The sequence below is a fragment of the Phyllobates terribilis genome, unplaced genomic scaffold (assembly GCF_046119375.1).
Source record: "Phyllobates terribilis strain yellow unplaced genomic scaffold, ASM4611937v1 Scaffold_721__1_contigs__length_756350, whole genome shotgun sequence".
Taxonomy (NCBI): Eukaryota; Metazoa; Chordata; class Amphibia; order Anura; family Dendrobatidae; genus Phyllobates; species Phyllobates terribilis.
Window position 1 is genome coordinate 451,009 of NW_027363481.1, and position 72,089 is coordinate 523,097.

Sequence of the window (72,089 nt, forward strand, 5' to 3'; positions counted from 1 at the left end):
ACAGCAAGTTATACCCATCAAACTTGGCCAGGTGGTTAAGTAGCACGCCTGTTGCAGAGCAACCAACTAACCGGTCTCTACGGGAGAAGGAGGGTGGAGTACTACAGCGGACGCGGCAGCACCTTCCGCGCTACTGTCACCATTCATGGCGAGTACCGTATCCTGCCGACTACGCCAAGATGTAACGAATGTCGAATGTGTATGAGGAATACGGCGCTGCTATGAATGACTCCGACCTTTGTATAGTGGCAAATAACTTTCTTTTTACTGGTCACAAAAATAACAAGGTTAAACAATGCTACAAAATATGGGACACAACAGCCACTAACACAAAATACAAGTTATGCAGCCCGAGAGAGCCCAAGTGCCAATCTACCCCTGGGCTATGCCGCTTCCACTCTTATTCAGTACAGGGCCTACCCAGGATGTTACCGCGGACGTGGCACGTGGTCCTCCCAGGAATATAACCTTACACCCCCCTCCCACACTAATACAATGAGATCTGTTGTACCCTTGTTTTCCCCTTAGAGAACACTCATATATATTTTACCAACGCGTTACCTATACAGTGTACAGTTTCTCTTCTTACAAGAGCAAAGAGAAATCTCTCAGACTTAATGCATATACAAACAGTTAACAAACAAAACCTTTAACTAAACTCTGATCTCCGGCCACAAGGTTTGATCAGCTTCTCCTTCTCACCCAGCTCTACTGCACATCCAGGTGTCAGCAGGAATTAGAATCAATCTCAGGTCTCAAAGTGTAGTTCACAACAGGGCTCCTTTGTAGTATCCACGTGCACAGTCTTAGTATACCAGATCCTTCACAATCTTTGGATCAAGCCTGCTCAGTCCATCAGCAGTGATATACACCAGGCAGTTCTCAGCACACTGGAATCACTAACTAGCTTTCCCTAACTGACTACACAGTTGGTGACCGGTCACATATCTCAGTTACTCACAAGGCACAGCTTCTCCTTGAAGACAAAGTCTGGCTCCAGTCTGTATAAGCTCTCCAACGTCAAACAGCATTAGACGCACGTCGCCTTCTCTCTCTCTGGACTTCCTGGATCTCTCTTTTCCCGGGCTTTTTTTTAACTTGTTTCTTGCTGACCCCTAATGACCGGACTAAGTCATTGCAGGGAAATTTACACTGTCATAAATATGAGCTCATTGCTAGAAAGACATGTCAACATGTTACACATGTAATGCCCATTCGAGGGTCACAATAGCTCAAGTATCACCCTGACGGCAGGACCAGTGGCAGAGCGTTGTCTGTGCTGGTGTTCAGTAATGAAGAGGACTGAAGAATGAGGAGAGATGAGTATCTGTATGTCTGGTCTGGGGGTCCGTGTTTGTCTAGGAGACAGGGTCTGAGGTCTATAATTAGGGGATTTGGTGTGGGGTCTGTATTTATCAGGGGGGGCTCCGGTCTGGGGTCAGTATTTAGGAGGTTTGTATTAATTTAGGGGTCTGGTCTGGGGACAGTATTCAGGAGCTCTGGTCTAGGGTTTGTATTTTGAGGTCTGGTCTGGGGTCTGTACTTAGGTGGTTTGATCTGGGTTATGAATTCATTTGGGTGCTCTAGGTCTGTATTGCTGAAGGGGGTTAGGTCTGTGTGGAATATTTCTGGGTTTCAGTTGTCTATTAGGGGGTTAGGTCTTGGGTCTCTATTTAGGATGTCTGGGTTGTGTATTTATTTAGGGTTTCTTGTTTTGGTTTTAGGGTCCGTAATACTGTAGTGGGTCTGGTCTGAGACTTTTTTTTACATCAGAGGATCTGGTTTGGGTGTCAGTATTTATTTAGGGGTCTGAGATCTATAATCAGGGGACCTGGTGTGAGGTCTGTTTTTATACTGGGGGCTTGCCTGGGTTTTGCATCTAGAGGCCTACTCTGAAGTCATTAATTTCAATGGTGTGGTTTGGGAATAGAAAGAGAGACACACTATGTGGCACACTACACGTGGTATTGAAATTTTAACCACACCCTAGTCACACCCCATAGCCACACCCATTTATCATTTCTTATACCCTGGTAGGTGGAGATGTCAGTAGGGTCATGGTAGAAGTGATGGACATTTAGTAGATATCCGGGACTGCAGGATGTAGACCCAATTCCGGGACTTTCCTGCTAAATCACCTATGGATTTAGGAGTCTGCAGCAAACTACACAATAATATTTATGCATTTTCCTCCTTATTTTAGCAGCGTTTTTATTGTGCTTTTTATTGTACAGAAAATCTTTAATTCCACAATTATAAAAGTAACTATGTTTTATTAAAAAAATACATTTTTTTCAGGCTCCACATAAAAGCATCTATCGAAAAAAAAGCACCAAAACAGCCCAATTCAGTAGCATCTTTAGATTCAGAGTGGGTGGTGGTTTAATGAAATCACATATACTTTGCATTTCATGCTGCAGGTCTCCTTAGAGTGGGAAAATCATTACAGCTCAGGTAACATTTATAGGACTCAAGCTGTGGGAGGTCTGCAGTATATACATCAAAAAGGAGACACAGAGACTGCTGTTTATACATCACATTGGAGACACTGAGACTACAGTATATACATCACATAGGAGACACTGAGATTGCTATATACACATCACATAGGAGACACTGAGACTGCTGTAGATATAATGGAACTGCTGTATATACTGTACATCACATAGAATACACTGGGACCGCTCTTTATACATCACATTGGAGACACCTAGACTACTGAATATACGTCACATAGGCCACACTGAAACTGCTGTATAAACATGACATAAAATACACTTAGACTGCTGTATATACAATATATACTGTTTATAACATAGGAGACTGCAGTATATATATATATATATCACATAAAAGGCACTAAGACTGGAGTATATATCACAAAGAATACACTGGGACTGCTTTATATCCATCCCATAGGATACACAAAGACTCTGCCGTATACACATCATATAGGATACTCTGAGATTCTGCTGTATAAATCACATAGGAGACACTGGGACTGGTGCATTCATCATAAGGAACAAGACTGGAAAACAGAGAGCAATAACTCTGCCCAAAAGGAATGAAATCCTTCATTGCATGCGCTGAGCGTTCAGTAATGAATGCTGCATTCTCACTCGCAGTCTCAGGAAGAATTAAAGGGAAAAAAGAGATGACATCACGTGGGACCGAGGTCCCCACTCCTGCTGTAAGGTGTGGAAACGGTCATTCTATCGGTCTCTGTAGCACAAGAAGAAGAATAGATGAGAAAAGACGGGATTATCTACATGTCGCATTATGATGATGTTCCGCACATCGGGGCAGATTTATCACAACCGTCCACATGAAAAACTGTTGTTGCAGAGTCGCCGTTAGCTGTTTGGGAAATGTAAATTAGCTCTGAATGACAGTTTTTATTTTCGCTGGGTCACCTGATGCTTGTGCTGGGAGATGTCATGTGACGGAATGTTGAGGTTGATGATGGCACAGAAGACTTTGTGATGTCACCATTAAGGTATATAAGGAGGCTCCACCCACTTGGAGCTCGTGTCCCATTCGCCATACCTTGGTGCTGAGATATTCCCTAGAGATAATGAGGTTAACCTTATTGTTTTTGTGCTGTACCTTGTTCTACCCTGTTAATGACCATCGGCTGTCGGTGAGTACCTTGTATTATTACAAATGGCAGATGCTTAGAATGGGGAAGGTGATGGGGAGGGGTCCTGTAAGAATTTACCTGCTGTAAGAGGGGCTTATGGCAGGGAAAGTGGCTTAGGAAGGGGGTGTCAGAGGGGATATAAGTGTGGGGTGACCTCTCTGTCTTCCACATACCTGGAATGTTGTTGTCCCCTATAAAAGCTTAAATAGGGTTAGATGTCCCCCCGTTTTTAGTCTTTAATCTCATAGATCTGTTCCCCTCCATAGTGTACCCGCATACTGAAAGTGCAATTCTGTCATTTAGAGTTTTATTTTGATTAAAGGGAACTTGTCACTGTTTTTTTAAATGTTTAAACTTTATGTTAAAAAGATTATTTATAAATGTATAAAAATTAAATAGTGTTATTTTTTTTTAATAACTTTTTAATTGCTAATTATTTTTAAGTTGTTTCTATTTGCTTTTGTATGTCAGGGCACAACACATACAGACTGCAAATACGGCAGCACCCGGCCATAGGAGACTGCGGTCGGTGTCTGACCCCATCTCCTATACTGTGGCCGGATCAGATGTGAACTGCACCCCCCCACGGCGCATCATGTGTGATACCATCCACTGAGCGGTGTATCTAATCCTATCATGTGTGATACCATCCACTGAGCTGTGTATCTAATCCTATCATGTGTGATACCATCCACTGAGCGGTGTATCTAATCCTATCATGTGTGATACCATCCACTGAGCGGTGTATCTAATCCTATCATGTGTGATACATAGCACTGAGCTTTATATCTAATCCTATCATGTGTGATACCATCCACTGAGCGGTGTATCTAATCCTATCATGTGTGATACCATCCACTGAGCTGTGTATCTAATCCTATCATGTGTGATACCATCCACTGAGCTGTGTATCTAATCCTATCATGTGTGATACCATCCACTGCGCTGTGCATCTAATCCTATCATGTGTGATACCATCCACTGAGCTGTGTAGCTAATCCTATCATATGTGATACCATCCACTGAGCTGTGTATCTAATCCTATCATGTGTGATACCATCCACTGAGCTGTGTATCTAATCCTATCATGTGTGATACCATCCACTGAGCGGTGTATCTAATCCTATCATGTGTGATACCATTCACTGAGCTGTGTATCTAATCCTATCATGTGTGATACCATCCACTGAGCTGTGTATCTAATCCTATCATGTGTGATACCATCCACTGAGCTGTGTATCTAATCCTATCATGTGTGATACCATCCACTGAGCGGTGTATCTAATCCTATCATGTGTGATACCATTCACTGAGCTGTGTATCTAATCCTATCATGTGTGATACCATCCACTGAGCTGTGTATCTAATCCTATCATGTGTGATACCATCCACTGAGCGGTGTATCTAATCCTATCATGTGTGATACCATTCACTGAGCTGTGTATCTAATCCTATCATGTGTGATACCATCCACTGAGCTGTGTATCTAATCCTATCATGTGTGATACCATCCACTGAGCTGTGTATCTAATCCTATCATATGTGATACCGTCCACTGAGCTGTGTATCTAATCCTATCATGTGTGATACCATCCACTGAGCTGTGTAGCTAATCCTATCATATGTGATACATAGCACTGAGCTTTATATCTAATCCTATCATGTGTGATACCATCTGCTGACCCGTGTATCTAATTGAATCATATGTGATCTCTGTAATGACCAGTGAATGGCGCAGCGCCAACTAATATAATCCCCGCTGCCACCCGTCCATAGTGCCACTGTCCACATCTCGGTATCACATTGCCGTTAGTAATGAAATGCCTCTGCGCTGAGATCCTAAACGTCATCGTCCCTTATCCTTTTGAAAACGCCCAGAAGGGGGAGGAGAGATCAGACACATCTTGAGCAGATCCTGCGCACATTTATAGCAGTGGTAATGCGAGCTCGCAGTGCACTACGTTTTCATATCAAATGCCAGCAGCTGCTCCTTCTAGTGTTTAAAAGTGGAAAAAACTTTTCAATCATTTTTCATATTTTATACCATTAAAACATTTTTAAATATTTAAGTAAAAATAAATCCTTAATACTTTACATTTTTTCAATTGTTGAAAAAACATTTTTTTTCATGACACCTTTCCTAAAGATGTTGGGTCTCGTGTGTCAACTGAAAAATCAGCCGTTCTGACCAATCACAGCGCAGTTAACATTTTCTAAACTTTTAAATTTAAATTGAAGCTCTTCCGTGGTTGGTCACTATGCGGATCAGCTAATGATAACATTAACTCTTGCAGGACTTTTCATACTGGACACTTCACCGTCCATCATGTGAAAAAACAATATTCCATGGACCCAGGAGGTAAATTCCAAATTTCTTCCTGACCTCCTCTATAGGATATACCTGAAGCTTGCTGTATATTGTATCCGTCGCTCTCTGATTAGATGGATTGTGTATGAATACACAGTACTTTATTATGTTTTTTTTTTATTACAGGATGACCTACCATCTGCGAATCTCACGACAATGCCGTATGAAGATAACATCAGATATCCACTTTGGCTCTTCCGCTGCGCTGTCTTTGTCAAGGTGATGACAGTACTTGTGCTCATAGAGTGTTTCACCTTCAAACTTGTCCAGCTCCTGAGGGCGAAGCAAAGAAATCCCTGTGATTTAGATCAAGAACCAGGCTCAAAATCAGATCTGACCAAAAAAGCTGAACCTGATGGCGGAACTAAAACACCCACTCCTGTGAACAAATACATTCAGAAAGAACTGAGTAATTGTAAGGAGCCAATCTGCATCCCTGAGATTCAGGTGAAAGAGTCAGTGAGAACACCTATCCTGTCCAACTGTCCTAGTCCACCTATGCCTCCAGCTTCTCAGGATGCAAAGGAGTCTTCCAGATGCAAATATAATGTGGCATTCAGCAATATTGTTTGGTTCCGTTATATACCTAATAACAACAGCGGTAAAAAAGCTCGAAGGTCTGATCATCACCCAGAGAGGTTACTGATCCGTGTACTAGAACAACCGGGAAAACTGAGTAATCATAAGGAGCCAATCTGCGTCCCTGAGATTCAGGTGCAAGAGTCAGTGAGAACACCTTTCCTATCCAAAGATAACTGTCCTAGTCCATCTATGCCTCCAGCATCTCAGGATGCAAAAGAGTCTTCTAGACGCAACTATAATGTGGCATTCAGTAATATTGTTTGGTTCCGCTATATACCTAATAACAACAGTGGTATAAAAGCTCAAAGGTCTAATCATCACCCAGAGAGGTTTCTGATCCGTCAAAGAAAACAACAAACCAGAATTCCAGAGCCAAGAACTCCAGAGCCGAGACCAACAGAGCCAAAAACATCAGAGCCTAGAATACCCACAACACTACAGCCCAGGAGAAAGAGATTTTTCTGTAGGTGTTTAAGAGGCGTGGAAGATTGAGGAGGAAATAATTGTCCATAGTTCCCGTCTCTTCTGTTTCCAGTCCATCACGGGTTTGAATAATTCCTCCTGATGTAATCAACATCTCAACACCTCTTTGTCTCCTCTAGACAACACCATTGAGTTAGGATGTACTTTTCCATCAGCAAACTTAAAGTTCACATCCTACTGATGATAAGAAACCTGACGCTCAGACCAATGAATGACTGTATGCCAGAGAGTGATGACCTATTGATGGTCCACAGCCGGAGGGTGATTACTTATTGATGGCATACAGCCAGAAGGTCAAGAACGTTTGATGGCACTAAGCCAAGTCCCTCACTGATAACCAGGGACCCTAGTGAATACCAGTCATCTGAAACATACATACCCTGACTATATAGTTAATACATCTCACCCTATACAATTGGGGAGGACACTTCCACCAGTGTTCACATCAATATTGACCTTCCATGCCTAATGCTGTTACACTGGGGGTATGTGGTCTATAAAACTCCATACAGGCATGGACAAACACCGCCACAGAAGAGGTAACATATGCCTACGATACACTCAGACTGTCCCCACTCAGTGAGCTTCAACCTCACCAAGAGTGAAATATCTGATAAAAATGTTTAGTATACTGTTTGAGTATTGATATGAGCTTGCTAACTATTATCTTGAAAATAGCAATGTCTCCATATAGTGAAAACCAATGATGATGAAAATCATTAAGATAGTGTTGTAAGGTGGCAGCTGGACAAGTCCTGGATGGAGTGTATGTATCACCGAGGTGCCTGGCCTTGGTGATATGAAACCTGGAGAGAAAGCTCCAGCACTGATATTGCTGAGAGGCTTATTTAATGAAGCAGCATGGGTCCAGGTTTTTAGGAGCGACTGGAAGAGCAGGGCGGGACTAGTCGCTCCCATCCTCCAATCCAGGAGATGCAGCTGACTTAATAGAGGAGCTGAGCTGCTCATAGTGATCTGTTAGTCAGGGGTAGAAACACTTCTTAGTGCTGGCCTCTCAGAAAAGACAAGAGAGATTGAGACTGGAATTTACTGTTAAACGGGTGAGTCCATACAGCAGTGTGGAATATTCTAGCTTATTTTCACCTTTACTTCGGGAAAAGGCTATGTGTTTCGTTTAACCTGGACATTTTATGAACTATAATAAAATAGCCTCTTTTCCCAATGAGAATTTTTGCCTATGTGAACGCTACCAGCTGCCTGAAAGTGAGTAAATCTCCACAATGTGTATCTAATGCCGGTCTCATACCTGACCATTCATAATGAAAGTCTGATTCTGTATTGGATTTAACTAACAATGCACCCACTAGCCAGAAAAATTACCCTATCAAAAGATTTGCCTCCTCCTTTGAAATGCAATCATTGACTGAGGCCCCGAGGGTAAGAAAGATGATGGATTAGGCAGAATTTACCTCCTTTTCGGAGACCATTCTCAATGGTGATACTCTAAAATCAGGAAAGGAGGGCACTTGTCACACGACATGATGAATAGAAGAAGCAATGACACTCGTACAGCAGCAAGTGCCAGTGGGCCTTTGCGGTGAAGTTCCAGACTGGGAACCAGCTCCAGCAGCATCTGAGTGAAAGGGATGCTGTCTCCTCTTAGCTAAAATAAGTTGTATCCAGACATCAGCGGCTTTTAAAGACGGACCAACTTATGAACTGCTCTTCTTCATTACACCACAAGGCTGGTCCACCATGCAGAAGGACTAGGTGGACAACATGAGGCTTGCTCTGATGGCTAACCAGCTTAGTTTCCCAAAATGAGCAGGTGATGTTTCTTTCTATACTGATCGAAAGCCGTAGTTCCTAGTCTATGCAATCCGGGACGTCCATAGCTTATTTTCCTCCTCCAGAGCCTGCAGTATGTCAAGGAATCGTCTGGCGGCAACATGCAAATGAACTGCTACACATGAGTTGTCCACACGTACCACTCGTCACCACCACGACCAGAGCTTTCAGGTGCCACCCACAGAAGAAGCAGATTTTGACCCAGAGGATCTTATAGCTGCACATCACCTCCCTAATGTTTCACCGATAACAAGGGGACTTGTTATCCTAAACTATCCACAGACTATCCACTAGTTACTCCACCTCACTCAATTCCATCAGAAAGGACATCTCCACCAGTGTCCACAGTAAGGCTGGACTTTCTCTTATCATGACAGCAGATTAATAAAAATCATAAAGCTGTAAAAGAATTGAGTCATTTATTTTATAGACGTAGAAAGAATAATATATAGAAAGAGGGCGCATAAGACAAGTAACTATAGGAAACATCCTGTATGTTACATGTCGCCTGACACATGACATAGAGTGACTTCTGACGTTCGTGATAAACCTGGACAAAATGATGCCATTTTTTATGCCACTGTCATTTGAACTCTCTATGACCTACATGCCCATATAGATGTCTTAGAAGGGTTGATCCCACTGACAGATTCCCTTTAAAGGGAACCTGTCATGACAAATGTTATTAATCTGCAGATATGAGATTAATCTGTAGGTTAATAGCATTCTATAGCTGTGTGGCCACCGCACTGAAAGCCCGGCTACCTGGAGGAAATTAACTTTTTTCTCCGGCAGTCTCCGGCTTTCAGTCATAGAGGTGCAGCTTCAGTCACCGCTCACTACATAGAGAGCAGCGACTGTAACCACATCCCATCACTGACTGACAGTGGGCTCCCCAGTGCATCAATACAGAGCCACCTGTCAGTCAATGCCGGGGTGCGGTTACAGCTGTGGTGATTGAAGCTGTTCTGGTTGCGCCTCCATGACTGAAAGCCGGAGGCTGCTGGGAGGAATGAAGTTAATTTCCTCCAGGAAGCTGGGTTTCCAGTGCAGTGGATGCACAGCTCTAGAATGCTAATAATCTACAGAATCACCCCATGTCTGCAGAATAATAGCGTTTGGGGACATGACAGGTTCCCTTTAACTGAATGCAAGTAAGTGCAGAGCAGAGATGCAGTCCCCGTCCCCCAAAGAGGAGCAGCTATGGAGCAATGAAAACGCAAGAGAGAAGACATCACGTAGAGTGAGTGGAGGTTGGGATACAGCCCTGACTTCCCTGGACAGCGGGACAGCTCCCTTGAATCGGGACAGTCCCACAGCATCCGGGACGGTTTGGAGCTATGCATACGCGCACACATTCACATTCACTACATATAGGCATGCGTACATAATCATTACATACATGCTCATGGGATCACTACACAATATGCACACAGTGAAACATTCACTGCACACAGGCATGTGACGCGCCCCCTGGGCCGTGGGGTACTCGGTGCCCGGCCGGTCGTTGCTACGGGAGATATCACAGTGGCGGTGACCCGGGGCGGTCAATAAAAGGGGATATTTACAGGGGATTTATAGTTTTTATATATAGTTCGTGAAGCCTCCTGTGGTATACGGCTATGTGGAGCCGCCGCTGCGGAGCAGATCCTCTGGAGCTGGTGTGAATGCAGCAGAGTTGGTTTAGCTCTCCACAGGTAGAGCTTAGCTCCAGGGCAGTGTAGATGTTGTTGTTATGAAGTAGCACTCGTGGTGCAGTGTAGTGCAGGGAGTGATGGCGCAGCAGCAATAACTGACAGAGATGGTGGGGTGCAGTCTTCAGGGCTTTACTCACGATTTTCATACTCCAAGTTACCAGGGCCAGGGTAACCTCCCACGTCATCCTGTGCTTACTCAGGGAGGGATTCAGCCAACCCTCAGGTACCTCCAGAGTGCATAGCGGGACCCCCTTCTGTGTGTTCCTTCTGGCCGTCTCCCTGCACCTCACACCTAGTGTCCCAATCCAGTGACGGCGGACCTTGTCGGGCGACGTCTTCTCTGTCTCCTGGGTCCTCTATGGCTACCTTCTTGGTGAGACTGATGTGGATTGTGGCTGCAGTACCTGAAATACTACAGCCTCCGCTTTCCTAATTGAGACTTGAAGAACTCTGCTAGTTTAGGGACCGGTCCCCTCTGTGCGACCTGACCCCTCCACCGCCTGGCAGATTCGGGCGTACAGGTGGCCTCCAGCACTTCCCGTACCCCTGGGGTCCCTTCCACGTTCCTGGAGCCTTTCTCCTGCTCCCCTCCTCCTCAGTCTGTCCTGGACCTCTCTTCAGGCCCTCCTCCTGAGCAGAGCTCCTGCAGAGCTCCTGCTCCCTCTACTTCTCCTCTCAGACTGAACTGTTCTTTCAAGATGGCTTGTCTATTTATATCATTCCTAACAAGTGCTCCCCTGATTTACTACCTCCACCCACACCCACTACATGGTTCCCCCTCTCTTGGTTCCCCCTACTCCAGCCAGGGACAGGGCTCAGCAGGAAGCGCGACACATCTTGCCCTTCCAGCTGGTCTGGAGTAGTGTAGTGTTGGATGCAGGTGGGTGGGTCCCGGGCTGTACTCATTCCTTACATGAGAGTGAGATACCACACCTCTGGGTGAGATGCAGTACCTCTGTGGCGACTGAACCCTCAGGGGCGCCACACATGCACATATGTATATACATAGTAATGACATCAGTGGTGGATTAGATTCAGAGATTCAAGGTCTAGACAACGTGGGACATCTTCTCCACAACATTTACTTTACAAGGAATCACATATATTATTTGGAAGAGTTTGATGCAGTTGTTGATTCAATTACAGGAATGATAAAAAGTATAAGAGACAGATAATTCTCTCTTTCTCAATCCACCCATGTTTGTCTAAACAAAATATTTATAAAGAAAAAACACCAAAATCTGCCACAAAAACATCTGATTTCTGCTAAGAAGAAGTTCTTGAGTATAAGTGTGACGCGACCCTGGGCCTGTGTTGCGCTGCGTTGCGCACGCGGGAGCTTACCCGGAGCCGGATCTGTTGAGGGTTGTAGTCTCGTGGCGGTGACCCGGTCCGTGCCCAGGGAGTCAAACTGAGCGGCGATGTATCAGCGGTAGATGTTGGACGACTACGCCACCCGTTGAGTACAGCTAAGGAGCTGCTGCTGCAGGGCAGACCGCTGAGGCCGGTGGTAGGATTGTGCAGCGTGATAGTATAACCCCCAACGGGAGGGGTATGGCCTCAGGGCAGCCGACGTGGATGATGGGGTTAGCAGGAACCACTCGGAGACGGTACGGTGTAGTTCAGGGTCTTTACTGGTGACAAAGATAGACCCTCCCGGAGTACTGGCTAGCGATTGGGGCCTGGTCAGTCCTTGAGCAGATGGGATCTCCCCTGGCCAGGCGGAGTTGTAGGCCTCCCAAACTAACTGTACTCTTCTGGCTACCATGCTAGAGGCGGGTATAAGTAGCCCACGTCCCTCAGTGTACCGTGTGGTGCTCACCCGTATGGCCGGTGACTCGGGGCCTTCTAGTAGCTTCCGCTCCACGACGGCGGTGCTGGTCCCATGCGTGTGACCGTGCCTTCGGGTTTCTTGGCCAGAGGACCTGGAATCCCCTGCCTGACGGATTCTGCTGCTGGGTAGGAGTTAGTCCCCACAGCCTCGGACTCCGGGTCCGGTAAGAAATCTTCTCAGTCAGGGCGAGCTCTGCAGCTGCCAGCCCCTGACTCCTTGTAACACTGCTCCCACAGAGCTCCTGATGTTCTGTTCCTATATTTGCTTCTTTTCTCTGTCTCTACTTCTTCTCTACTCACTAACCCTGCCTCAGCCCTAGGTTTATATAGGGGAAGTTCTTCCCCTCCCAGGACTGGGCAGGAGGTGTGGCATGCATAGGATCCCTGACCAAGAGACCTCCCACCTGCTCTCAGACGTAATATCTCTATCACTGTGGCAACCAGACCCCTGGGGTGTCACATTCCCCCCTAGTGAACTTTAGTACTCCGGGACTAAACATATTTTTAGAAAAAACATAACAAGGTATAAACAATAATAATACAATAAGAAAAACACATAAAGATGGTTACGGCGTGTCCGCAACCGGGTGCAGTTTTGAAGAAAACAAAGGTGTCCATTTCACCAAAACAGGGAGACGTAACCAGGTAGGGGTCTGTCCTGCCCCGAGTCCTTATCAGTCTTTTAGTCCATCCTGGGTTACGCTCCACTAACTGTACAAAGGATTCCCGGTAAATCCACCAAGGACTCCTATAAATTACTAGAAACACATAATTATTTACAGGATATGGCCGCTCTCAGTCCTCGGCCAGTGGGGATAAGGATTGGCTGCTCACAGTCCTCAGCCTGGTAAGGGATAGGGGATGGCTGCTCACAGTCCTCAGCCTGGTCAGGGATAGGGACACACGGGGAACAATTCACTAATCCCAACGAGGACCATATTTTAATTAGCAGCAGTCCTTGTACCCTAACGGGTAACTATGTACAGCTCTTTATTCACGCTACTTCCCTTCAGTAGCTATGTCCTCTTTGTGCTCCCTTCTGAGGGTAGTCCTCAGACCCGTCCGGGTCCTCTTGGCTTTCCTCGTATTGGTAGTACTGCAGCTCCTCCTCGGTTAGCCGGGTTAGTATCTCTGCGACAGTCCTCCTCCCAGGTGGCCAGGACTTTACCTCCCTTTGGGCTGCCCCAGTTAGTTGGGCCACCAGGATGCTCACTTTTTGCTCCTCTGTGAGGGGGTACACCTGGAAGAGGCTATCCAGCTTTTCTCTAAAGTCATGCAGGGTATGGGACTCCCCTGAGTACTGGGGTAGCCAGGCTGCCCCCGGGATATAGGGCATGGTGAAAGGCATGACCGCAACAGCGGTGGCGCTGGCGGGGGTTGAGGCAGTGAAGCTCTCCTCCGTATCCGACATCCTCCTCCCCCCTAGTGGACCGTGGCCTACCTTGCGATGATCCTCTTCCGTAGGCCGCGGCTCCGCAGTGAATCGTCAGGGTTGAGGACCTTCCGTCGCGCTCCTGTGACGTCGGCGTCTGCTGGGCTCCTTCCAGGACCTTACGCAACGTCCGGACGTGAGGCGGGGCTTCAGTTCTCGCGCGCTTTCGGAGTCCACGCCCCTCTTCTTCCCGCGCGGCGTCTTCAAGATGGCGGCCAACGGCGGGAAAACTCCACGGATGGCGGGAAGAAGGCTGAAGATGGCGCCGGATGGCGGGAAAACCTCACGGATGGCGGGAAGAAGGCGGAAGATGGCGCCGGATGGCGGGAATCTTCACGGATGGCGGGAAGAAGGCTGAAGATGGCGCCGGATGGCGGGAAAACTTCACGGATGGTAAGTTTTAAAAGTCTCTTTTTCAGGCACGCAGTACCCGGTGGTTGCGGGCACGAAATCCTGCCGACTACGCCAAAAGTTGACGCGCCCTTGGGCCTGTGTTGCGCTGCGTTGCGCACGCGGGAGCTTACCCGGAGCCGGATCTGTTGAGGGTTGTAGTCTCGTGGCGGTGACCAGGTCCGTGCCCAGGGAGTCAAACTGAGCGGCGATGTATCAGCGGTAGATGTTGGACGACTACGCCACCCGTTGAGTACAGCTAAGGAGCTGCTGCTGCAGGGCAGACCGCTGAGGCCGGTGGTAGGATTGTGCAGCGTGATAGTATAACCCCCAACGGGAGGGGTATGGCCTCAGGGCAGCCGACGTGGATGATGGGGGTAGCAGGAACCACTCGGAGACGGTACGGTGTAGTTCAGGGTCTTTACTGGTGACAAAGATAGACCCTCCCAGAGTACTGGCTAGCGATTGGGGCCTGGTCAGTCCTTGAGCAGATGGGATCTCCCCTGGCCAGGCGGAGTTGTAGGCCTCCCAAACTAACTGTACTCTTCTGGCTACCTTGCTAGAGGCGGGTATAAGTAGCCAACGTCCCTCAGTGTACCGTGTGGTGCTCACCCGTATGGCCGGTGACTCGGGGCCTTCTAGTAGCTTCCGCTCCACGACGGCGGTGCTGGTCCCATGCGTGTGACCGTGCCTTCGGGTTTCTTGGCCAGAGGACCTGGAATCCCCTGCCTGACGGATTCTGCTGCTGGGTAGGAGTTAGTCCCCACAGCCTTGGACTCCGGGTCCGGTAAGAAATCTTCTCAGTCAGGGCGAGCTCTGCAGCTGCCAGCCCCTGACTCCTTGTAACACTGCTCCCACAGAGCTCCTGATGTTCTGTTCCTATATTTGCTTCTTTTCTCTGTCTCTACTTCTTCTCTACTCACTAACCCTGCCTCAGCCCTAGGTTTATATAGGGGAAGTTCTTCCCGTCCCAGGACTGGGCAGGAGGTGTGGCATGCATGGGATCCCTGACCAAGAGACCTCCCACCTGCTCTCAGACGTAATATCTCTATCACTGTGGCAACCAGACCCCTGGGGTGTCACAAGTGCTCATCTCAAGGGACAGTGTGGAATCTCAGAAAACGTCAATTTCGGGGTCCCCTATACAGGACATATACATAATAACCTGATACCACTAAAACGCACACACGTAACTCTGCCCCACCATAGCACACGTATATAATGTAACCCTACTGCTCGCACACAGAACCATACGGCCCACACATAACCTGGGGCAAGGAATCTGTATTTATTTAGGGTCTTCGGAGTCAGTATTACTGCAGGGGGTCTAATCTTGGATCTGCATTTAGAGAGTCTGGGGTTTGACTTTAAGGGGCTTGGTGTTGGGCCTGTATTTATTTTAGGGATTGGTGTTAATTTGTGGGTGCGGATTCTGTACTCAGGGATGTAGTCTGAGGTCAGAATTTAAGGGGTCTTTTCCCGCCAAGGCCCCTGAGAGAGTCAAGCCAATAAAAATTTCAAAAGTGAAAGATCTCAAAATCTCAAAACCAGCCGCATCTAAAAAAAAAAAACCCTCAAATTATTGCAGACAAGGACAAGAATGGAAAAAAGGAGAAAAGCAAAACCCCAAACAAGAAAATAATTAATACAACATCTCAACCCACTGAGGCATCCTCAGCACAAATTAATGTTGAAACATAACCCCTTCTTGGTTGAGCATACACTACCAATAGATAACCTTAAACTCACAGAATTCTGTAAGTGCCAGGCACATAATTTGCTCCAATCTCAGCTGTATAACCCCTTAGATGATGTAGTAAATCATAGCTGAAGCATCTAAGCGGACAAATAGAGTTAGAGGATGTCATCCGGCACTGGTGTCCGTGAGGTGCCCCCGAGTCAGTCTGACATCTTTCCTCTTCCATTAGGACCAGCCTATGACAAGAACAGTACAGTGCAATACAGAAATATTATTAGAGATGTGATCAATCAAGTGGTCAAGTCCCAGAGTAGGATTAAAGAAATGCAAAAGTTTTTTGAACAAAAGGAAAAGTCCCAAGTCAGAAGGTACTTCTCCCTTGTACAAAAAGCCTTATCATGGGTAACAAAATATTAAAACAAGTAAGCTACATTGGCGTATCCTTAAGATTATAAAATTGTGACCAAAAAACGCAAATTGATGAATAATTCTGATTCCTTATTATAAAATGGTCCTTACTCCTATTTTTGATTGGTTATCTCATCCTATCACCTAGACATCTTTTCTGCTTCTTTATTCTTGTGGTCCTCCAATTTGGACAATCTCTACTTGCTAGAAAGGTCCCCTTACAATAAACCTGATCACAAAGTCCCCTCTGCCTGCTGGGACCCCGAGCGATAACCTGTTATCTTTAGGGAGGTTGTCGGTAAGTGTTCAAGTTCTCTGCAGTGCCTCCACAGGGGAAATGAAGCATTACACAGTTATCATTGACATTGAAGTGTTGTCTGCGTAATAGAGAACAGGACAGGTCCTCCAGAGACAATAGCTGTTATTATCTGAAAAATAAACATTTAAAGCCGTTCTCGTATATGCAAATGTACCTTCATAGCCCGAGGGGGCATTTCTTCAGTGAGAGCAGTCTGGCTTTACACCCTGTAATCATGCCCCTTGGACGTAATTCACACCATCCTGACATCTTCTGTTCTGTGCTTAGGAAACAAAGACATTGCACTCATGTGCAAGACTTCAAGCGCAGAAAAAAACTAGTGTTGAGCGAGCACTAAAATGCTCGGGTGCTCGAAGCTCGGGCCGAGTTCGCCGTGATACTCGGGTGCTCGACCCGAGCAACGAGCCCAATGTTAGTCTATGGGAGACCTGAGCATTTTTGTGGCGGCACCCCCGGCAGTCTTTTAAAAGCCTAACAAGTACCCAAAACGATAGTGACAGTGCTCAAATGACATGGGGACAGCATGGGGATCACCACAGGAAGCATTTCTGACCCCCACTGTTGTCAACAACGTGGTCAGAGGTAATAAGCCACTTTTACAGGCTCATAATAAAAAGTTCAAAAACGAAAGTGAAACTTTTTTCCTGTGAAATATGTTAAGGAATTTATTTTCCAGGGTAAAGACTTGTGTATAAGGTAAAATAAATAACTGAAAACAAAGATACTCCTCCACACCTTGGGCTATGTTCACAAGTAGCATTTTTTATGTGTTTTTGCACTTTTGTATTGCTTTCAACCGTGACAAATGCATTCACTGGGAAATGTCATTTTAACATTTTACAACCTTATCTGGCCATGTGCTGTGTGACACATGCATACAGTGCTGAAAAGACATGGGGACAGCATGGGGAAGACCCCTGTAAGCATCTCTGACTCCCAGGTCGCTGCCTAAAAGTGTGCCCATCAGAAGTGATCCTTGCCGCATCAGAAGATGCAGACTTGCAACTATCCCCGTGCAAGTCCTTGTCCCAGGGCAGTGTTCAATTGTACCTCCCCCATTCCTTGCAATGCAAGCGCAAACATGCAGCTAACCACCCACCCACCCGCAGGCTGCAATACCATACTGCTAGCTTGCACTTGAAATGGGGCCTTTTAGTTTTGAGGAGGCCGAAGCTGGCCACTACTTCATGGCTGCTTCGGCAGCGAGGTATCCATACTCAGTCCCCAGCCGCCCGGCGGCCGGGTGTCCACGCTCGGTCCCCAGCTGCCAGGGGGCGGCCGGGTGTCCACACTCGGTCCCCAGCCGCCCCGCGGCCGGGTGTCCACACAAGGTCCCCAGCCGCCTAGGGGCGGCCGGGTGTCCATAAACGGTCCCCAGCTGCCCCAATTTCTCCGCGGAACATCCCCACAGACTTTTCTTAGCCCGGCCTACTTTAGGGCAGCATTGGAAGAGCCCACCAGAGAACCAGACTCCTCCGGTGGGCCCTGGCTTCTGCATCAGGGGAGTTGAGAGTGCCAAGGTGAGGAGCATGATGATGATGACAGAAGTTAGCATCTGCTTTGTTTTGTTGGAATGCAAGCGTAAGTGTGCAACCTGCCACCCACCCACCCCCCAGGCTGCAATACTATACTGCTAGCTTGCTTGCACTTGAGATTGGGCCTTTTAGGCATGTGGAGGCAGACGCCAGCCACCATGTTATGGCTGCGTCGGCGGCCCTTTTATCTATACACAGTCCCCAGCCGCCCAGCGGCCGGTGTCCACGCTCGGTCCCCAGCCGCCAGGGGGCGGCCGGGTGTCCATACTCGGTCCCCAGCCGCCCCGTGGCCGGGTGTCCATGCACGGTCCCTAGCCGCCCCGATTTCTCCTGTTACCGACCCACACACTTTTCTTAGACTGGCCTGCTTTAGGGCAGCATTGGACGAGCCCACCAGAGAACCAGACTCCTCCGGTGGGCTCTGGCTTCTCCATCAGGGGAGTTGAGAGTGCCAAAGTGAGGAGCATGATCATGATAGAAGTTAGCATCTGCTTTGCTTTCTTGGAATGCAAGCGCATGTATGTAGTAGCGGCTGGGCATTAGGTGGTCAGCGTTTTGGCACATATCCTACCTCCTCCGAGGATTGCTGGATATTTTCCTGCTACTGTGGCGCCCAGCTGCGCTTGGTACCACAGATCCTAGAGGGGTGCATTACCGGATTTCTCCACAAGAGGCCCCCACAGCATACACACACCTCCACCTTCCACCTCAGATCACCAGAGGGAGCCCGATAGTGATATAAATAGGGAAGGTGGAGCTAGACAGCTCAGTGATTCAGCAGTTCCTGCTCAGACATATAAGGAGTCAGTGCAGTCGATCCAGAGCCTAGCAGTTCCTGCAGGAAGAGTTCAGTATAGTCTGTAGAGTGAGTCCAGACTAGAACTCACAGAGCTCATAATAGAGAGCTAGGAGTGTGCCGACACTCTGAGAGTGGCGAAGAAGAGCAGCGTCCCGGCTGCAGTGTGTGTAGCCTAGTGTCGTCACTGCATTCTGGGTCTTCTATCCTTTGGATTACGATATCGGAGAGAATGAGACACAGGACAAGGATGTTTGTATCTAAACATGCTCTAAACTTTATTACAAAACACAGGGCTAATATACACCCTGAAGGCAGGAAACGGATTTACCATATATGGTTCGATTATACAGTTTAGCTGAACAAGCGAAAAAGCTAGTTTCTGTATGCTTTAAAATATTTAATTAGACGTATCTGGCTAGCAAGGCCTCATTATCTTCTTGCAAGTACACATTATTGCTACAAGAAGAAACATCTGGCCAGGGAGGACACGTTATCTTCTTAGCAAGGACACGCTATTGATACAAGGAGGAACATTTCAGCTTGCTGTTGTTTTCACCTAAAATAACTGTCAGACTTATATAGCATAGATGGGGTCCTTAAACTTAAGGGACTCCATCTTCTGCTATAACATTCCATCCTTTTGTTCTTTCATTTATCAATACAAATCTCTATGTTTTCTTTTAGTACAACTCTGAATACACATTAGAAAAAGCTTAAAAACCAAATAAACCGCAAGGCACATTAGTAAAACCTGAAAAATAGCTTGTACTATACCAGCCAACTACCCACTGATACCTTTAAACCAATTTGCGGGATTTAGAAAGGAAAATCTCTGTGTGGAATTATTGGCCAAAGTACCTGAACAGTTCACCCAAAAGTTTATCTCTTCCCATGAGACTGGGACAGCGAGAAAGGGTATGCTAGTGGACGTCACAGGGGCATGTGTACATATCCAACAATTAGCAGTAGTCTGGTTTTGCTCCTTTAGTCCATCGATTAGAGCAAGATGGTGTCTAATGAATCTATTGTCATCTCCACCCATGGTGCCTAACGTAGTCCATGCACCTGTGGTCACAAGGGTGCAGGTAAGTATAAACAATGTCATCATGCTTTGTCCGCTGGTTCTCCTAGTATCTTTTTGTAATGGGATGCGTGGATCCAGGTCTCTTTTCCCCCTAGCTTAACGGCTGTACTTGTGGTCAGCAGAACTTGAAAGGGTCCGTCAAACCGTGGATCTAAGCTTTTCCTCACGTGTCTTTTTATAACCACCCAGTCTCCAGGTTGCAGCGTATGGCTGCTAGAGTCTTGATCTGGATCTGGAAGAGAACTGAAGACATTATCATGTACTTGCTTAATCTTTTTGTGTAAAGCCCTCACGTAGGAACTTAGCACATGGTTATTCATTTCTAATGCTTGCGGATAGAAACACCCTAGGCTGGGTACGTTGCCAAACAATATCTCATATGGAGAGAGTCCAGTCTTTTTATTAGGCGTATATCTTACTAAAAACAGAGCAAGCGCTAAACAGTCCGGCCATGGTTTTCCTGTCTCAGCCATGGCTTTCTGAATTTTTAATTTCAATATCCCATTCAGTCTTTCCACTTTACCACTAATTTGCGGGTGATATGGGGTATGGAATGCTTGTTGAATTCCTAGAGCTGACATGACTTCATTCATTATTTCACCTGTGAAGTGTGTACCTCTGTCACTCTCAATTACCTCTGGTACCCCATACCTGCAGACCACCTCCGCAAGCAGTTTCTTTGCGGTTGCCGCAGCCGTGGCTTTGTCAATCGGGAAAGCCTCTGGCCATCCTGAGAACAAATCAATACAGACCAACACATATTCCCATGATCCTAACTTTGGCAGCTGAATATAATCAATTTGCAGTCTCTGGAATGGATAGAGGGGCTGGGGGGTGTGTTTGGGTGGTGTTTTAACTACTCTACCCTGATTATGTGTAGCACATATCATGCACCCTTGTACCAGGTTTTCAATACAGGTGGAGAATCCTGGTGCCACCCAATGTTTCTGCATCACACTCATCACAGTCGTTTTAGATTGGTATGTCGGCCCATGTAGCATCTGGGCAGCTGCTGGGTACAGTGCCCTTGGAAGGCATCGTCGTGTCCCTTTCCCCAATACCCCATTTGCTTCATTCAGGCATGCACCTTCCTTTAACCACTTATCAGCCTCCTCCTTTTGAGCCTGAGCTTGCATTTGGGATAAGATGTCCTCCGACACAAAGGGGTTTTTAGGGGCACTTAGCTGACGTACTGTTGACCCTTGTTGCGGCTTACAGGCTGCTGTTTTTGCCGCTGCATCTGCCATCGTGTTTCCTCTACTCACCTGGTCGGTGCGTCTGGTATGTGCTCTTACCTTTATGACAGCTACTTTTTTGGGTAGTTGTAGTGCATCAATTAACTGCTGGACCGCATCAGCATTCTTAATGGGGTGTCCTGCTGCCGTCAGGAAACCTCTTGACTTCCATATGGGACCAAAATCATGCGATATACCGAATGCGTACCTAGAATCTGTGTAAATGTTAACAATACTACCTTCTGCTAGTTTACAGGCCTCGGTTAGGGCCCTAAGTTCGGCCTCTTGAGCCGATTGGTGTGGGAGCATTGGTTCTGCCTTGATTACCGCATTGAGGGAGACAACTGCATATCCAGTATGGAAAGTACCTGAATCGTCCTGATGACGGGATTCATCTACAAAAAATTCAAAATCTGCATTTTGTAATTCATGTTCAAATACTGCAGGTAAACCTGCCGTTTCTTGTGCCATCATTTGTACACAGTCATGAGGAACATCCTCTCTTGGATCTTCCTTATAAAGCACAGTACCTGACCCCTCCTTTAGATCAGAGAGAGGTAACAAAGTTGCGGGATTCAGGGTAGTACACCTCTGTAAAGAAACATTGGGAGGCATTAACAGTGCACATTGTAACCTAAGATGACGTGCTGCTGAGAGGTGAGCGGGTTGCACTTGATTCAATATAGTGTAGACATCATGAGGTGTTAGAACGGTGAGCGGGTGGTCAAGAACAATGTCTGCGGATTTATGGAGTAATAGTCCAACAGCATGCAGAGCACGTACGCAGGATGGTGCACCTCTGGCTACCGCATCTAATCTGCCACTAAAATAGGCAACAAGTCTCTGATTATCACCGTGTGTTTGAGTTAAAACTCCTGCTGCATGTCCAGCTTGTTCATGAAGGTACAGAGTAAATGGGAGCTCATAATTAGGGGTACCCAAAGCTGGAGCGGCCAAAATACGGTTCTTGAGAGAATAAAAACAGTCTATTGCCTCTGATGTTAGTACAAAAGGTGTTGGGGTAAGACAGTCATAGAGGGGCTGCATCAAAACAGAGACGGCATGAATCCACTGTCTGCAATAGGAGACCAGTCCAAGAAAAGTTCTGAGGGCTGCAACATTAATGGGGACGGTGAATGCCTGTACTGCTTGTTTGTGTGCATTTGTTAAATGATGGGCTCCTGGTGTAATGCAATGTCCCAAAAAGGTGACTGAAGATTTACAAAACTGAAGCTTATCTTTCGATGCCTTGCAGCCAGCGTGATAGAGAAACAACATAAGCGATATAGTTGCACTATGACATTGTTTCCTGGAGGGGGCACAAATGAGCAGGTCATCGACATATTGCAAAACAACGATATGTGGTTCAGCCCATCCCTCCAGTATTTCCTGCAGACTTGCAGTGTACATTGTGGGTGAATTCTGGGCACCCTGTGGCATCACTGTCCATGTATATTGACTGCCCTGGAAAGTGAAAGCAAACAGGTACTGGCAGTCAGGATGTAATGGTACACTGAAAAATGCATTTGCCAAATCGACCACTGAAAAGCAAAGAGAGTTAGAAGGTATCTGTGACAGGAGAGTATGCGGGTTGGGCACAACCGGTGTTAGAAGTTCTGTGGCTTTGTTAACCAACCGGAGGTCATGGACCATTCTATATGCGGCTGGTTGTCCTGGCACGCTCTTTTTCTTTACTGGGGACTGGGTTTTGACTAGGACTCCCCTGTGTAGTAATTTTTGGACTTGCTGGGCTATGGCATTCTCCTGAGCCGAGCTAAGGGGATACTGCTTCTGTTGAGGCAAGATGGCTCCTGGTTTTAATTTTACCATTACTGGTTGAACTCTTAACCTAACAACATCTGTTTTGTCTGAGGCCCAAAAATCATGTGGCACAGCCTGCTCTAATATCGGGGGAAACTCATTTGACTCTTCTATGCTGGCAATATCTAGTGACATAATTTTGCAAAGGGTACTTGGTTTTAAACCTGGAGTCATGGTGACAGTGCCATCGGGATGATATTCAATATGTGCTTGTAATTGGGACAACACATCATTTCCCAATAGATTACATTGGCCTCGGGGCGATACCATGAGCTGGCTATGTACAGTAGCTCCTTGAATTTGCAGGGGAATTCTCTTAGTGACAGGGAGCAGGATAGAAGGGGAATTGAAGGGGGTGGCAATGACATGATGTGAAAAATCAGTGTCAGTATATGGCCAATCACCTTGCGTAATTACTGAATTGTCGGCCCCCGTATCTACTTGGAAATCGATTTCATGTCCCCCTGGTAGGTTCACCTGCACTATACAACTGGGAGTTGGGGGTAAGGAGATGACGGGGCTCATGTGCAAGCTACCCTCATCCTATGGGGGCGTTGCTTGGTCAGCTGGAGGACCCGAACTCTGAGCATTTGGATACGGGTTGGTCCTACAGTCCTTTCTAAAATGTCCTGGCTTTTTACATCCGTAACACAGTTTCTGACCCCCTCCTGCAGTCCGTCCTTTGTCTCTGTTGTTTCTAGGGGTAGTCTCTACTATGTGTACTCTGGCAGCTCTCTTTGCCTGCGCTATGTCATGCTGTGCCCCCTGGGCTATTCTAGCCAAATATTCTGCCTTCACTGATCTCCAGTCTGGTCTACTTGCTTTTACCTTCTCTGCAATCTCTTTCTTTAGTCCATTCATGAAAGCACTTGCTAATACCCTCTCACTAGTCTTATTTTCGGGAATAAATCCCATTTCTGACCAAGTTCTCCTTAGTGCCCAAAAGTAATCTTTGGGGTCTTCTTCCTTACCTTGAACCCGGTCTTCTAGTGTAACCTGCCTCTCTGCCTGTCTCTCTTTACATGCCTTTTCCAACGCTGCTGCGAATAGGACTCCAGCTGCTGCATCATTAGATTCTGCATCTACGGGTCCGGTCCTATTGGCATACTGTTTTTTTGTCTCATCTATCAACCTATCATAGCGGGCTTCATCTGCCAATTTTCCCTTAATTATCCCCTGTAGATCCAACCTAGTTGCATTGTACGTATCCTGTATGGTTCTTATCATTCTGGCAAAACCCATAGGGAACTGGGATGGGTCTGGCAGCTGGGAGATCAACGCCAACTGCTCTGAGGGACTCCATGGTCTATACATTAACATTGTACGAGCTTCCTGACCTGGAACCACTGCGCCCCCCCCCCCCCCCACTACTGCTGCTGCTGCTCCCGGTGCTCCTGGCAAAACTACCATCCTCATTGGGAATAGACAAGCTGGGTGGGGTCTCAGTCCTCCACATGCCACACAGATGTCTACTGTCAAGGGATTCTGCTGTCCACATCTGGGGCAAACCCAACATTTAGGTTCCTGGGAATTCTGGTACTGGGGTGGGGGTGATGTCGGGAGTGGACAGGGAGGAAAATCTGTCATTCCGGTTTTTGTCAGTCTGTAACATCCGTCTCCTAGTTCTTCAATCTTTCCTTCAAAATAAGCGCATGCATTCATCCATACATCTACTGTCCCTAACAGACTCTTATCTTTCAGCCATCCATGATAGGAGTTAAAGAAGGATTTCCATTTCTCTCCATTCATCTCTCCATTCTCATTCATTCCCGCTTTACACAATATTTTGTCAATTCCAATCAGTGCCTGTTTCCCTTCTCTGCGTACTACTAAGTCTTTGGCTATAATGCCTTCCTTGGCATTTTGGTTCCCCATTTTTTCGGTTCTCCTCACCTAGAAGAGACTCCTCAGTCACTTAGACAATGGGCCACAAAGGTTTCTGAACCATTCCACTACTAGCCTTCCAGGACTTATACGCCAGACAGAAAAACAGACCAAAAACACCAATTCCGATACACACCCACAACACAATCATTGGATCCATACTTTCATTCTTAAGTTTTCCAAAGGATAGAAGGCAGGACTGTCAATTTATCTGAGGGATTCTACTGGTTCAAAAGGACCTGAGCCAGACAACAATCTGTGAATTACCTGGGGAGCCGCCCGCTCGGGGGTGAGGGAGTCTCTTCTATGCAGTGATATAATTAAGTAGAATATAACAGTTATTCTTACCTCAGCGCTGTATATATCACCAACAGAGAGCTTCACTCGTCCCACGTCTCGGACCGGTCGAGCACCCCTGGGTAGATTAACTTAAGGTCCCTGTTCGAGGCTCCAGCTGTCATCACTGCATTCTGGGTCTTCTATCCTTTGGATTACGATATCGGAGAGAATGAGACACAGGACAAGGATGTTTGTGTCTAAACATGCTCTAAACTTTATTACAAAACACAGGGCTAATATACACCCTGAAGGCAGGAAACGGATTTACCATATATGGTTCGATTATACAGTTTAGCTGAACAAGCGAAAAAGTTAGTTTCAGTATGCTTTAAAATATTTAATTAGACGTATCTGGCTAGAAGGCCACATTATCTTCTTGCAAGAACACATTATTGCTACAAGAAGAAACATCTGGCCAGGGAGGACACGTTATCTTCTTAGCAAGGACACGCTATTGATACAAGAAGGAACATTTCAGCTTGCTGTTGTTTTCACCTAAAATAACTGTCAGACTTATATAGCATAGATGGGGTCCTTAAACTTAAGGGACTCCATCTTCTGCTATAACACTAGTGAGGGCCCGAAAGGGGCCAAAGGCGAGTGGAAAGTGAGTAACATAGGGGGCAGAGGAGCTTAAGCAGCTCACCCCGAAGATTATACCGGACACCGGGTCCGAGTCTACGTGGATCTTCATGACCAGTAGAAAACAACCGGAACCCCTGGCAAACTACATGTCCCAGGATCACCAAAAGCTGATACATACCAGGGTCAGGAATCACGGAGACCCCAAAGAATAGGGAGAGTGATCTCCAACAGAAGGCCCTATCACCAAGTCAGCAGGTGCAGAACAGAAACCAAGTTAGGCCTAGCTCCAGGCAGGCCAGAAACTTACTACAGAGAGGCAAGAGACAGGAGGCCCTACACCCGCTCACTGGGGAGAATCCGGACGTGCACCCCTCACCCTACAGTGCTCCGGGACGTGCCTGAATTTCCATCAGTGTCTGTCCCTGTTCTTGCTCTGACCCGGCTGGGTCTTGCCTGTCCTGCATCCCTCTCTCCGTACGCTGCCCTGAGGCCTAGCTCCACCTGTGAGGAGCTATACCATTGAGCTGCCTTATCACCGGCCTCAGTGGACTGCCGCAGCGCTGGTGATTCTCACCAGAAACCACAGGTGGCGTCACGAACTTTCATAGAGTTAATAAATAATCCCCTTTTAAAAGCTGACCCCAGGGTACGGGCCCGGGAGCCGACCACCGCTACATCCCCAAGGCCAGGCAAAGGCCCGGGTACCGAGTCGTCCCCATCCCTCTGGGCTAGCCACTACTATCCCAGATCTATGACTCCTGTTAAAACAAAGCTTCGGGTGATAAATGATGGATGAGGTGGTGGCAAAGGAGAAAGAGCAGGAGGAACAGGGACCATTCACATCAATATCAGGCCAGTCAACCACACATGTCTTGTAGGATATGTTTCTGCAACAAAAGGAGCGGTTCTGCTACACAGTTATAGGGCATACAGTGAGTGCAATGCCTACCAAACATTTCGAGGCACTCCAATGCCCCTTGGAAGTAACATGGAGGTCAGAGGGCCTTAACTAAACCGTTTTTTCCATTTATAGCAACTGGGTCTCCTGTACACTGTTGGCCTAAGCAGTGAATGGAAGGCTTTCCAAAAATTATGAGCAACTGCAATGCCCCTTGACACACTCGTGGATTACAGCGTACTAAAAACCTTCTACACATTACTGGGGAGTGGGTCTCTGTTAGTTTTCGCCTTTGCATTGAAAAGCAAAAGCTGACTAAAATTAGGAGGAAATGCAATGCCCGTTGGAAGAGTCGAGGAGGTTAGAGGTAATTAAAAACAACATTTCAATGCCCCTCGGAAGAGAAATGGAGGTCACAGTAGCTTAACAACACGCTTTTAATGCCCCTTACAAGAGCCATACAGTACAGCATGTTAAAAACATTATTCCCATTATTGGGGAGTGGGTCTCCCATAGTATTTGCTTATGCCTTCCAAGCAAAAGCTGCCAAAAATTAGGACGGAGGAAGTTGCAATGCCCCTTACAAGAGCCATGCAGTACAGCATATTACAAATATAAGTCCCATTATTTGGGAGTGGGTCTCCCATAGCATTTGCTTTTGCCTTCCAAGCAAAAGCTGCCAAAAATTAGGATAGAGGAACTTGCAATGCCCCTTACAAGAGCCATGCAATACAGCATATTACAAACATTATTCCCATGATTGGGGAGTGGGTATCCCATAGTATTTGCTTATGCCTTCCAAGCAAAAGCTGCAAAAAATTATGAGGTAATGCAAGGTCCGTTCGAAGAGTCGTGGAGGTCCCAGTAGCTTAACAAGACCGTTTTAATACCCCTCAGAAGAGACGTGGAGGTCAGAGGGGTATAACAACACGCTTTTAAAGCCCCTCAGAAGAGACGTGGAGGTCAGAGTGGTATAACAAGATGGTTTTAATGCCCCTCAGAAGAGACGTGGAGGTCAGAGTGGTATAACAAGACGCTTTTAATGCCCCTCAGAAGAGACGTGGAGGTCAGAGTGGTATAACAAGATGATTTTAATGCCCCTCAGAAGAGACATGGGGGTCAGAGTGGAATAACAAGACACTTTTAATGCCCCTCAGAAGAGACGTGGAGGTCAGAGTGGTATAACAACATGCTTTTAATGCCCCTCAGAAGAGACGTGGAGGTCGCAGTAGATTAACAAGACGCTTTTAATGCCCCTCAGAAGAGACGTGGAGGTCAGAGTGGTAAAACAACACGCTTTTAATGCCCCTTGGAAGAGGCATGGAGGTCAGAGTGGTATAACAACACGCTTTTAATGCCCCTCAGAAGAGACGTGTAGGTCCCAGTACCTTAACAAGACGTTTTTAATGCCCCTCGGAAAAGTGGTGGAGGTCCCAGTAGCTTAACAAGACGCATTTCATGCCCCTCAGAAGAGACGTGGAGGTCCCAGTAGCTTAACAAGACGCTTTTAGTGCCCCTCGGAAAAGTGGTGGAGGTCCCAGTAGCTTAACAAGACGCTTTTAATGCCCCTCAGAAGAGACGTGGAGGTCCCAGTAGCTTAACAAGACGCTTTTAATGCCCCCCAGAAAAGTGGTGGAGGTCGCAGTAGCTTAACAAGACGCTTTTAATGCCCCTTACAAGAGCCATACAGTACAGCATCTTAAAAACATTATTCCCATTATTGGGGAGTGGGTCTCCCATAGTATTTGCTTATGCCTTCCAAGCAAAAGCTGCCAAAAATTAGGACGGAGGAACTTGCAATGCCCCTTACAAGAGCCATGCAGTACAGCATATTACAAATATAAGTCCCATTATTTGGGAGTGGGTCTCCCATAGCATTTGCTTTTGCCTTCCAAGCAAAAGCTGCCAAAAATTAGGATAGAGGAACTTGCAATGCCCCTTACAAGAGCCATGCAATACAGCATATTACAAACATTATTCCCATGATTGGGGAGTGGGTATCCCATAGTATTTGCTTATGCCTTCCAAGCAAAAGCTGCCAAAAATTAGGACGGAGGAACTTGCAATGCCACTTACAAGAGCCATGCAGTACAGCATATTACAAACATTATTTCCATTATTGGGGAGTGGGTCTCCCATAGTATTTGCTTATGCCTTCCAAGCAAAAGCTGCCAAAAATTAGGATGGAAGAACTTGCAATGCCCCTTACAAGAGCCATGCAGTACAGCATATTGCAAACATTATTCCCATTATTGGGGAGTGGGTCTCCCATAGTATTTGCTTTTGCCTTCCGAGGAAAAGCTGCTAAAAATTACGAGGAAATGTAATGCCCGTTCGAAGAGTCGTGGAGGTCCCAGTAGCTTAACAAGACCATTTTAATGCCCCTCAGAAGAGACGTGGAGGTCAAAGTGCTATAACAACACGCTTTTAATGCCCCTCAGAAGAGACGTGGAGGTCAGAGTGGTATAACAACACGCTTTTAATGCCCCTCAGAAGAGACGTGGGGGTCAGAGTGGTATAACAACACGCTTTTAATGCCCCTTGGAAGAGACGTGGAGGTCAGAGTGGTATAACAACACGCTTTTAATGCCCCTCAGAAGAGACGTGGACATCACAGTAGCTTAATGAGACGCTTTTAATGCCCCTCGGAAAAGTGGTGGAGGTCCCAGTAGCTTAACAAGACGCTTTTAATGCCCCTCAGAAGAGACGTGGAGGTCCCAGTAGCTTAACAAGACACTTTTAATGCCCTTCGGAATAGTGGAGGCTATCGCAGTAGCTTAACAAGACGCTTTTAATGCCCCTTACAAGAGCCATACAGTACAGCATCTTAAAAACATTATTCCCATTATTGGGGAGTGGGTCTCCCATAGTATTTGCTTATACGTTCCAAGCAAAAGCAACCAAAAATTAGGATGGAGGAACTTGCAATGCCCCTTACAAGAGCCATACAGTACAGCATCTTAAAAATATTATTCCCATTATTGGGGAGTGGGTCTCCCACAGTCTTTGCTTATGCCTTCCAAACAAAAGCTGACAAAAATAAGGACGGAGGAACTTTCAATAATGGCAACACGGACCACGGTCACCCTGGTGGTATAGTGGTGGTGGAGGCTGAGGATAAGGAGAAGAACATAAAGCAGCCGAAATGAGGAAGCATATACCCATGTGTGGGTGTGAAGCGGTGCATGTGAATACACCTCCCGAAAAAACACAGTGGATTTCACTTTATGTTACTCTGCTGTAATTTGGTGGTGATGAGAAGTCTGGCCCAATCCAGCCCTTGATTTTGATAAGGGTCAGCTTGTCAGCATTGTCAGTTGACAGACGAGTGCGCTTATCAGTTATAATTCCCCCAGTGGCACTAAAAACACGCTCCAATAACACGCTAGCAGCAGGGCAGGCCAGGACCTCCAAGGCGTACGGAGTGAGTTCATTCCAAGTGTCTAGCTTGGATACCCAATAATTAAAAGGCACAGAGGAATCACAGAGGACGCTGGTACGGTCGGCAAGGTACTCCCTCACCATCTTTTGAAACTTTCCACTCCTTTTGAGAGTACCCCGTGCCTCAGGGCCTGTAAGCTGGGCGGGTCTCATAAAACTGTCCCAGAACGTTGACAGTGTTCCCCTGCCTCTGCTGGATTGGAGTTGCCTCTCTATCGCTTGTATGCCTTGGTTGGTCAACGAACTGTGACCTCTGCCGCTAGCGTGTTCAGATGGGAACTTTTTTAACAGTTCTGCAGCAAGAGCCTTCTGGTACTGCCCCATTTTTGTAGACCTCTCCACCTCAGGAATAAGAGAGTGAAAGTTCTCCTTGTAGCGGGGGTCTAAAAGTGTCACCAACCAGTAATGACTGTCACCCAACATTTTGACAACGCGATGGTCACGGTTAAGGCAGTGTAACATAAAGTCAGCCATGCGCGCCAGACTGGTAACGGGCAAGACTTCCGTGTCCTCACCAAGATGACGACTGACCATGCTCTCCTCCACATCCTCCTCCTCCTCTGTCCTCAGGCCACCCACGCTGAACCGACGGTATGACAGTTGTACAGGTACCACCGTCTACAGCGCATGACACAAGCTCCTGTTCTTCTTCCTCCTCTTCCTCATTGTCCCCCAATGTACGTTGGGATGAGATGAGGCTGGGCTGTGTGTAATCGACCGCTACGGCTTCTTGATCCATCTCATCATACTCTGGTTGCAATGCCTCCTCTTTAATTCTCTGCAGAGAGCGTTGCAAGAGACAGACAAAAATATAAAGAAAATAGAAAAAATATCTTTATTGAGAAATATATATATAAATAATCACAAAATCATTTCAGGCTATGGTGGCACGACATATGTCAGAAGACATTACACAAAGACAAATAAAACATACTTAAAAACAACCACCAGGTGTCACCACAGAGTACAGATATCGCATGCCTCACATATCGTTTTAAACTATAGACATATCACTTAGGGTAATCATATCTGTAGACAAATAAATGGCTACAACTAGCACACCCACATAGAGACATAAACCTTCATAGTACATGTCAATTATAAGAAAATAACAAAAGGAGGAAATGTCACATCAGAGATATGATTCACCTTGTAATGGGATCAAGACTGCACGCTGTGTGGCTCCCCGACGCGTGTTTCGGCGCTCCCGCCTTTGTCAAGGGGATGACTGTAACTGGAGACGTATCCCTCTTAAATACACCCACAGTGGGGTGGGACCTGCCGCTAATGCCGGAACTAAATGATCATGTGACCATTACCATAGTAGCGCTACCCACTATGCACTGCAACCCGGAAACTAAATGATCATGTGACCGTTACCATAGTAGCGCATAGCGCTACCCACTATGCACTACAACCCGGAAATAACCAGGACACTACCATAGGACTATAGGGCCACGTGTTTGTTACTATAGCAGCACAAGACGCTGCCCACCCTGCACCATGACCCGAAGGTGAGGCAGAGTGCTTCACTGCATGCCAGGCGACGGACTACATCAGCGTCGCAGCAGCAAGCTGCCCAGGACACGGAGGGAGTCAGACGCCATGGACAGAGAGGCACCTGCGTGCAGAGTCATCACAGAAAGTCTAAAATGTGACGCAGGAACTAAGAGGTGACACTATAGGGATTACAACATATGTCACGATGTAAAGGGAGGGAAGGAGGGGGGGGAGAGAAAAAAGAAACCATCACAAACAGCGATGCCAATAGCAAAAGGTCCCAATATGCCCCATTTATAGCACAATCATAGTAGCATAAAGAAGGATATTATTAACACCTAACTTAATGGTCGCTGTATATATAAATTGCAACTCGTGCTACCAACATGTTTATATGTATATCATGCATATACAACCCGTCCTGTCACAATATGTAGATAATTATACATATACTCACAGAGATATAACTCATGTGATAATAAATCTATCGTGACTATGACATATGGCATATACACAAAATATAAAGACCAATACAGAAAAAATTATTATATACTGCATAGCAAAGGATCATACAAAAGATGACAACTAACAAATAGGTATCAACAATAGGGGGATATAGGGCATTATTGCATAAATAGATTGTACAGATAGATCTCCATATGACATAGCTTCCCAGCAACGATGGCATAGTATATAATTCTCAGGTGTCACATCCAAACAGGAGGTTGTCCGGTATATAGAAAAATAAGTGCAAATAATCCAATATGGAAGGAGGATAGGGCAACAGGTCACGTAAGATGGTCCAATATGGAAGGAGGATAGAGGAACAGGTCACGTATCCAGTCAAAGCCCCCAGATTCATAGCACCTGATAAAAAATAATAATAATATTGTGCACAATTAAAAAACGAAAGAACACGTAAAATTCTATGCAAAATGACTAACGCATATGTTAGATGGAATAGCAGAACCGGATTCACAAATATGGGGCGAAACTGTTATATTCGTTTAGACCTCTCGGATTTATTGTATTAAGGGTCCAGATCCACCTTGTTTCCATACGGGCCAGTCTCTGCGAAACAGGACCTCCACGTATACCTACCTCCACCGAATCAATCCCTTTGACCTCTAAGAGCTTTGGATTACAATTATGGTATCTTTTGAAATGCTTTGGTAGTGTTAAGAATATCGTTGGTAAGGCGGTTAGTAGAGGGATTATTACTGGCGAACTGTCCTCAGCTTTGTGTGTGCTTGAACCGACAGTCCCTAGCCTTTATCTCCTCCCTAAACTCCATAAGAATTTACAGAAACCTCCTGGACGTCCTATTATATCCGGTAAAGGGAGCTACTTGGAGCCAGTCAATAGATGGATCGATTCCAAAATCAATCCATTGGTCGAAACTCTCCCCTCTTTTTTGAGAGATACAGGTGACCTGCTGAGAAGGGTGGATGGGTTATATCTTGAGAGTGATTCCCTAATGGTGACTGCTGATATTGAGTCACTCTATACGAGTATCAAACATAATGATGGTCTACGCGCCACTCAATACTTTTTGAGAGGGTCATCTTTATCAATTGAGATACAAGCATTACTGATGGAGCTGTTAGAGTTTACACTTAAGCATAGTTTTTTTGTGTTTAAGGGGTCCTTCTACCTACAGCTCCAGGGGACCGCGATGGGGGCGGCTTTTGCCCCCTCATATGCTAATCTCTTCCTGGGGTTGTGGGAGATGGACCTCTCCCTGCCGGATCAGGAGTCCTCGATTGGCCGCGTCCTTTCTTGGACGCAGTACATCGATGACATTTTCCTGATCTGGCAGGGGTCACGTGAACACCTTGAATTATTTATTCATGACCTAAATATTAATTCCCTGAATATACGGCTTACTTTTTGCTGTAATTCAGATAAAGTCGAATTTTTAGATGTGTGTCTAACTCGTGGTCCTGATAATGCCATCCAAACAAACATTTTTAGAAAGCCTACTGCATCAAATACTTTGTTGCATGCTTCCTCCTCTCACCCACCACACATCATCCAATCCGTCCCGGTGGGGCAGTTCTTGTGCCTCCGCAGGATCTGCTCCAATGACCGGGATTTTGAATTACAATCCCAGGAATTGAGTGAGCGTTTCTATACACGTGGGTACAGTCGCAGGTGTGTGAAGAAAGCATACAATCGAGCTAGACATTCCTCCCGCCATGACTTACTCTATAAATCTAATACTAGGAAGGAAAGTGATGTTGTCAGGTTCATTACAACTTTTCATTCTCAAATACCGGCTGTAAGGAATGCCTTAAAAAAGGCCTGGCCGGTACTTAGAGCGGATCCGGTGCTAGCTAAATACATCACAACTAAACCCACTCTTGTATTTCGTCGTAGTAAAAACCTCCGCGATCACCTAGTTCGAAGCCACTATGAGGGGGGAAGGGTTGGTACCTTTCTAGATAATTTCAGGAGCCGCCCGGGATGTACCCCATGTGGTCGATGCGTGGCCTGCCCTAACGTGGTGAGAAGCACCACATTTGAAGATTCTACAGGGAGACATTCATATGAGATCAAGAAACGTATAACATGTAGCTCTCGGAATGTTATATACTGTGCTACATGTCCCTGTGGTCTCATCTACGTGGGGATGACCACGCGGTGTCTTAAAACACGTATAAGGGAACATGTCCTAGGGATATCAGCGGCATCAGAGCAGAATGAAATATCTACGTTAAAAACACTACCAAAGCATTTCAAAAGATACCATAATTGTAATCCAAAGCTCTTAGAGGTCAAAGGGATTGATTCGGTGGAGGTAGGTATACGTGGAGGTCCTGTTTCGCAGAGACTGGCCCGTATGGAAACAAGGTGGATCTGGACCCTTAATACAATAAATCCGAGAGGTCTAAACGAATATAACAGTTTCGCCCCATATTTGTGAATCCGGTTCTGCTATTCCATCTAACATATGCGTTAGTCATTTTGCATAGAATTTTACGTGTTCTTTCGTTTTTTAATTGTGCACAATATTATTATTATTTTTTATCAGGTGCTATGAATCTGCGGGCTTTGACTGGATACGTGACCTGTTCCTCTATCCTCCTTCCATATTGGACCATCTTACGTGACCTGTTGCCCTATCCTCCTTCCATATTGGATTATTTGCACTTATTTTTCTATATACCGGACAACCTCCTGTTTGGATGTGACACCTGAGAATTATATACTATGCCATCGTTGCTGGGAAGCTATGTCATATGGAGATCTATCTGTACAATCTATTTATGCAATAATGCCCTATATCCCCCTATTGTTGATACCTATTTGTTAGTTGTCATCTTTTGTATGATCCTTTACTATGCAGTATATAATAATTTTTTCTGTATTGGTCTTTATATTTTGTGTATATGCCATATGTCATAGTCACGATAGATTTATTATCACATGAGTTATATCTCTGTGAGTATATGTATAATTATCTACATATTGTGACAGGACGGGTTGTATATGCACGATATACATATAAACATGTTGGTAGCACGAGTTGCAATTTATATATACAGCGACCATTAAGTTAGGTGTTAATAATATCCTTCTTTATGCTACTATGATTGTGCTATAAATGGGGCATATTGGGACCTTTTGCTATTGGCATCGCTGTTTGTGATGGTTTCTTTTTTCTCTCCCCCCCTCCTTCCCTCCCTTTACATCGTGACATATGTTGTAATCCCTATAGTGTCACCTCTTAGTTCCTGCGTCACATTTTAGACTTTCTGTGATGACTCTGCACGCAGGTGCCTCTCTGTCCATGGCGTCTGACTCCCTCCGTGTCCTAGGCAGCTTGCTGCTGCGACGCTGATGTAGTCCGTCGCCTGGCATGCAGTGAAGCACTCTGCGTCACCTTCCGGTCATGGTGCAGGGTGGGCTGCGTCTTGTGCTGCTATAGTAACAAACACGTGGCCCTATAGTCCTATGGTAGTGTCCTGGTTATTTCCGGGTTGTAGTGCATAGTGGGTAGCGCTATGCGCTACTATGGTAACGGTCACATGATCATTTAGTTTCCGGGTTGCAGTGCATAGTGGGTAGCGCTACGCGCTACTATGGTAACGGTCACATGATCATTTAGTTCCGGCATTAGCGGCAGGTCCCACCCCACTGTGGGTGTATTTAAGAGGGATACGTCTCCAGTTACAGTCATCCCCTTGACAAAGGTGGGAGCGCCGACACGCGCGTCGGGGAGCCACACAGCGTGCAGTCTCGATCCCATTACAAGGTGAATCATATCTCTGATGTGACATTTCCTCCTTTTGTTATTTTCTAATAATTAACATGTACTATGAAGGTTTATGTCTCTATGTGGGTGTGCTAGTGGTAGCCATTTATTTGTCTACAGATATGATTACCCTAAGTGATATGTCTATAGTTTAAAACGATATGTGAGGCATGCGATATCTGTACTCTGTGGTGACACCTGGTGGTTGTTTTTAAGTATGTTTTATTTGTCTTTGTGTAATGTCTTCTGACATATGTCGTGCCACCATAGCCTGAAATGATTTTGCGATTATTTATATATATATTTCTCAATAAAGATATTTTTTCTATTTTCTTTATATTTTTGGCCGTAAATTCGTATTTTTTCTTGCTTAGGCACTTCGGGATATATGTTACTTATACGAATGGCCCTAGTTACATAGTCTTCTGAATTGGTTCTAATATGGAGATACTTGTTATCTTCATTAGATATGTGTATGGTAACCTAATATTCGGTTCTAATCCTTCTTCTAAAAGACAGACAAGTGGAATGCTGACGCTAATGATGGCATCATCGCCACTCACCATCTGGGTGGACTCCTCAAAGTTTGTCAAGATGGTACAGATGTCAGACATCCAGGTCCACTCCTGAGGTCTTATGTGTGGAGTCTGACTTGAATATCGACGGCCTTGTTGCAGCTGGTACTCCACAACTGCTCTCTTCTGCTCACAAATCCTTTGCAACATGTGGAGGGTAGAGTTCCAACGTGTGGGGACATCACACACCAGTCGGTGTGACGGAAGCTGCAAACGCTGCTGCAACACAGCAAGGGCGGCGGAAGCTGTAGCCGACTTGCGAAAATGAGCTGACAGGCGGCGTACTTTGACGAGCAGATCTGGCAACTCGGGGTACGATTTAAGAAACCGCTGAACCACGAGGTTAAGCACATGAGCCAGGCATGGTACGTGTGTGATCTCGCCTCGCCTCAGAGCCGCCACCAGGTTACGGCCATTGTCACACACGACCATGCCTGGATGTAGGTTCAGCGGTCTCAGCCACAGATCTGCCTGCTCTTTCACAGTTGTCCACAACTCACTAGCAGTGTGAGGTGTCTCACCTAAGATTATGAGTTTCAGCACAGCCTGTTGCCGCTTAGCAGAGGCAGTACTGCAGTGCTTCCAGCTTGTAACTGATGTGTTGATATCTGAGATGGAGGCTGAACATGAAGAGGAGGAGGAGGATGATGCGCAGGATCTGTACACTGTGGGGGCAACTCTGACTGACATAGGACCCGCAATCCTCGGTGTGGGGAGGATGTGTTCCGTCCCAAGGTCCGACTGGGTCCCGGCTTCCACTATGTTTACCAAGGACACGTGCTTGTGTAGTGCGGGGATGGCACACCGGGCAAAATAGTGTCGGCTGGGGACCAAGTACCGACCACCGCCATAAGCTTGCGGAAGGATTTCGTCTCCACCAGCCTAAAAGGCAGCATTTCCAATGCAAGCAGTCATGAAATATGCAAATTTAGGATTGTGGCCGGTGGGGTGTTAGCTGAGAATTTCCGCTTTCGTTCAAAGATCTGGGATATGGAAAATTGAACGCTGCGGTGGGACGTGGACGTGGACGTTGATGCTGTTTCTTGAGAAACTGCCATAACAAGTGAAGACTGAGAGGAGGGGGCATCTTTGCATGCAGTATGGACAGGGGATTGCCTTGCACACACAACAGGGGGTTCTATTGCACGCACAACAGCGGAAGAAGCAGTGGTGACACCCGCTGACACTGGTCGTGGACCCTGGGGTTCGCCCCACAAAGTCGGGTGCTTTGCTGCCATGTGCCTGATCATGCTGGTGGTGGTCAGGCTGGTAGTTTTGTCACCCCTGCTGATGCTGGCATGGCAGGTGGTACAAATGGCCTTTTTGGGGTTATCAGCAGAGTCTTTAAAAAAATTCCAGACTCTGGAAGACCTACCGCTTGTACTGGCAACGTCCCTCGTGTTGGTGTTACGGGGAACGGTTGCCCGCCTTCTGTCTGCGGCCACCACACTGCTTCTTCCTGCCTGTTGGGGTACTCTGCCTCCCTCCCCCTGTGTGCTGCTGGCCTCACTCTGCATGTCCTCCTGCCACGTTGGGTCAGTTACTAGATCATCCACCACCTTCTCCTCTTCCACTTGCGCACCACGATCCTCCTCCTCACTTCCTGGCAATTGTGTCTCGTCATCGTCCACCTCTTGTGACAAATTGCCAGCGTCGACTTCCTGTGGCCGTGGCTGTTCAAATATTTGTGCATCGCTACATGGGATCTCCTCTTCCACCACTTCAAGCGGAGCAGGCGAGGGGCACAAATCTGGAAATGGACCAGTGAACAGCTCTTCAGAGTGTCCAAGTGTGGGATCAGTTGCTGTCTGACGACACTCGGTATGGTGGGAGGAAGGAGCATTAGGGTGAGGAGGAGTATGCGGTCGAGACTCACGGCTACTAAGAGTCGACCGTGTGGAAGACAGGCCGGAGGTGGTGGTGCCCAGGTAACTGGAAGTATTATCTGCTATCCAATTAATAACCTGTTCACACTGATCAGTTCTCAATACTGGTGTTGTTCTGTGCTTCCCTAGTAATTCAGTCAAGAAGTGGGAGCGAGAAGATGTGGCTGTTGGTTGTGGCACATTTTCACCTTGGCCACGGCCCCGTCCTCTGCACGCACCATCACCAGAACGTCCACTTCCACGTCCCTTGCCACGCGCCTTGCCCATTGTAAAGTAAGTGAAATAGCTTACACTCACACTATCAATGGAAAAAGGGTAATAAAAAGTAGATTAGAACCATGGAAGAGGAAAACCACAGATATATTTCTCTGGCCTACACCCGACTCTTTTAAACAATCTAAACAATCAGGGAGAAAATATTACTGTTTTTCTTTACGGAAAAAATACCAAAAGCTGAATAATAGAGATTTCTTACCGTGGAACAGCAAAACCACAGTTATAATTTACTGGTGTATGTAGACGAGACTTTTTTAAACATATATATTTGCGGCTGAACAGTGAGCGACACACTCAAACTGTTTTTTTTAGATACAAATGGCCCAAAAGTGGATAATACAGAGGTTTGAACCGTGGAACTGCAAAACCACACTTGTATTTCTCGGGCCTACACCAGACTATTTTCAACAGATATATTTGTGTCTGAACAATCAGGAGACAGTATTATTTATTTTTTACGGCCAAAAATTGCGAAAAGCAGGATAATACAGAGATTTGACCCGTGGAACTGCAAAACCACACTTGTATTTCTCGAGCCTACTCCAGACTATTTTCAACAGATATATTTGTGTCTGAACAATCAGGAGATACTATTATTTATTTTTTACGGCAAAAAATGTCAAATGCAGGATAATAGAGATTTTTTACCGTGGAACAGTAAAACCACAGTTAAAATTTACTGGTGTATACCAGACTATTTTCAACAGATATATTTGTGTCTGAACAATCAGGAGACACTATTATTAATTTTTACAGCAAAAAATGCCAAAAGCAGGATAATAGAGATTTTTTACCGTGGAACAGCAAAACCACAGTTATAATTTACTGGTGTATACCAGACTATTTTCAACAGATATATTTGTGTCTGAAAAATCAGGAGACACAATTATTTATTTTTTACGGCAAAAAATGGCAAAAGCAGGATAATAGAGATTTTTTACCGCGGAACAGCAAAACCACAGTTATAATTTACTGGTGTATACCAGACTATTTTCAACAGATATATTTGTGTCTGAACAATCAGGAGACACTATTATTTATTTTTTACGGCAAAAAATGCCGAAAGCAGGATAATAGAGATTTTTTACCGTGGAACAGCAAAACCACAGTTATAATTTACTGGTGTATACCAGACTTTTTAAAATATATATATGTTTGCGGCTGAACAGTGAGCGACACACTCAAACTGTTTTTTTTTAGATACAAAAGGCACAAAACTGGATAATACAGAGATTTCACCCGTGGAACTGCAAAACCACACTTCTGTTTCTGTGGCCTATACCAGACTCTTTTAAACAGATATATTTGTGTCTGAAAAATCAGAGACACACTTTTTTTTTTGGGGGGGGGGACACCAATAGGTTAATAAGACGGGTATTTGTACAGTGTGAAGGAGGAAAAAAAAAAGAGGATTTAGATGAAAAAAAAGGATTGTTCTTGGCCCCCGAGACCTGGAGCTAAGTCCAGCAATTTCAGAAACAGGAGCACACAGGACTGTAATGCAGCCTTTGCTGGTATAACCCCACTGCGTCTCCTATACAGCCTGACTGTCTTCCTGATATCTGGGATGGGTATTAGTCCTGAGAAGGACTGTTTGTTTGATCTGGCAGGCTTTACAGACCCTACACTAACTATTTCGCAGGATAAATGTCTCCCTAGCTCAGCAGCGCTGTCCCTACACTGTCTAATCCGGAGCGACTGTGTCCAAGATGGCGGCGCCCAGTTTTAAATACTCGAGGTGACGCTGTGCGGCCAGTCAATCACTGTAATGCCCACAAACAACATGGCTGCGGCATTACAGTGACTGGCTGGCAATCCCTGCATGTTCATTGGCTCTGTGAAGAGCACCAAACATGCAGGGCGGAGACCCGAGCTCCCGCCCGAGTAACCCGGAAATGCTCGGTGCTCGCCGCACATCCCGAGTAGCGTGATGCTCGGGTGAGTACCGAGCAGTGTCGAGCATGCTCGCGCAACACTAAAAATAACACACAGTGAGTCAAAATTCTGAAATTCTATTAAAACAGACAAAATGAAACAAACATTCTTATCTTGAGATACAGTATAAGAATGTTGAATGCCTTTCTTTTTAGAAACATCTGGCATTACATCCAAAGGAGAAGCACCTATTGATGGAAATTTGAAGAAGATGATGAGTAAGACCACTGATATTATACAGCGGGTGAAATAAGTATTGAACACGTCACCAATTTTCTAAGTAAATATATTTCTAAAGGTGCTATTGACATGAAATTCTCACAAAATGTCGGTAACAACCCATCCAATCCACACAGGCAAAGAAATCAAACCATAGATGTCCATAAATTAAGTTATGAGTAATAATGAGAAATGACACAGAGAAAAAACTATTGAACACATGAAGAAAGAGAGGAGCAAAAAGCCATGGAAAGTCATGACACCAGCTGAGATCTATCAGTAATTAGAAAGCAATCCTGCTACTTAGTGACAAATAATATCAGCTGGTTCAACTGATGCCCTATAAAAAGGTGTCTCATTACCAAGGTGGCACACAAGAAACATCTCATGATGGGTAAAACCAGTGAGCTGTCTCAAGATCTTCGCAACCTTATTGTTGGAAAACATACTGATGGCATTGGTTACAGAACAATATTTAAACTACTGAACGCTCCAGTGAGAACTGTTGGGGACATAATCTGGAAGTGGAAAGAACATAATTTCACCATAAACTGGTCACGACCAGGTGCTCCTCACAAGATTTCAGACAGAGGAGTGAAAAGAATTATCCAAAGAGTTGTCCAGGAGCCAAGGACCACCTGTGGAGAGCTACAGAAAGACCTGGAATCAGCAGATACAATGGTTTCAAAGAAAACAATAAGTAATGCACTCAAACTCCACAGCACAATGCACACTAACCATGCAAGACTCCAAAAGCATGTAAAAGCACGTTTTAAAGTTTGCTCAACAACATTTAAACATTTAGACAAACTTGTGAAATACTGGGAGAATGTTCTGGTTAGATGAGACCAAAGTTGAACTGTTAGGATGCCATAATACACACCATGTTGGAGGCCAAATTGCACTGCATATCACCCCAAACACCATACTAACAGTGAAGTTTTGAGGTGGGAACATCATGGTGTGGGGCTGTTTTTCAGCATACAGAACTTGCAAACTTCATATGATTGAAGGAAGGATGAATGGACAAATGTACTGAAACATTCTGCATAAAAACTGCTGCCATCTACCAGGATGATAAGGGTGAAACAAGGGTGCACAGTTGAGCAAGACAATGATCCCAAACACACAGCCAAGGAAACTGTCAATTGGTTTTAGAAAAAGAAAATAAAGCTGCTAGAATGGCTCAGCCAATCCTCTGACCTGAATCCAACAGAAAATTTATGGAAGGAACTAAAGCTCAGAATTCATAGAAGGAGCCCTTGAGACCTTCAGGATGTGAAGAGTGCTTGTGTGAAGGAATGAGACAAAATCACAACTGAGCAATGCCGGTGACTGGTTTCTCCATACAGGAGGTGTCTTGAAGCTGTCATCACCAACAAAGGTTTTTTCATAAAGTATTAATTCAATTTCAGTAAGCATGTTCAATATTTTTTCTCTGTGTCATTTCTCGTTATTACACATAATTTATGAACATCCATGGTGATTTCTTTGCTTGTGTGGATTGGATGAGTTGTTACCGACATCTGGTGAATTTCATGTCAATAGCACCTTTAGAAATATATTTACTTAGAAAATTGGTGACGTGTTCAATACTTATTTCACCCGCTGTATCTATCAAAGAGCCATTCTAGTCATGGGGGAACGTATTATATTACCTATATTTTTATCCATAGGAGGAAGTGTTTTAATTAGTCTTTATTGCTTGATTAGTGGTCGACCAATGACAGGAATTGGTCTTTAAAGACGACCTGACAATTGCATAAATATGTAATTTCTTTAAATGGTGTAAATGTCACTTTCTCCTGAACCTGGAATCTGAAATAAAAGGATCTTTTATTGGCATCCATTGGTGAGTGCTGTCTTTTTCATACTTCCGTGGACATTTGATTAGCACTGCTTATTTAGACATGGCACCTCCTGATGTGGATAGCCGAGAGCTAGAGCTAGGAAAACAGTCATAGAGGTTTTTTTGACTAAACATGCAAGATTTGGGAACTGGTGCCGGCATACTTCACTTCTATCTGACACCCATGACAGTACCCCCCCTTCTACGAGTAGCCTCTGGACACTCAGGACCAGGTTTCTCAGGATGAGAGGCATGAAACGAACGAACCAGCCTAGGGGCATTCACCTCCTGATGCAGAAAACCACATCCTTTCCTCTGGACCATAACCCTTCCAGTGCACCAAGTAGGGAACGAAGCAGGAGATGGGAATCAACAATCCTCGAAATTTGAAACTCCAAATTGCCATCAACTATGATTGGCGGTGGCGGCAGGGGAGAGGTAGCTCAAGACGAAACACTGCAGGGTTAATGATGGCCATTATTTTATAGGGACCAATAAATCTAGGTCCCAGCTTCCAGTAAGGAATCTTCAACTTGATATTCCTGTTAGACAACCACACAAAGTCATTCACACTGAGGTCTGGACCCCGCCACACAGAAGAGAGCGACGAAACAAAACGCCCCCCCCCCCCACTAACAGTACCAAACTGTTGATGGAAACTGTATGCACCAAAGAACGGTGACCTGCCGGTAGATTTTTGACGATGATTATTAATAGCAAACTCGGCCAACGGTAAGTAGGATGCCCAATTCTCCTGGTTTTCAGAGACAAAACACCTGAGGTAAGTCTCTAAATTCTGATTAATGCGCTTGGTCTGTCCATTCGACTGAGGATGGAAGGCCGAATAAGAGGACAGATGCACCCTCAGTCGAGAACAGAAAGCTTTCCAGAAACAAACTAGGTCCCCTGACCTGACACCACATCGGAGGGAACCCCGTGAAGCTTCACGATCTCATTAATAAATACCTGAGCAAGAGTCTTGGCATTCAGAAGTGGCATTAGGAGGGAACCACCAGAACCACAGTCCTGCCTGCAGATTCCGGTAGTTCAGTAATATAATCCATGGACAAGTGTGGTTGCAGTGGCCGTAAGGGCCTAGAGTACTCGGTAACAAGTAGCAAGCAGACACCTGCTCACCCACATCCTTATGCAACCCCGGCCACCAAAAATGACGAGAGAGGAGGTCCGCAGTTGCCTTACCACCTTGATGACCAGCAAGCACCAAGTTATGATGTTCCTTAATTACTTTGCGGCGCAAATTAGATGGAACAAATAACCTCCTGGAAGGGCAGGAGGCAAGGGCGTCCACCTGTGCATCCAACACCTCACCCTACAGGTCAAGGTACAACGCCGAAATGACTAACCCCTTCTGCAAAATTGGGGCAGGGTTTTCATGGTCACCACCACCAGGGAAGCTCCGGGACAAAGCATCAACCTTGATGTTTTTAACCCCTGGACAAAAAGTGACAACAAAATTGAATCTAGTAAAAAACAGGGACCATCTAGCTTGCCTAGGGTTGAGACATTTAGCAGACTGAAGAAATGACAGGTTCTTATGGTCCATGATAACAGTAATAGGATGGACTGCCCCTTTCAACCAATGTTGCCATTTTTCGAACACCAATTTAATCGCCAAAAGCTCCCTATTACCCACGTCATAATTTCTCTCAGCCGAAGATAATTTTTTGGAAAAGAAAGCGCATGAATGTCATATCCCAGGGGATGGATCCTGAGACAACACAGCCCCAACCCCACCTCTGACACATTAACTTCTATGATAAAAGATTGAGAAGACACCAGAGAGAACACGCCAACTATCCTCCAAGAAGACACTAGTCGACTACTAGTACTTCAAGCCTGGACAGAGGAAAATAGAGCTGTCACCGGTCCTAGAGAGAGCAGGACATCACTGCACTGCAGAGACAGAAAAATCAAGAAGGTGCCTGCAGAGCCAAGCTCAATGACCGTTTACAGCTGGATCCAGAATGACTGTCTGACACCCGTGACAATGATGTCCCCACAGATCCCCTATACCTGGTATGATGTCGCCACAGCTCCCCTATATACAGTATGATGGGCCCTACAGCTCCCCTATACACAGTTTGATGGGCTCACAGCTCATCTATAAATAGTATGATGTCCCCAGTGCTCAACGAAAACACAGTATAATAACCCTCACAGTAGCCCTCACGGCATAATGGCCCCCACAGTTTATGAGGACCTCCCCAGATGTCCCTACAATTTATGAGAGCCCCCCACACTGCATGAGGGCCCCCCATAGAAGTCCCCACACTGTATGATTGCCTCCTTAGTAGGCCCAAAACTATATAATAGCCCCTGAATTAGCCCCAAACTGTATAATGACCCACAAATTATCCACCAAACTGTATAATGGCCACCGTATTATCCCCCAAACTGTATAATGGCCCCCAATATTAGCCCCCAAATTGTATAATGGCGTGCACATTATCCCCCAAACTGTATAATGGGCACCGCATTATCCCCGAACTGTATAATGACCTCTGCATTAGCCCCAAACTGTATAATGGCCTCCATATTAGCCCTTAAGCTATAAAACGGCCACCGTATTAGCCCCCAAACTGTATAATGGCTCCCACATTAGCTTCCACACTATATAATGCCCCTCCACATTTTTTAAGGGCTCCTACAGTAATCTCTATAATGTATGAGGGCCCCACACACTGTTTCAGGGTCCCACACAGTAACCCCCACACCGTATGAAGGTCTCCAATTGTTTATGTTTAATGAAAATAAAAACATCATACACTCACCTAATCCAGGATCCTGAGGAGTTCACCGGCAAGGCCCGGGCAGAACAACGAGCTGGAATTGCACTGGCGAATCCACAGGACGTTAGAGTCTCGACTGACGTACTGTACATGCATCAGCGCCTCGGTCGTTCTATAGATCGCAGGCTTAAAGCAACCCACAGTCTACAGAAAGGAAAGCGGTAGTGTACGGAAATCATATCTCCCTGCTCTACCACAGAGCTTACAGTAGCTGTATTGACAGTTAAGGATATCATAGCTCTGGGTGTGTCCCTCAGAGCGCGGGGCCCGAGGCAACCGCCCCCGCTGCCCCCTGTTAGCTACGCTACTGATAGAAGAGTACCCGTCCATTTGCCCTGGGCATCATTATACCAATGGAGTTTGCATCTTAAAGGTCCTTTTACAAGTGGCGATGATTGGGCCAACGAGTGATCGCTCCTGACTGCTGGTGTGTAAATATATCAACTGACCTAACAGAAAAATATTCATAAGATCGCAGTAATGATTATCTGTCACATACAGTGGCGTTAATTGTAACTTTTTCTTCCCCAAATTAGCACCAATTAATAAGAAGTCGATTGTTTCTAGCCCACATAAAAGGTCCCCTGGGTGAAGATTTCCCTTGCCCCCGAGTGTGCGGACTGTTGACTGCCGACCAATGGTCTCCAACTTCCACTTGTTGCGATAATACAATTCCCAAGATGCCTGGGCAGCACGTGTACCAGCACCAAGAGTGCATGTAATGCCTATTCAAGGGTCACAACAGCTCAAGTATCACACTGACGGCAGGACCAGTGGCAGAGCGTTGTCTGTGCTGGTGTTCAGTAATGAAGAGGACTGAAGAATGAGGAGAGATGAGTATCTGTATGTCTGGTCTGGGGGTCCGTGGTTGTCTAGGAGACAGGGTCTGAGGTCTATAATTAGAGGATTTGGTGTGGGGTCTTTATTCATCAGGGGGGCTCCGGTCTGAGGTCAGTATTTAGGAGGTTTGTATTAATTTAGGGGTCTGGTCTGGGGACAGTATTCAGGAGCTCTGGTCTAGGGTTTGTATTTAGAGGTCTGGTCTGGGGTTTGTAGTTAGGTGGTTTGATCTGGGTTATGAATGTATTTGGGTGCTCTAGGTCTGTATTGATGAAGGGGGTTTGGTCTGTGTGGAACATTTCTGGGTTTTTGTTGTCTATTAGGGGGTTAGGTCTTGGGTCTGTATTTAGGGTGTCTGGGTTGTGTATTTATTTAGGGTTTCTGGTTTTGGTTTTAGGGTCCATAATACTTTAGTGGGTCTGGTCTGAGACTTTTTTTTACATCAGAGGATCTGGTTTGGGTGTCAGTATTTATTTAGGGGTCTGAGATCTATAATCAAGGGACCTGGTGTGAGGTCTGTTTTTATACTGGGGGCTTGCCTGGGTTTTGCATCTAGAGGCCTACTCTGAAGTCATTAATTTCAATGGTGTGGTTTGGGAATAGAAAGAGAGACACACTATGTGGCACACTACACGTGGTATTGAAATTTTAACCACACCCTAGTCACACCCTAAAGCCACACCCATGTATCATTTCTTATACCCTGGTAGGTGGAGATGTCAGTAGGGTCATGGTAGAAGTGATGGACATTTAGTAGATATCCAGCACTGCAGGATGTAGACCCAATTCCGGGACTTTCCTGCTAAATCCACTATGGAGTTAGGTGTCTGCAGCAAACTACACAATAAAATTTAAGCATTTTACTCCTTATTTTAGCAGCATTTTTATTGTGCTTTTTATAGTACAGAAAATCTTTAATTCTGCAATTATAAAAGTAACTATGTTTTATTAAAAAAATAAATTTTTTTCAGGCTCCACATAAAAGCATCTATCGAAAAAAAGCACCAAAACAGCCCAATTCAGTAGCATCTTTAGATGCAGAGTGGGTGGTAGTTTAATGAAATCACGTACACTTTGCATTTCATGCTGCAGGTCTCCTTAGAGTGGGAAAATCATCACAGCTCAGGTAACATTTATAGGACTCAAGCCGTGGGAGGTCTGCAGTATATACATCAAATAGGAGACACCGAGACTGCTGTTTATACATCACATTGGAGACACTGAGACTACAGTTTATACATCACATAGGAGACACTGAGATTGCTATATACACATCACATAGGAGACACTGAGACTGCTGTAGATATAATGGAACTGCTGTATATACTGTACATCACATAGAATACACTGGGACCGCTCTATATACATCACATTGGAGACACCTAGACTACTGAATATACTTCACATAGGCCACGCTGAAACTGCTGTTTAAACATGACATAAAATACACTTAGACTGCTGTATATACAGTATATACTGTATATAACATAGGAAACTGCAGTATATATATATATATATATATATATATATATATCACATAAAAGGCACTAAGACTGGAGTATATATCACAAAGAATACACTGGGACTGCTTTATATCCATCCCATAGGATACACAAAGACTCTGCCGTATATACATCATATAGGATACACTGAGATTCTGCTGTATACATCACATAGGAGACACTGGGACTGGTGCATTCATCATAAGGAACAAGACTGGAAAACAGAGAGCAATAACTCTGCCCAAAAGGAATGAAATCCTTCATTGCATGCGCTGAGCGTTCAGTAATGAATGCTGCATTCTCACTCGCAGTCTCAGGAAGAATTAAAGGGAAAGAAGAGAGGACATCACGTGGGACAGAGGTCCCCACTCCTGCTGTAAGGTGTGGAAACGGTCATTCTATCGGTCTCTGTAGCACAAGAAGAAGAATAGATGAGAAAAGACGGGATTATCTACATGTCGCATTATGATGATGTTCCGCACATCGGGGCAGATTTATCACAACTGTCCACATAAAAATCTGTTGTCGCAGGTTCGCCGTTAGCTGTTTGGGAAATGTAAATTAGCTCTGAATGACAGTTGTTATTTATGCTGGGTCACCTGATGCTTGTGCTGGGAGATGTCATGTGACGGAATGTTGAGGTTGATGATGTCACAGAAGACTTTGTGATGTCACCATTAAGGTATATAAGGAGGCTCCACCCACTTGGAGCTCGTGTCCCATTCGCCATACCTTGGTGCTGAGATATTCCCTAGAGATAATGAGGTTAACCTTATTGTTTTTGTGCTGTACCTTGTTCTACCCTGTTAATGACCATCGGCTGTCGGTGAGTACCTTGTATTATTACAAATGGCAGATGCTTAGAATGGGGAAGGTGATGGGGAGGGGTCCTGTAAGAATTTACCTGCTGTAAGAGGGGCTTATGGCAGGGAAAGTGGCTTAGGAAGGGGGTGTCAGAGGGGATATAAGTGTGGGGTGACCTCTCTGTCTCCCACATACCTGGAATGCTGTTGTCCCCTATAAAAGCTTAAAATAGGGTTAGATGTCCCCCCGTTTTTAGTCTTTAATCTCATAGATCTGTTCCCCTCCATAGTGTACCCGCATACTGAAAGGGCAATTCTGTCATTTAGAGTTTTATTTTGCTTAAAGGGAACTTGTCACTGTTTTTTTTAAATGTTTAAACTTTATGTTAAAAAGATTATTTATAAATGTATAAAAATTAAATAGTGTTATTTTTTTTAAAATAACTTTTTAATTGCTAATTATTTTTAAGTTGTTTTTATTTGCTTTTGTATGTCAGGGCACAACACATACAGACTGCAAATACGGCAGCCCCCGGCCATAGGAGACTGCGGTCGGTGTCTGACCCCATCTCCTATACTGTGGCCGGATCAGATGTGAACTGCACCCCCCCACGGCGCATCATGTGTGATACCATCCACTGAGCGGTGTATCTAATCCTATCATGTGTGATACCATCCACTGAGCTGTGTATCTAATCCTATCATGTGTGATACCATCCACTGAGCTGTGTATCTAATCCTATCATGTGTGATACCATCCACTGAGCTGTGTATCTAATCCTATCATGTGTGATACCATCCACTGAGCTGTGCATCTAATCCTATCATGTGTGATACCATCCACTGAGCTGTGTATCTAATCCTATCATGTGTGATACCATCCACTGAGCTGTGTATCTAATCCTATCATGTGTGATACCGTCCACTGAGCTGTGTATCTAATCCTATCATGTGTGATACCATCCACTGAGCTGTGTATCTAATCCTATCATGTGTGATACCATCCACTGAGCTGTGTATCTAATCCTATCATGTGTGATACCATCCACTGAGCTGTGTATCTAATCCTATCATGTGTGATACCGTCCACTGAGCTGTGTATCTAATCCTATCATGTGTGATACCATCCACTGAGCTGTGTATCTAATCCTATCATGTGTGATACCATCCACTGAGCTGTGTATCTAATCCTATCATGTGTGATACCATCCACTGAGCTGTGCATCTAATCCTATCATGAGTGATACCGTCCACTGAGCTGTGTATCTAATCCTATCATGTGTGATACCGTCCACTGAGCTGTGTATCTAATCCTATCATGTGTGATACCATCCACTGAGCTGTGCATCTAATCCTATCATGAGTGATACCGTCCACTGAGCTGTGTATCTAATCCTATCATGTGTGATACCGTCCACTGAGCTGTGTATCTAATCCTATCATGTGTGATACCATCCACTGAGCTGTGTATCTAATCCTATCATGTGTGATACCATCCACTGAGCTGTGTAGCTAATCCTATCATATGTGATACATAGCACTGAGCTTTATATCTAATCCTATCATGTGTGATACCATCTGCTGACCCGTGTATCTAATTGAATCATGTGTGATCTCTGTAATGACCAGTGAATGGAGAAGCCAACTAATATAATCCCCGCTGCCACCCGTCCTTAGTGCCACTGTCCACATCTCGGTATCACATTGCCGTTAGTAATGAAATGCCTCTGCGCTGAGATCCTAAACGTCATCGTCCCTTATCCTTTTGAAAACGCCCAGAAGGGGGAGGAGAGATCAGACACATCTTGAGCAGATCCCGCGCACATTTATAGCAGTGGTAATGCGAGCTCGCAGTGCACTACGTTTTCATAGCAAATGCCAGCAGCTGCTCCTTCTAGTGTTTAAAAGTGGAAAAAACTTTTCAATCATTTTTCATATTTTATACCATTAAAACATTTTTAAATATTTAAGTAAAAATAAATCCTTAATACTTTACATTTTTTCAATTGTTGAAAAAACATTTTTTTTCATGACACCTTTCCTAAAGATGTTGGGTCTCGTGTGTCAACTGAAAAATCAGCCGTTCTGACCAATCACAGCGCAGTTAACATTTTCTAAACTTTTAAATTTAAATTGAAGCTCTTCCGTGGTTGGTCACTATGCGGATCAGCTAATGATAACATTAACTCTTGCAGGACTTTTCATACTGGACACTTCACCGTCCATCATGTGAAAAAACAATATTCCATGGACCCAGGAGGTAAATTCCAAATTTCTTCCTGACCTCCTCTATGGGATATACCTGAAGCTTGCTGTATATTGTATCCGTCGCTCTCTGATTAGATGGATTGTGTATAAATACACAGTACTTTATTATGTTTTTTTTTTATTACAGGATGACCTACCATCTGCGAATCTCACGACAATGCCGTATGAAGATAACATCAGATATCCACTTTGGCTCTTCCGCTGCGCTGTCTTTGTCAAGGTGATGACAGTACTTGTGCTCATAGAGTGTTTCACCTTCAAACTTGTCCAGCTCCTGAGGGCGAAGCAAAGAAATCCCTGTGATTTAGATCAAGAACCAGGCTCAAAATCAGATCTGACCAAAAAAGCTGAACCTGATGGCGGAACTAAAACACCCACTCCTGTGAACAAATGCATTCAGAAAGAACTGAGTAATTGTAAGGAGCCAATCTGCATCCCTGAGATTCAGGTGAAAGAGTCAGTGAGAACACCTATCCTGTCCAACTGTCCTAGTCCACCTATGCCTCCAGCTTCTCAGGATGCAAAGGAGTCTTCCAGATGCAAATATAATGTGGCATTCAGCAATATTGTTTGGTTCCGTTATATACCTAATAACAACAGCGGTAAAAAAGCTCGAAGGTCTGATCATCACCCAGAGAGGTTACTGATCCGTGTACTAGAACAACAGGGAAAACTGAGTAATCATAAGGAGCCAATCTGCGTCCCTGAGATTCAGGTGCAAGAGTTAATGAGAACACCTTTCCTATCCAAAGATAACTGTCCTAGTCCATCTATGCCTCCAGCATCTCAGGATGCAAAAGAGTCTTCTAGACGCAACTATAATGTGGCATTCAGTAATATTGTTTGGTTCCGCTATATACCTAATAACAACAGTGGTATAAAAGCTCAAAGGTCTAATCATCACCCAGAGAGGTTTCTGATCCGTCAAAGAAAACAACAAACCAGAATTCCAGAGCCAAGAACTCCAGAGCCGAGACCAACAGAGCCAAAAACATCAGAGCCTAGAATGCCCACAACACTACAGCCCAGGAGAAAGAGATTTTTCTGTAGGTGTTTAAGAGGCGTGGAAGATTGAGGAGGAAATAACTGTCTATAGTTCCCGTCTCTTCTGTTTCCAGTCCATCACGGGTTTGAATAATTCCTCCTGATGTAATCAACATCTCAACACCTCTTTGTCTCCTCTAGACAACACCATTGAGTTAGGATGTACTTTTCCATCAGCAAACTTAAAGTTCACATCCTACTGATGATAAGAAACCTGACGCTCAGACCAATGAATGACTGTATGCCAGAGAGTGATGACCTATTGATGGTCCACAGCCGGAGGGTCATTACTTATTGATGGCATACAGCCAGAAGGTCAAGAACGTTTGATGGCACTAAGTCAAGTCCCTCACTGATAACCAGGGACCCTAGTGAATACCAGTCATCTGAAACATACATACCCTGACTATATAGTTAATACATCTCACCCTATACAATTGGGGAGGACACTTCCACCAGTGTTCACATCAACATTGACCTTCCATGCCTAATGCTGTTACACTGGGGGTATGTGGTCTATAAAACTCCATACAGGCATGGACAAACACCGCCACAGAAGAGGTAACATATGCCTACGATACACTCAGACTGTCCCCACTCAGTGAGCTTCAACCTCACCAAGTGTGAAATATCTGATAAAAATGTTTAGTATACTGTTTGAGTATTGATATGAGCTTGCTAACTATTATCTTGAAAATAACAATGTCTCCATATAGTGAAAACCAATGATGATGAAAATCATCGAGATAGTGTTGTAAGGTGGCAGCTGGACAAGTCCTGGATGGAGTGTATGTATCACCGAGGTGCCTGGCCTTGGTGATATGAAACCTGGAGAGAAAGCTCCATCACTGATATTGCTGAGAGGTTTATTTAATGAGGCAGCATGGGTCCAGGTTTTTAGGAGCGACTGGAAGAGCAGGGCGGGACTAGTCGCTCCCATCCTCCAATCCAGGAGATGCAGCTGACTTAATAGAGGAGCTGAGCTGCTCATAGTGATCTGTTAGTCAGGGGTAGAAACACTTCTTAGTGCTGGCCTCTCAGAAAAGACAAGAGAGATTGAGACTGGAATTTACTGTTAAACGGGTGAGTCCATACAGCAGTGTGGAATATTCTAGCTTATTTTCACCTTTACTTCGGGAAAAGGCTATGTGTTTCATTTAACCTGGACATTTTATGAACTATAATAAAATAGCCTCTTTTCCCAATGAGAATTTTTGCCTATGTGAACGCTACCAGCTGCCTGAAAGTGAGTAAATCTCCACAATGTGTATCTAATGCCGGTCTCATACCTGACCATTCATAATGAAAGTCTGATTCTGTATTGGATTTAACTAACAATGCACCCACTAGCCAGAAAAATTACCCTATCAAAAGATTTGCCTCCTCCTTTGAAATGCAATCATTGACTGAGGCCCCGAGGGTAAGAAAGATGATGGATTAGGCAGAATTTACCTCCTTTTCGGAGACCATTCTCAATGGTGATACGATACTCTAAAATCAGGAAAGGAGGGCACTTGTCACACGACATGATGAATAGAAGAAGCAATGACACTCGTACAGCAGCAAGTGCCAGTGGGCCTTTGCGGTGAAGTTCCAGACTGGGAACCAGCTCCAGCAGCATCTGAGTAAGGGATGCTGTCTCCTCTTAGCTAAAATAAGTTGTATCCAGACATCAGCGGCTTTTAAAGACGGACCAACTTATGAACTGCTCTTCTTCATTACACCACAAAGCTGGTCCACCATGCAGAAGGACTAGGTGGACAACATGAGGCTTGCTCTGATGGCTAACCAGCTTAGTTTCCCAAAATGAGCAGGTGATGTTTCTTTCTATACTGATCGAAAGCCGTAGTTCCTAGTCTATGCAATCCGGGACGTCCATAGCTTATTTTCCTCCTCCAGAGCCTGCAGCATGTCAAGGAATCGTCTGGCGGCAACATGCAAATGAACTGCTACACATGAGTTGTCCACACGTACCACTCGTCACCACCACGACCAGAGCTTTCAGGTGCCACCCACAGAAGAAGCAGATTTTGTCCCAGAGGATCTTATAGCTGCACATCACCTCCCTAATGTTTCACCGATAACAAGGGGACTTGATGAATACCAGTCATCCTGAACTATCCACTGACTATCCACTAGTTACTCCACCTCACTCAATTCCATCAGAAAGGACATCTCCACCAGTGTCCACAGTAAGGCTGGACTTTCTCTTATCATGACAGCAGATTAATAAAAATCATAAAGCTGTAAAAGTATTGAGTCATTTATTTTATAGACGTAGAAAGAATAATATATAGAAAGAGGGCGCATAAGACAAGTAACTATAGGAAACATCCTGTATGTTACATGTCGCCTGACACATGACATAGAGTGACTTCTGACGTTCGTGATAAACCTGGACAAAATGATGCCATTTTTTATGCCACTGTCATTTGAACTCTCTATGACCTACATGCCCATATAGATGTCTTAGAAGGGTTGATCCCACTGACAGATTCCCTTTAAAGGGAACCTGTCATGACAAATGTTATTAATCTGCAGATATGAGATTAATCTGTAGGTTAATAGCATTTTATAGCTGTGTGGCCACCGCACTGAAAGCCGGCTACCTGGAGGAAATTAACTTTTTTCTCCGGCAGTCTCCGGCTTTCAGTCATAGAGGTGCAGCTTCAGTCACCGCTCACTACATAGAGAGCAGCGACTGTAACCACATCCCATCACTGACTGACAGTGGGCTCCCCAGTGCATCAATACAGATCCACCTGTCAGTCAATGCCGGGGTGCGGTTACAGCTGTGGTGATTGAAGCTGTTCTGGTTGCGCCTCCATGACTGAAAGCCGGAGGCTGCTGGGAGGAATGAAGTTAATTTCCTCCAGGAAGCTGGGTTTCCAGTGCAGTGAATGCACAGCTCTAGAATGCTAATAATCTACAGAATCACCCCATGTCTGCAGAATAATAGCGTTTGGGGACATGACAGGTTCCCTTTAACTGAATGCAAGTAAGTGCAGAGCAGAGATGCAGACCCCGTCCCCCAAAGAGGAGCAGCTATGGAGCAATGAAAACGCAAGAGAGAAGACATCACGTAGAGTGAGTGGAGGTTGGGATACAGCCCTGACTTCCCTGGACAGCAGCTCCCTTGAATCGGGACAGTCCCACAGCATCCGGGACGGTTTGGAGCTATGCATACGCGCACACATTCACATTCACTACATATAGGCATACGTACATAATCATTACATACATGCTCATGAGATCACTACACAATATGCACACAGTGAAACATTCACTGCACACAGGCATGTGACGCGCCCCCTGGGCCGTGGGGTACTCGGTGCCCGGCCAGTCGTTCCTACGGGAGATATCACAGTGGCGGTGACCCGGGGCGGTCAATAAAAGGGGATATTTACAGGGGATTTATAGTTTTTATATATAGTTCGTGACGCCTCCTGTGGTATACGGCTATGTGGAGCCGCCGCTGCGGAGCAGATCCTCTGGAGCTGGTGTGAATGCAGCAGAGTTGGTTTAGCTCTCCACAGGTAGAGCTTAGCTCCAGGGCAGTGTAGATGTTGTTGTTATGAAGTAGCACTCGTGGTGCAGTGTAGTGCAGGGAGTGATGGCGCAGCAGCAATAACTGACAGAGATGGTGGGGTGCAGTCTTCAGGGCTTTACTCACGATTTTCAGACTCCAAGTTACCAGGGCCAGGGTAACCTCCCACGTCATCCTGTGCTTACTCAGGGAGGGGTTCAGCCAACCCTCAGGTACCTCCAGAGTGCATAGCGGGACCCCCTTCTGTGTGTTCCTTCTGGCCGTCTCCCTGCACCTCACACCTAGTGTCCCAATCCAGTGACAGCGGACCTTGTCGGGCGACGTCTTCTCTGTCTCCTGGGTCCTCTATGGCTACCTTCTTGGTGAGACTGATGTGGATTGTGGCTGCAGTACCTGAAATACTACAGCCTCCGCTTTCCTAATTGAGACTTGAAGAACTCTGCTAGTTTAGGGACCGGTCCCCTCTGTGCGACCTGACCCCTCCACCGCCTGGCAGATTCGGGCGTACAGGTGGCCTCCAGCACTTCCCGTACCCCTGGTGTCCCTTCCACGTTCCTGGAGCCTTTCTCCTGCTCCCCTCCTCCTCAGTCTGTCCTGGACCTCTCTCCAGGCCCTCCTCCTGAGCAGAGCTCCTGCAGAGCTCCTGCTCCCTCTACTTCTCCTCTCAAACTGAACTTTTCTTTCAAGATGGCTTCTCTATTTATATCATTCCTAACAAGTGCTCCCCTGATTTACTACCTCCACCCACACCCACTACATGGTTCCCCCTCTCTTGGTTCCCCCTACTCCAGCCAGGGACAGGGCTCAGCAGGAAGCGCGACACATCTTGCCCTTCCGGCTGGTCTGGAGTAGTGTAGTGTTGGATGCAGGTGGGTGGGTCCCGGGCTGTACTCCTTCCTTACCTGAGAGTGAGATACCACACCTCTGGGTGAGATGCAGTACCTCTGTGGCGACTGAACCCTCAGGGGCGCCACACATGCACATATGTATATACATAGTAATGACATCAGTGGTGGATTAGATTCAGAGATTCAAGGTCTAGACAACGTGGGACATCTTCTCCACAACATTTACTTTACAAGGAATCACATATATTATTTGGAAGAGTTTGATGCAGTTGTTGATTCAATTACAGGAATGATAAAAAGTATAAGAGACAGATAATTCTCTCTTTCTCAATCCACCCATGTTTGTCTAAAAAAAATATATATAAAGAAAAAACACCAAAATCTGCCACAAAAACATCTGATTTCTGCTAAGAAGAAGTTCTTGAGTATAAGTGCTCATCTCAAGGGACAGTGTGGAATCTCAGAAAACGTCAATTTCGGGGTCCCCAATACAGGACATATACATAATAGCCTGATACCACTAAAACGCACACACGTAACTCTGCCCCACCATAGCACACGTATATAATGTAACCCTACTGCTCGCACACAGAACCATATGGCCCACACATAACCTGGGGCAAGGGATCTGTATTTATTTAGGGTCTTCGGAGTCAGTATTACTGCAGGGGGTCTAATCTGGGATCTGCATTTAGAGAGTCTGGGGTTTGACTTTAAGGGGCTTGGTGTTGGGCCTGTATTTATTTTAGGGATTGGTGTTAATTTGTGGGTGCGGGTTCTGTACTCAGGGATGTAGTCTGAGGTCTGAATTGAAGGGGTCTTTTCCCGCCAAGGCCTCTGAGAGAGTCAAGCCAATAAAAATTTCAAAAGTGAAAGATCTCCAAATCTCAAAACCAGCCGCATCTAAAAAAAAAAAACCCTCAAATTATTGCAGACAAGGACAAGAATGGAAAAAAGGAGAAAAGCAAAACCCCAAACAAGAAAATAATTAATACAACATCTCAACCCACTGAGGCATCCTCAGCACAAATTAATGTTGAAACATAACCCCTTCTTGGTTGAGCATACACTACCAATAGATAACCTTAAACTCACAGTATTCTGTAAGTGCCAGGCACATAATTTGCTCCAATCTCAGCTGTATAACCCCTTAGATGATGTAGTAAATCATAGCTGAAGCATCTAAGCGGTCAAATAGAGTTAGAGGATGTCATCCGGCACTGGTGTCCGTGAGGTGCCCCCGAGTCAGTCTGACATCTTTCCTCTTCCATTAGGACCAGCCTATGACAAGAACAGTACAGTGCAATACAGAAATATTATTAGAGATGTGATCAATCAAGTGGTCAAGTCCCAGAGTAGGATTAAAGAAATGCAAAAGTTTTTTTGAACAAAAGGAAAAGTCCCAAGTCAGAAGGTACTTCTCCCTTGTACAAAAAGCCTTATCATGGGTAACAAAATATTAAAACAAGTAAGCTACATTGGCGTATCCTTAAGATTATAAAATTGTGACAAAAAAACGCAAATTGATGAATAATTCTGATTCCTTATTATAAAATGGTCCTTACTCCTATTTTTGATTGGTTATCTCATCCTATCACCTAGACATCTTTTCTGCTTCTTTATTCTTGTGGTCCTCCAATTTGGACAATCTCTACTTGCTAGAAAGGTCCCCTTACAATAAACCTGATCACAAAGTCCCCTCTGCCTGCTGGGACCCCGAGCGATAACCTGTTATCTTTAGGGAGGTTGTCGGTAAGTGTTCAAGTTCTCTGCAGTGCCTCCACAGGGGAAATGAAGCATTACACAGTTATCATTGACATTGAAGTGTTGTCTGCGTAATAGAGAACAGGACAGGTCCTCCAGAGACAATAGCTGTTATTATCTGAAAAATAAACATTTAAAGCCGTTCTCGTATATGCAAATGTACCTTCATAGCCCGAGGGGGCATTTCTTCAGTGAGAGCAGTCTGGCTTTACACCCTGTAATCATGCCCCTTGGACGTAATTCACACCATCCTGACATCTTCTGTTCTGTGCTTAGGAAACAAAGACATTGCACTCATGTGCAAGACTTCAAGCGCAGAAAAAAACTAGTGTTGAGCGAGCACTAAAATGCTCGGGTGCTCGAAGCTCGGGCCGAGTTCGCCGTGATTCTCGGGTGCTCGACCCGAGCAACGAGCCCAATGTTAGTCTATGGGAGACCTGAGCATTTTTGTGGCGGCACCCCCAGCAGTCTTTTAAAAGCCTAACAAGTGCCCAAAACGATAGTGACAGTGCTCAAATGACATGGGGACAGCATGGGGATCACCCCAGGAAGCATTTCTGACCCCCACTGTTGTCAACAACATGGTCAGAGGTAATAAGCCACTTTTACAGGCTCATAATAAAAAGTTCAAAAGCGAAAGTGAAACTTTTTTCCTGTGAAATATGTTAAGGAATTTATTTTCAAGGGTAAAGACTTGTGTATAAGGTAAAATAAATAACCGAAAACAAAAATACTCCTCCACACCTTGGACTATGTTCACAAGTAGCATTTTTTATGTGTTTTTGCACTTTTGTATTGCTTTCAACCGTGACAAATGCATTCACTGGGAAATGTCATTTTAACATTTTACAACCTTACCTGGCCATGTGCTGTGTGACACATGCATACAGTGCTGAAAAGACATGGAGACAGCATGGGGAAGACCCCTGTAAGCATCTCTGACTCCCAGGTCGCTGCCTAAAAGTGTGCCCATCAGAAGTGATCCTTGCCGCATCAGAAGATGCAGACTTGCAACTATCCCCGTGCAAGTCCTTGTCCCAGGGCAGTGTTCAATTGTACCTCCCCCATTCCTTGCAATGCAAGCGCAAATATGCAGCTAACCACCCACCCACCCGCAGGCTGCAATACCATACTGCTAGCTTGCACTTGAAATGGGGCCTTTTAGTTTTGAGGAGGCTGAAGCTGGCCACTACTTCATGGCTGCTTCGGCAGCGAGGTATCCATACTCAGTCCCCAGCCGCCCTGCGGCCGGGTGTCCACGCTCGGTCCCCATCCGCCCCGCGGCCGGGTGTCCACACAAGGTCCCCAGCCGCCTAGGGGCGGCCGGGTGTCCATAAACGGTCCCCAGCTGCCCCAATTTCTCCGCGGAACATCCCCACAGACTTTTCTTAGCCCGGCCTACTTTAGGGCAGCATTGGACGAGCCCACCAGAGAACCAGACTCCTCCGGTGGGCCCTGGCTTCTGCATCAGGGGAGTTGAGAGTGCCAAGGTGAGGAGCATGATGATGATGACAGAAGTTAGCATCTGCTTTGTTTTGTTGGAATGCAAGCGTAAGTGTGCAACCTGCCACCCACCCACCCCCCAGGCTGCAATACTATACTGCTAGCTTGCTTGCACTTGAGATTGGGCCTTTTAGGCATGTGGAGGCAGACGCCAGCCACCATGTTATGGCTGCGTTGGCGGCCCTTTTATCTATACACAGCCCCCAGCCGCCCAGCGGCCGGTGTCCACGCTCGGTCCCCAGCCGCCAGGGGGCGGCCGGGTGTCCATACTCGGTCCCCAGCCGCCCCGTGGCCGGGTGTCCATGCATGGTCCCATTACCGACCCACACACTTTTCTTAGACTGGCCTGCTTTAGGGCAGCATTGGACGAGCCCACCAGAGAACCAGACTCCTCCGGTGGGCTCTGGCTTCTCCATCAGGGGAGTTGAGAGTGCCAAAGTGAGGAGCATGATGATGATAGAAGTTAGCATCTGCTTTGCTTTCTTGGAATGCAAGCGCATGTATGTAGTAGCGGCTAGGCATTAGGTGGTCAGCGTTTTGGCACATATCCTACCTCCTCCGAGGATTGCTGGATATTTTCCTGCTACTGTGGCGCCCAGCTGCGCTTGGTACCACAGATCCTAGAGGGGTGCATTACCGGATTTCTCCACAAGAGGCCCCCACAGCATACACACACCTCCACCTTCCACCTCAGACCACCAGAGGGAGCCCGATAGTGATATAAATAGGGAAGGTGGAGCTAGACAGCTCAGTGATTCAGCAGTTCCTGCTCAGACATATAAGGAGTCAGTGCAGTCGATCCAGAGCCTAGCAGTTCCTGCAGGAAGAGTTCAGTATAGTCTGTAGAGTGAGTCCAGACTAGAACTCACAGAGCTCATAATAGAGAGCTAGGAGTGTGCCGACACTCTGAGAGTGGCGAAGAAGAGCAGCGTCCCGGCTGCAGTGTGTGTAGCCTAGTGTCGTCACTGCATTCTGGGTCTTCTATCCTTTGGATTACGATATCGGAGAGAATGAGACACAGGACAAGGATGTTTGTGTCTAAACATGCTCTAAACTTTATTACAAAACACAGGGCTAATATACACCCTGAAGGCAGGAAACGGATTTACTATATATGGTTCGATTATACAGTTTAGCTGAACAAGCGAAAAAGCTAGTTTCTGTATGCTTTAAAATATTTAATTAGACGTATCTGGCTAGAAGGCCACATTATCTTCTTGCAAGTACACATTATTGCTACAAGAAGAAACATCTGGCCAGGGAGGACACGTTATCTTCTTAGCAAGGACACGCTATTGATACAAGGAGGAACATTTCAGCTTGCTGTTGTTTTCACCTAAAATAACTGTCAGACTTATATAGCATAGATGGGGTCCTTAAACTTAAGGGACTCCATCTTCTGCTATAACATTCCATCCTTTTGTTCTTTCATTTATCAATACAAATCTCTATGTTTTCTTTTAGTACAACTCTGAATACACATTAGAAAAAGCTTAAAAACCAAATAAACCACAAGGCACATTAGTAAAACCTGAAAAATAGCTTGTACTATACCAGCCAACCACCCACTGATACCTTTAAACCAATTTGCGGGATTTAGAAAGGAAAATCTCTGTGTGGAATTATTGGCCAAAGTACCTGAACAGTTCACCCAAAAGTTTATCTCTTCCCATGAGACTGGGACAGCGAGAAAGGGTATGCTAGTGGACGTCACAGGGGCATGTGTACATATCCAACAATTAGCAGTAGTCTGGTTTTGCTCCTTTAGTCCATCGATTAGAGCAAGATGGTGTCTAATGAATCTATTGTCATCTCCACCCATGGTGCCTAACGTAGTCCATGCACCTGTGGTCACAAGGGTGCAGGTAAGTATAAACAATGTCATCATTCTTTGTCCGCTGGTTCTCCTAGTATCTTTTTGTAATGGGATGCATGGATCCAGGTCTCTTTTCCCCTTAGCTTAACGGCTGTACTTGTGGTCAGCAGAACTTGAAAGGGTCCGTCAAACCGTGGATCTAAGCTTTTCCTCACGTGTCTTTTTATAACCACCCAGTCTCCAGGTTGCAGCGTATGGCTGCTAGAGTCTTGATCTGGATCTGGAAGAGAACTGAAGACATTATCATGTACTTGCTTAATCTTCTTGTGTAAAGCCCTCACGTAGGAACTTAGCACATGGTTATTCATTTCTAATGCTTGCGGATAGAAACACCCTAGGCTGGGTACGTTGCCAAACAATATCTCATATGGAGAGAGTCCAGTCTTTTTATTAGGCGTATATCTTACTAAAAACAGAGCAAGCGGTAAACAGTCCGGCCATGGTTTTCCTGTCTCAGCCATGGCTTTCTGAATTTTTAATCTCAATGTCCCATTCAGTCTTTCCACTTTACCACTAATTTGCGGGTGATATGGGGTATGGAATGCTTGTTGAATTCCTAGAGCTGACATGACTTCATTCATTATTTCACCTGTGAAGTGTGTACCTCTGTCCCTCTCAATTACCTCTGGTACCCCATACCTGCAGACCACCTCCGCAAGCAGTTTCTTTGCGGTTGCCGCAGCCGTGGCTTTGTCAATCGGGAAAGCCTCTGGCCATCCTGAGAACAAATCAATACAGACCAACACATATTCCCATGATCCTAACTTTGGCAGCTGAATATAATCAATTTGCAGTCTCTGGAATGGATAGAGGGGCTGGGGGGTGTGTTTGGGTGGTGTTTTAACTACTCTACCCTGATTATGTGTAGCACATATCATGCACCCTTGTACCAGGTTTTCAATACAGGTGGAGAATCCTGGTGCCACCCAATGTTTCTGCATCACACTCATCACAGCCGTTTTAGATTGGTATGTCGGCCCATGTAGCATCTGGGCAGCTGCTGGGTACAGTGCCCTTGGAAGGCATCGTCGTGTCCCTTTCCCCAATACCCCATTTGCTTCATTCAGGCATGCACCTTCCTTTAACCACTTATCAGCCTCCTCCTTTTGAGCCTGAGCTTGCATTTGGGATAAGATGTCCTCCGACACAAAGGGGTTTTTAGGGGCACTTAGCTGACGTACTGTTGACCCTTGTTGCGGCTTACAGGCTGCTGTTTTTGCCGCTGCATCTGCCATCGTGTTTCCTCTACTCACCTGGTCGGTGCGTCTGGTATGTGCTCTTACCTTTATGACAGCTACTTTTTTGGGTAGTTGTAGTGCATCAATTAACTGCTGGACCGCATCAGCATTCTTAATGGGGTGTCCTGCTGCCGTCAGGAAACCTCTTGACTTCCATATGGGACCAAAATCATGCGATATACCGAATGCGTACCTAGAATCTGTGTAAATGTTAACAATACTACCTTCTGCTAGTTTACAGGCCTCGGTTAGGGCCCTAAGTTCGGCCTCTTGAGCCGATTGGTGTGGGAGCATTGGTTCTGCCTTGATTACCGCATTGAGGGAGACAACTGCATATCCAGTATGGAAAGTACCTGAATCGTCCTGATGACGGGATCCATCTACAAAAAATTCAAAATCTGCATTTTGTAATTCATGTTCAAATACTGTAGGTAAACCTGCCGTTTCTTGTGCCATCATTTGTACACAGTCATGAGGAACATCCTCTCTTGGATCTTCCTTATAAAGCACAGTACCTGACCCCTCCTTTAGATCAGAGAGAGGTAACAAAGTTGCGGGATTCAGGGTAGTACACCTCTGTAAAGAAACATTGGGAGGCATTAACAGTGCACATTGTAACCTAAGATGACGTGCTGCTGAGAGGTGAGCGGGTTGCACTTGATTCAATATAGTGTAGACATCATGAGGTGTTAGAACGGTGAGCGGGTGGTCAAGAACAATGTCTGCGGATTTATGGAGTAATAGTCCAACAGCATGCAGAGCACGTACGCAGGATGGTGCACCTCTGGCTACCGCATCTAATCTGCCACTAAAATAGGCAACAAGTCTCTGATTATCACCGTGTGTTTGAGTTAAAACTCCTGCTGCATGTCCAGCTTGTTCATGAAGGTACAGAGTAAATGGGAGCTCATAATTAGGGGTACCCAAAGCTGGAGCGGCCAAAATACGGTTCTTGAGAGAATAAAAACAGTCTATTGCCTCTGATGTTAGTACAAAAGGTGTTGGGGTAAGACAGTCATAGAGGGGCTGCATCAAAACAGAGACGGCATGAATCCACTGTCTGCAATAGGAGACCAGTCCAAGAAAAGTTCTGAGGGCTGCAACATTAATGGGGACGGTGAATGCCTGTACTGCTTGTTTGTGTGCATTTGTTAAATGACGGGCTCCTGGTGTAATGCAATGTCCCAAAAAGGTGACTGAAGATTTACAAAACTGAAGCTTATCTTTCGATGCCTTGCAGCCAGCGTGATAGAGAAACAACATAAGCGATATAGTTGCACTATGACATTGTTTCCTGGAGGGGGCACAAATGAGCAGGTCATCGACATATTGCGAAACAACGATATGTGGTTCAGCCCATCCCTCCAGTATTTCCTGCAGACTTGCAGTGTACATTGTGGGTGAATTCTGGGCACCCTGTGGCATCACTGTCCATGTATATTGACTGCCCTGGAAAGTGAAAGCAAACAGGTACTGGCAGTCAGGATGTAATGGTACACTGAAAAATGCATTTGCCAAATCGACCACTGAAAAGCAAAGAGAGTTAGAAGGTATCTGTGACAGGAGAGTATGCGGGTTGGGCACAACCGGTGTTAGAAGTTCTGTGGCTTTGTTAACCAACCAGAGGTCATGGACCATTCTATATGCGGCTGGTTGTCCTGGCACGCTCTTTTTCTTTACTGGGGACTGGGTTTTGACTAGGACTCCCCTGTGTAGTAATTTTTGGACTTGCTGGGCTATGGCATTCTCCTGAGCCGAGCTAAGGGGATACTGCTTCTGTTGAGGCAAGATGGCTCCTGGTTTTAATTTTACCATTACTGGTTGAACTCTTAACCTAACAACATCTGTTTTGTCTGAGGCCCAAAAATCATGTGGCACAGCCTGCTCTAATATCGGGGGAAACTCATTTGACTCTTCTATGCTGGCAATATGTAGTGACATAATTTTGCAAAGGGTACTTGGTTTTAAACCTGGGGTCATGGTGACAGTGCCATCGGGATGATATTCCATATGTGCTTGTAATTGGGACAACACATCATTTCCCAATAGATTACATTGGCCTCGGGGCGATACCATGAGCTGGCTATGTACAGTAGCTCCTTGAATTTGCAGGGGAATTCTCTTAGTGACAGGGAGCAGGATAGACGGGGAATTGAAGGGGGTGGCAATGACATGATGTGAAAAATCAGTGTCAGTATATGGCCAATCACCTTGCGTAATTACTGAATTGTCGGCCCCCGCATCTACTTGGAAATCGATTTCATGTCCCCCTGGTAGGTTCACCTGCACTATACAACTGGGAGTTGGGGGTAAGGAGATGACGGGGCTCATGTGCAAGCTACCCTCATCCTATGGGGGCGTTGCTTGGTCAGCTGGAGGACCCGAACTCTGAGCATTTGGATACGGGTTGGTCCTACAGTCCTTTCTAAAATGTCCTGGCTTTTTACATCCGTAACACAGTTTCTGTCCCCCTCCTGCAGTCCGTCCTTTGTCTCTGTTGTTTCTAGGGGTAGTCTCTACTATGTGTACTCTGGCAGCTCTCTTTGCCTGCGCTATGTCATGCTGTGCCCCCTGGGCTATTCTAGCCAAATATTCTGCCTTCACTGATCTCCAGTCTGGTCTACTTGCTTTTACCTTCTCTGCAATCTCTTTCTTTAGTCCATTCATGAAAGCACTTGCTAATACCCTCTCACTAGTCTTATTTTTGGGAATAAATCCCATTTCTGACCAAGTTCTCCTTAGTGCCCAAAAGTAATCTTTGGGGTCTTCTTCCTTACCTTGAACCCGGTCTTCTAGTGTAACCTGCCTCTCTGCCTGTCTCTCTTTACATGCCTTTTCCAACGCTGCTGCGAATAGGACTCCAGCTGCTGCATCATTAGATTCTGCATCTACGGGTCCGGTCCTATTGGCATACTGTTTTTTTGTCTCATCTATCAACCTATCATAGCGGGCTTCATCTGCCAATTTTCCCTTAATTACCCCCTGTAGATCCAACCTAGTTGCATTGTACGTATCCTGTATGGTTCTTATCATTCTGGCAAAACCCATAGGGAACTGGGATGGGTCTGGCAGCTGGGAGATCAACGCCAACTGCTCTGATGGACTCCATGGTCTATACATTAACATTGTACGAGCTTCCTGACCTGGAACCACTGCGCCCCCCCCGCTGCTGCTGCTGCTGCTCCCGGTGCTCCTGGCAAAACTACCATCCTCATTGGGAATAGACAAGCTGGGTGGGGTCTCAGTCCTCCACATGCCACACAGATGTCTACTGTCAAGGGATTCTGCTGTCCACATCTGGGGCAATCCCAACATTTAGGTTCCTGGGAATTCTGGTACTGGGGTGGGGGTGATGTCGGGAGCGGACAGGGAGGAAAATCTGTCATTCCGGTTTTTGTCAGTCTGTAACATCCGTCTCCTAGTTCTTCAATCTTTCCTTCAAAATAAGCGCATGCATTCATCCATACATCTACTGTCCCTAACAGACTCTTATCTTTCAGCCATCCATGATAGGAGTTAAAGAAGGATTTCCATTTCTCTCCATTCATCTCTCCATTCTCATTCATTCCCGCTTTACACAATATTTTGTCAATTCCAATCAGTGCCTGTTTCCCTTCTCTGCGTACTACTAAGTCTTTGGCTATAATGCCTTTCTTGGCATTTTGGTTCCCCATTTTTTCGGTTCTCCTCACCTAGAAGAGACTCCTCAGTCACTTAGACAATGGGCCACAAAGGTTTCTGAACCATTCCACTACTAGCCTTCCAGGACTTATACGCCAGCCAGAAAAACAGACCAAAAACACCAATTCCGATACACACCCACAACACAATCATTGGATCCATACTTTCATTCTTACGTTTTCCAAAGGATAGAAGGCAGGACTGTCAATTTATCTGAGGGATTCTACTGGTTCAAAGGGACCTGAGCCAGACAACAATCTGTGAATTACCTGGGGAGCCGCCCGCTCGGGGGTGAGGGAGTCTCTTCTATGCAGTGATATAATTAAGTAGAATATAACAGTTATTCTTACCTCAGCGCTGTATATATCACCAACAGAGAGCTTCACTCGTCCCACGTCTCGGACCGGTCGAGCACCCCTGGGTAGATTAACTCAAGGTCCCTGTTCGAGGCGCCAGCTGTCGTCACTGCATTCTGGGTCTTCTATCCTTTGGATTACGATATCAGAGAGAATGAGACACAGGACAAGGATGTTTGTGTCTAAACATGCTCTAAACTTTATTACAAAACACAGGGCTAATATACACCCTGAAGGCAGGAAACGGATTTACCATATATGGTTTCGATTATACAGTTTAGCTGAACAAGCGAAAAAGTTAGTTTCAGTATGCTTTAAAATATTTAATTAGACGTATCTGGCTAGAAGGCCACATTATCTTCTTGCAAGAACACATTATTGCTACAAGAAGAAACATCTGGCCAGGGAGGACACGTTATCTTCTTAGCAAGGACACGCTATTGATACAAGAAGGAACATTTCAGCTTGCTGTTGTTTTCACCTAAAATAACTGTCAGACTTATATAGCATAGATGGGGTCCTTAAACTTAAGGGACTCCATCTTCTGCTATAACACTAGTGAGGGCCCGAAAGGGGCCAAAGGCGAGTGGAAAGTGAGTAACATAGGGGGCAGAGGAGCTTAAGCAGCTCACCCCGAAGATTATACCGGACACCGGGTCCGAGTCTACGTGGATCTTCATGACCAGTAGAAAACAACCGGAACCCCTGGCAAACTACATGTCCCAGGATCACCAAAAGCTGATACATACCAGGGTCAGGAATCACGGAGACCCCAAAGAATAGGGAGAGTGATCTCCAACAGAAGGCCCTATCACCAAGTCAGCAGGTGCAGAACAGAAACCAAGTTAGGCCTAGCTCCAGGCAGGCCAGAAACTTACTACAGAGAGGCAAGAGACAGGAGGCCCTACACCCGCTCACTGGGGAGAATCCGGACGTGCACCCCTCACCCTACAGTGCTCCGGGACGTGCCTGAATTTCCATCAGTAAAAGGTACCGAAGTAACTATAGTGTCTGTCCCTGTTCTTGCTCTGACCCGGCTGGGTCTTGCCTGTCCTGCATCCCTCTCTCCGTACGCTGCCCTGAGGCCTAGCTCCACCTGTGAGGAGCTATACCATTGAGCTGCCTTATCACCGGCCTCAGTGGACTGTCGCAGCGCTGGTGATTCTCACCAGAAACCACAGGTGGCGTCACGAACTTTCATAGAGTTAATAAATAATCCCCTTTTAAAAGCTGACCCCAGGGTACGGGCCCGGGAGCCGACCACCGCTACATCCCCAAGGCCAGGCAAAGGCCCGGGTACCGAGTCGTCCCCATCCCTCTGGGCTAGCCACTACTATCCCAGATCTATGACTCCTGTTAAAACAAAGCTTCGGGTGATAAATGATGGATGAGGTGGTGGTAAAGGAGAAAGAGCAGGAGGAACAGGGACCATTCACATCAATATCAGGCCAGTCAACCACACATGTCTTGTAGGATATGTTTCTGCAACAAAAGGAGCGGTTCTGCTACACAGTTATAGGGCATACAGTGAGTGCAATGCCTACCAAACATTTCGAGGCACTCCAATGCCCCTTGGAAGTAACATGGAGGTCAGAGGGCCTTAACTAAACCGTTTTTTCCATTTATAGCAACTGGGTCTCCTGTACACTGTTGGCCTAAGCAGTGAATGGAAGGCTTTCCAAAAATTATGAGCAACTGCAATGCCCCTTGACACACTCGTGGATTACAGCGTACTAAAAACCTTCTACACATTATTGGGGAGTGGGTCTCTGTTAGTTTTCGCCTTTGCATTGAAAAGCAAAAGCTGACTAAAATTAGGAGGAAATGCAATGCCCGTTGGAAGAGTCGAGGAGGTTAGAGGTAATTAAAAACAACATTTCAATGCCCCTCGGAAGAGAAATGGAGGTCACAGTAGCTTAACAACATGCTTTTAATGCCCCTTACAAGAGCCATACAGTACAGCATGTTAAAAACATTATTCCCATTATTTGGGAGTGGGTCTCCCATAGCATTTGCTTTTGCCTTCCAAGCAAAAGCTGCCAAAAATTAGGATAGAGGAACTTGCAATGCCCCTTACAAAAGCCATGCAATACAGCATATTACAAACATTATTCCCATGATTGGGGAGTGGGCATCCCATAGTATTTGCTTATGCCTTCCAAGCAAAAGCTGCAAAAAATTATGAGGTAATGCAAGGTCCGTTCGAAGAGTCGTGGAGGTCCCAGTAGCTTAACAAGACCGTTTTAATACCCCTCAGAAGAGACGTGGAGGTCAGAGGGGTATAACAACACGCTTTTAAAGCCCCTCAGAAGAGACGTGGAGGTCAGAGTGGTATAACAAGATGGTTTTAATGCCCCTCAGAAGAGACGTGGAGGTCAGAGTGGTATAACAAGACGCTTTTAATGCCCCTCAGAAGAAACGTGGAGGTCAGAGTGGTATAACAAGATGATTTTAATGCCCCTCAGAAGAGACATGGAGGTCAGAGTGGAATAACAAGACACTTTTAATGCCCCTCAGAAGAGACGTGGAGGTCAGAGTGGTATAACAACATGCTTTTAATGCCCCTCAGAAGAGACGTGGAGGTCGCAGTAGATTAACAAGACGCTTTTAATGCCCCTCAGAAGAGACGTGGAGGTCAGAGTGGTAAAACAACACGCTTTTAATGCCCCTTGGAAGAGACATGGAGGTCAGAGTGGTATAACAACACGCTTTTAATGCCCCTCAGAAGAGACGTGTAGGTCCCAGTACCTTAACAAGACGTTTTTAATGCCCCTCGGAAAAGTGGTGGAGGTCCCAGTAGCTTAACAAGACGCATTTAATGCCCCTCAGAAGAGACGTGGAGGTCCCAGTAGCTTAACAAGACGCTTTTAGTGCCCCTCGGAAAAGTGGTGGAGGTCCCAGTAGCTTAACAAGACGCTTTAAATGCCCCTCAGAAGAGACGTGGAGGTCCCAGTAGCTTAACAAGACGCTTTTAATGCCCCCCAGAAAAGTGGTGGAGGTCGCAGTAGCTTAACAAGACGCTTTTAATGCCCCTTACAAGAGCCATACAGTACAGTATCTTAAAAACATTATTCCCATTATTGGGGAGTGGGTCTCCCATAGTATTTGCTTATGCCTTCCAAGCAAAAGCTGCCAAAAATTAGGACGGAGGAACTTGCAATGCCCCTTACAAGAGCCATGCAGTACAGCATATTACAAATAAAAGTCCGATTATTTGGGAGTGGGTCTCCCATAGCATTTGCTTTTGCCTTCCAAGCAAAAGCTGCCAAAAATTAGGATAGAGGAACTTGCAATGCCCCTTACAAGAGCCATGCAACACAGCATATTACAAACATTATTCCCATGATTGGGGAGTGGGTATCCCATAGTATTTGCTTATGCCTTCCAAGCAAAAGCTGCAAAAAATTATGAGGTAATGCAAGGTCCGTTCGAAGAGTCGTGGAGGTTCCAGTAGCTTAACAAGACCGTTTTAATACCCCTCAGAAGATACGTGGAGGTCAGAGGGGTATAACAACACGCTTTTAAAGCCCTTCAGCAGAGACGTGGAGGTCAGAGTGGTATAACAAGATGGTTTTAATGCCCCTCAGAAGAGACGTGGAGGTCAGAGTGGTATAACAAGACGCTTTTAATGCCCCTCAGAAGAGACGTGGAGGTCAGAGTGGTATAACAAGATGATTTTAATGCCCCTCAGAAGAGACATGGAGGTCAGAGTGGAATAACAAGACGCTTTTAATGCCCCTCAGAAGAGACGTGGAGGTCAGAGTGGTAAAACAACACGCTTTTAATGCCCCTTGGAAGAGACATGGAGGTCAGAGTGGTATAACAACACGCTTTTAATGCCCCTCAGAAGAGACGTGTAGGTCCCAGTACCTTAACAAGACGTTTTTAATGCCCCTCGGAAAAGTGGTGGAGGTCCCAGTAGCTTAACAAGACGCTTTTAATGCCCCTCAGAAGAGACGTGGAGGTCCCAGTAGCTTAACAAGACGCTTTTAGTGCCTCTCGGAAAAGTGGTGGAGGTCCCAGTAGCTTAACAAGACGCTTTTAATGCCCCTCAGAAGAGACGTGGAGGTCCTAGTAGCTTAACAAGACGCTTTTAATGCCCCCCAGAAAAGTGGTGGAGGTCGCAGTAGCTTAAAAAGACGCTTTTAATGCCCCTTACAAGAGCCATTCAGTAAAGCATATTACAAACATTATTTCCATTATTGGGGAGTGGGTCTCCCATAGTATTTGCTTATGCCTTCCAAGCAAAAGCTGCCAAAAATTAGGATGGAAGAACTTGTAATGCCCCTTACAAGAGCCATGCAGTACAGCATATTGCAAACATTATTCCCATTATTGGGGAGTGGGTCTCCCATAGTATTTGCTTTTGCCTTCCGAGGAAAAGCTGCCAAAAATTACGAGGAAATGTAATGCCCGTTCGAAGAGTCGTGGAGGTCCCAGTAGCTTAACAACACCATTTTAATGCCCCTCAGAAGAGACGTGGAGGTCAGAGTGCTATAACAACACGCTTTTAATGCCCCTCAGAAGAGATGTGGAGGTCAGAGTGGTATAACAACACGGTTTTAATGCCCCTCAGAAGAGACGTGGGGGTCAGAGTGGTATAACAACACGCTTTTAATGCCCCTTGGAAGAGACGTGGAGGTCAGAGTGGTATAACAACACGCTTTTAATGCCCCTCAGAAGAGACGTGGAGATCACAGTAGCTTAACAAGACGCTTTTAATGCCCCTCGGAAAAGTGGTGGAGGTCCCAGTAGCTTAACAAGACGCTTTTAATGCCCCTCAGAAGAGACGTGGAGGTCCCAGTAGCTTAACAAGACACTTTTAATGCCCTTCGGAATAGTGGAGGCTATCGCAGTAGCTTAAGAAGACGCTTTTAATGCCCCTTACAAGAGCCATACAGTACAGCATCTTAAAAACATTATTCCCATTATTGGGGAGTGGGTCTCCCATAGTATTTGCTTATACCTTCCAAGCAAAAGCAACCAAAAATTAGGATGGAGGAACTTGCAATGCCCCTTACAAGAGCCATACAGTACAGCATCTTAAAAATATTATTCCCATTATTGGGGAGTGGGTCTCCCACAGTCTTTGCTTATGCCTTCCAAACAAAAGCTGACAAAAATAAGGACGGAGGAACTTTCAATAATGGCAACACGGACCACGGTCACCCTGGTGGTATAGTGGTGGCGGAGGCTGAGGATAAGGAGAAGAACATAAAGCAGCCGAAAT